The sequence below is a fragment of the Onychostoma macrolepis genome, chromosome 09, assembly GCF_012432095.1.
Source record: "Onychostoma macrolepis isolate SWU-2019 chromosome 09, ASM1243209v1, whole genome shotgun sequence".
NCBI lineage: Eukaryota > Metazoa > Chordata > Actinopteri > Cypriniformes > Cyprinidae > Onychostoma > Onychostoma macrolepis.
Window position 1 is genome coordinate 26,407,494 of NC_081163.1, and position 72,089 is coordinate 26,479,582.

The 72,089-nt window shown below is 36.5% G+C and overlaps 2 protein-coding genes across 5 annotated transcripts; both read right to left on the reverse strand.

Moving 5' to 3' along the window:
• Window positions 1–2,694: 2,694 nt before the first annotated feature.
• atf2 (activating transcription factor 2) lies at window positions 2,695–34,435 on the reverse strand. 2 transcript variants are annotated; one of them, XM_058786575.1, is made up of 12 exons: window positions 34,002–34,076; window positions 33,491–33,560; window positions 33,248–33,344; window positions 33,044–33,162; window positions 31,048–31,173; window positions 28,296–28,474; window positions 27,381–27,495; window positions 23,253–23,339; window positions 15,668–15,835; window positions 14,538–14,744; window positions 10,642–10,747; window positions 2,695–4,966 (listed from the first exon to the last, which is right to left on the reverse strand). In XM_058786575.1, exons 2-12 carry the CDS (start codon window positions 33,536–33,538, stop codon window positions 4,749–4,751), a joined length of 1,470 nt encoding a protein of 489 aa, XP_058642558.1. In that variant the 5' UTR covers window positions 33,539–33,560; window positions 34,002–34,076; the 3' UTR covers window positions 2,695–4,748. The 2 variants fall into 2 exon arrangements, with proteins under 2 accessions (XP_058642558.1, XP_058642557.1); XM_058786574.1 differs by lacking the exon at window positions 34,002–34,076 and adding an exon at window positions 34,305–34,435 and having other exon boundaries at window positions 2,696–4,966.
• A 293-nt stretch (window positions 34,436–34,728) lies between these two features.
• On the reverse strand, window positions 34,729–39,561 carry atp5mc3a (ATP synthase membrane subunit c locus 3a). 3 transcript variants are annotated; one of them, XM_058786576.1, is made up of 5 exons: window positions 39,305–39,385; window positions 39,044–39,118; window positions 38,173–38,235; window positions 35,952–36,142; window positions 34,729–35,302 (listed from the first exon to the last, which is right to left on the reverse strand). In XM_058786576.1, the coding sequence occupies exons 2-5, from the start codon at window positions 39,080–39,082 to the stop codon at window positions 35,188–35,190; spliced, it is 408 nt and encodes a 135-aa protein (XP_058642559.1). In that variant the 5' UTR covers window positions 39,083–39,118; window positions 39,305–39,385; the 3' UTR covers window positions 34,729–35,187. The 3 variants fall into 3 exon arrangements, with proteins under 3 accessions (XP_058642559.1, XP_058642560.1, XP_058642561.1); XM_058786577.1 differs by lacking the exon at window positions 39,305–39,385 and adding an exon at window positions 38,512–38,625 and having other exon boundaries at window positions 39,044–39,298; XM_058786578.1 differs by lacking the exons at window positions 34,729–35,302; window positions 35,952–36,142; window positions 38,173–38,235 and adding an exon at window positions 38,512–38,625 and having other exon boundaries at window positions 39,305–39,561.
• Between the last annotated feature and the right edge of the window lie 32,528 nt (window positions 39,562–72,089).

A 72,089-nucleotide genomic window follows, 5' to 3' on the forward strand; every position in this document is an offset into this window, starting at 1 on the left:
GAAAGGTCAGTACATTCACACTCTGTTTAGTCCATCTCAGTCTGGTCAAGCTAAAGTTCACGGTTGAAGAAACAAGATGATGAGTGAGCAATAAGTTCAAAAAATAATATCTACTGTAATTGTTCAAACATTAAGAATGTTGTGTACACATAAATTCATATTAAAATTAAGTGATTTCAGTGTTTTTTCATCTAGATGAATTGGCCGTAGCCTTAAAAAAATGTCATGTGGTGTGACCATGATTTATATTAAAATTAAATAATTTCCTTCACATGCTCAACATTTTTAAAAAATGTTCTCAGTAATTAAAGTGTTTAGAAACAAAGTATTTGCATTTATTTAGAATTTTGTAAATAATGATCTCTTATTTTTGTTCTATAATTTCAGAGTTGACTTCTTAAATGTAGTTAACAGACTTATTTTTCCTGCAAACTGCAAAAAATGTTTTAAAAATACCATTCAGTTAAGAATATGGTAGCAGTGATTCATATTTCAACCACAGAAATTTTATTTTATTTTTATTTTAATACAGTTATTGCTATTATTGGTCGCACCACATGATGAGTGGTCGCTCTAAATGACAAAAATACCTTATATCATTAAAAATCTATTTAAAGAGAAGTGTGAAAAGTGCAGCACGTGGCATTAACTGCAGGCATTTCTTTAGCCCCAGTTATTTCTGTACTTTGCCCAATATTGGATGCTCAATTGACCCTTTCACCGGGAGTTTGATTAGCAGGCAGTCTGACATATTATAACGCCAAAAAACAAACCAGACAGGAGAGTAAATTAACGTCGGTGGACTTGAACTTGAAAAATGGTGTGTATTGACATCTTTTCATTGCTGAAACAAGATGCCTTCTGATGTCCATTCATGTTTATTTCATGCTATGACTAGTAAAGATGAAGAGATGATCAGTTCATGTGCCGCTTGAACTGAGGCTCTACAGCGATCTGTCATGGCATGTTAAAGAGCCACAAAACAATATTTGTTGTTTGAAATTCTTTTTTTTTTTTAAATGACAAAATTTGAAAGTAACCAGCTCTGTATTGTCTGTTGGGCTCAGGTTCTGAGATAACAACATGAGCATCTTTCTTATAGTAGAAAATGACGTCTGGAGTTTGTGCTAGACTGCAGGGTCAGAATTAGCATGCTGCCTATGGTGAGCGTTTATTTTACTTTGCTTGGCAGTATAATCTGGTAGAATAGATTAAAATAGTTATTAATAAATAAATAAATAAATAAATAATAAATTACTAATGAATGCATAATTACCAAACTAAAATTACATGCTCTGAATTATCTTCTTTTTTTTTTTTTGCATTATTTTCTCATATTGTACAATGATTAAACATAAACAGTCTGAAATGAACCAAACTGCATACAAATATATTCCAAAAGTATTTTATGTATATAAACCATCAATTGAATATAAAAGCAAAAAAAAAAAAAAAACTGCCAATCTGGGACATATATCTATAATGGAAAACACTCTGCAGTGGTCGCACCATATGATATTTTCAAATTCAATCAAAATTTACAAGCACAGAATTGGTCACCTAAACAAAACAAGCTAGCTTCCCACAAAACGTCACTATGAAATTTATAATGAAAATAAATAATTGCAGAAATAACTTTTTGAGGTCATACCACATGATATCCAAATGTGGTAACTACATACCAGCCGTTAAAAAGATTCTTCCCCCCCCCCCCCCCCAAATTTTAGACTTACAAACCTGCCTGATGCTTCCATGGGTCCTTGGCAAATTGGTATATAATGCAAAGTCTTATCTTTGAATGGATTTCAACATAAAAATCCCAAAATGGTAGTTTCTTGATGGTCGCACCACATGATATTTCGTAAAATGGAAATCATCGGACAAAATATGTTTGTATATTATGATGGAAATATAAATAAATGCTTTGCAATTTTATACAGTATTACAAAACACTTTGAAATTATGCCAAACAGTGCAGAGAATTAATCTGAATAATTTAGGGTAATTTCAAAGATGTTTACAAAAAAAAAAAACAATTATGGCTGGATGGTCGCACCACATGATATTTTTACACTTTGAATAACAGAAAAATTACAAATAACTAATGTTTTTTGGAAAGTTAAAGTGAGTTAATACATGGGAGAAGCCCTTCATATATATGGCATCTTTTTTATAAATTTAAACCAATTTTAAATGAAAAAATGCAATCGGACAGAACATTTAGGTGTCACGTCATTGACCCATTACGTAATCTTGTAACACTAATTGACCTTCTACAGTTTTGTATTTTTTTTCATAAATACTTCCGGGAACATATAAGCGAATATTACTCAAATTAAAACGAATAAATGATTATCCAATCGCGCTGCCAAATGAGTTAGGTTTTAAAAAGTTCAATATTAAAGGAAACTGACATGAAATGTGTATTTAATCATTAAGACATGACATAAGCACTCATATAGGCCTAAATGTTAGTCTGTTAAATGTCAGTTAGTTGGTTGCTAACTCGCTAGTGAAGTCAGGAGACAGGGCAATATCTCAAGATCAGTTTACCAAGCCAATTTCAGCATGTTTGCATCTAATTGCTGATAAAATATCTAATAGCTAACCATGCTAAGTCCTTTTTTAAATTACGACGTTATGCCTATTTAAGAATTGCAAAACATATGCCAGCATTACTGTAAATGTATATTTGATTGATTAGTATTAAACAGTGCAACATTCTGTTTCTACACCCACTGTTGTGCATTTAATTTGACTTTTTTATTATTATTATTATTTTCTGTATTTTGAAGAATGAGAAGATCAGGTGGTCATACGGTTTAGGAATTGTCATAATCACAGGGATGATATTCCTTTTCCTTTCAAACATGTATCCAGAAATGAACAAGCAGACTGCCCACAAAAACTCGCCAGCAAATCAACAGCTACAACAGTTCTTCCAAATGTTTTGGCAAAGCCGTGACAAAACGTAGATTCTCCACTAGATGTCAGAATTTACAAAGCAAAATATCATTAAAATAAAAGATACAAGACGGTTAAAAAACATAACAGTTTCATCCAATGACAAAATCTACAAAATGACTGATGCTTTAAATAGCTATTAAAAGATTTATTACAACATTTTATTAATTTATTATAATTTATACATAACTTTCACAAGTTACAAGATGACCGCCAACACAATAATTATCACATCCTTTTTCCAAAGTGGACCTAGTAAATAAGAACAAAACCCCCATTGTAAAGCTGCCATTTCCTGGCTGAAAATCTAAGAGTAACAAGATGTTCAACTGCAACAGAGACATGGTTGAAACACTGGTCTAATTCTCTTAGAGAATTCAGTCATGCAGGTAAAGCACAGAACAACTGTCATACAAATTTACCTTTGAAACCAAAATCAAGTCGACTTAAAAGTAGAACGAAATGCAGCAAAGTCTTGTAGAACTACACAGTAGTAAGCCAATAGATTTTAAAGAGAGAAGAGGATGATGATGAAAGACTTTGTCTATTTTTCTTACTTAGCAATTGTCACTAAGCGTAACTTAATAGTAGAACTTAAAAAAGACAGTAGAGTTTTATATCCGTCATTGTTTGTTTTGAAGAGCAGCTCCAGGTCCTGTTCAGTTTTGTCGAGTTTAATGCCAAAGACAGAAGTTCTAAAAACAGTTCCACAGGTTGGCCAGAGAAAGCCTTATTTAAAGGTTTGTTCAGGTGATTTTCTTTTCTTTTTTTTTTGTTGTCATGATCCTAAGACAAACATAGTACCAGTAGAGATCACATACAATGATTTCATCATAATGGCATATACAATGCTTCCTTAATTACACTGTAATCAGAAAGACAACCAAAGTGAATGAACTAATGAACTTTTCTCAATGTTTCTAAGAGTCAGACACCACAAATACAAAGTCAGCCACTTTGTAAGTTAAGCAGAAAAAAAGCACTTATAAAAAAGCATTAAGGTTCTTATCAAAATAAGTCCATGAAGAACTCTCAGGCAAGTCTATTTCACTAATTCACCTAAAACTTAATTGTAATTAAACTGTAAAAGAAATTTGTTATTGTAATTTCAATAACCTGCAACCAAATAAATGGCACATATCGAAATAAGCATTTGAAAAGTCAGCATGGTGAATAATGCACTCCTACAATCACTGCCCAATGAACAATCATTCATGTTAGAAAATCTTCCTTTAACATGCCAGGATCCATATGAAACATTCACACAACAACACCTCACTATTTCTATCAGATTTGTTTTAAAGCTACTCCTAAAAATCTGCTGGAACTGCTTGCGTCAAGCACTTAAAACAATGATCGCTTAAAAAAAAAAAAAACACCTTTCACTCCCTTCCTTCATGTGCAAAATATAAAAGGCAAATAAATTATAAAGTGGACAATTCTTCCATCTTTAAGCCTCTGATAGTGCTCCGGTTAGTCCGTTTCCTCTCGCTATGAATCCGGATACATTTGGACTGTCGTGAACCGTTCCTTCTCGATCCACAATAAATACACCACCACAAATGGAAAAACCATAAGACAATCAGTACAATATCTGCATAACCTTTCAAGTGCCTTCCCCGACTACTGTACTCACAACTCTTTGTAAAAATGCGCTGGATTGAAAAGAGCTCAAATGAAAACAGAGGGGAGACGAGACCGGAGTGCTCCAGGGATCTCTCACCTCTCGTACCCCTCATTTCAACATGGCTGCCAGGAATGAAAGCGACCAATCAGAGGCCTGATCAGCTTCCTGAAGACTGGGCGTGAGAGGAAGAGGCGTCTTCCTCCTCTGTGCTGTGGTCCGCAGCAAGCCCCAGAGCAGGGCCGGATGCGAGGGCCGCTGTGGCTGCTGTGGATGAGCTGACGCCGTTGGATGTGCTGATGGAGCTGTGCTGGATGGCCTCGTTCTGTGGGCTGCTGGGAACAGACATCTCTGTACAGCTGTCCTCCTTATCCAGCTCTGAAACACACAGACATTAGCAGCTCTCAAACGCTTTCACACACCATGCAGTCTATTTAATTATTGTCTAAAGTAGTGTTGGGGTAAACATGAAAAAAATCAAATGACGATGGAAATGTTTAAAATAGTACACTAATATTTGTATGCTGTTGGATAACCAAATATATTTGTCAAAATGTGCAGTACACAACCAGAGCTCACCTTGTCAAGTGCTTTGCTTGACCTTACAGTATAATGAATGATCCAGAAGTGATAAAGAAAATGATTAAAAATAAAATTATATATAAAAATACAATAAAAACAGTATTATTGGGACACTACCGGTCAAATTATTTTTTTTAATGTTTTTCAAAGAAGCTTATGTTTGCTAAGGCTGTATTTATTTGATCAAAAATACAATAAAATTAATAATAATGTGAAATATTATTCAAATTTAAAATAAATATATTTTAAAATGTAATTTATTCCTGTGATCAAAGCTGAGCTTTCAGCATCATTACCCCAGTCTTCAGTGTCACATGATCCTTCAGAAATCATTCTAATATGCTGATTTACGCTGAAGGAACATTTCTTATTATTACTGATGTTGAAAACTATTGTGCTGCTAATTATTTTTGGGGGAAATTCGTAGTGATGTGAAAGCAACTGGTACACATGCCTTTCAGACTGTCGGCATGAACATCAGTGTGAAATGATGTCTCCAAACCATCTGTGCGCAAACACAAGACTCTCATCAGGGCTTCAACACACCACTCAACACCAGTGTCATGTGCTGCTTTGACTTCCATATGAAATGAGTTGTAGAAAGCATCACATAAGTGCACTTTGGCAAGAGCGATCAACAAACAGTAAAAACAAAGTAAACAAATGAGGTAACATGACATGCATAATTTTTTTTTTTTTTTTTTACGAAATCAACACTGTTGTACAACTAGATATCCACAGGATAGTACTTGGTACAAGTATTTGGGGATACTACCACCCATATAAAGATACATCATGTGAACTGTCTGTAATCACTGGGCTGTGCTACAAAAGGTCAAGAGTGTTGTAATAATACTGGTATTGACAATAACCCTAATATTCCAAAAAGAAAAAAACATACTACACATACAATAATATTGTAAATAATCCATTGCATCTCTGGTTGATACTCCAACACAGTAGGTGGCAGTGTTACATCTTAATTCAACATGAACTTGACAATTCAACAAATTACAAATAATTTTTTACTAATAATACTGTTATTGTGAATTAGCAATGCCACAATGAGGAAATTTGACCCTCAGGATCTGTAGCGCTTTGATCCATCTTTCCTTTCTTTGAACAAAACGAACACTTGAAAACACAACAATAAAACAGTACAACGACAAACTAACTTATATTAAATATAGAATTTATAGAAACAAAACAAGACATGTGACATCTTAATACCCCACACATGACATTTTATTAAATAGTGGCCATGTTGTACTAATTGATCTGAAAGCCTTCATTGTCAAAATTTGAAGCGCTGCTCCAGTTGATGCTGAAAAAAACACCACCATACCAAAATATAATGAAATTACTAAAAATAAGAATTATTGAAAAAGTGCAATAATTTGAGGTATTCGTTCCCTTGTTTTGATATATTTAAACTGTGTAACATTGATAATAACACTAATTACCGCGGTTAAGCCTATGGCAAATTATTTTGGCCACGACAATCATGTAGTAAAAACTGATTTCATAACAACCCAAGTTAGCAACAAAGTTTAAATTGTTAGAACTAAAGCTATCTGTTAATATTCTATTTCTGTCAATAACAGTTGCTCAGCTGGCACATGCCCCCTGAAAGTGCGACGCCATCTTTGTTTAAGCATCACCTGACCTGTAATCACCATGTGACTGATGACTCCTGAGCTGTAGTGCTGACATCTACCGTCAAGCACTAACTGTCTATGCTAAACAGACAAATCTGACCCTCCTGAGCGAAGGTGTGAGCGAGAAAGCTCGATTCTGACCCGCGAACATCTGAAGTTCTTTCGCACCGGATGAGTTGCTGGCATGATTGCGATTAAAGACTTTGCCAGTCCAATGCTTTGTCTTTTATTAATCCCCGTGCTTGCTTTGTAACCTTTAATTAAAGTTACAATGTCATTTTAAACCAACATCATCAGGGTATATTAGAGGCTGTAGCGTGTGGCCAGACTTGCGCACCCCTCCCTCCGATCCCCTCTCTTTCCTGCCAACTACTGCAGCGACAGATAATTACTGCACCTGATTTTAATGATACACACACAGGAGAGCGGCAGAGATGCGCGGTCCAAATGCCACCAGCTGTTCTGCAGTTGCATTGAATTAATTGGCTCCTGATGAGGAAGCGAATGAAAAAAGGCTCACTCTGACTCGCACAGAAATGCAGACTACCATGATAATTAATATAGCTAATGAAGCAAGCACGGCTGAAATGGCACTTGGTAATTAATGCGGGGGTATTTGATTGTGTGCGCGCTTCTGAATTGTCCAGGCTCCGATCTGGTGACTTGCAAACCTTGCCTGCTCCATGCATGTAAGGTCGAGCTCAGAAATCAGAACTGGGTTTTTTCTTCTCTTCAGCTCCATGTTCAGGCATCTGTAATTACTCCTAATGGTATTAAGCAGGAAAGGGAGTGATATATTATCATACACAGCATTGCATGCTCTGGAGACCGGTCTCGGATCATCTCCGCTGTGAGCAGATGGGGCTTGCGCAATGCCAAACGGAGGCACGGCCTGCCCTGTTTGCAGGGCAGCCTGGGTAATTTTCCCCCACCTGCTACCAGGGCAGAGAGATTAAGGCCAGAAACATACTTTACTTAAGTACGCAATCACAAACGAAATCGCTTTGCCAAGCAGGCTCACGTCGGCCATATTTTACACCTGTCCCAACCAGGTACAATGCGATTTTCATTTATTTCAGGCCTAACAGACTGTAATGAAGCAAACAAGACGGAAGCGCTCAGGTGACCGAATGAAACCCGCACTGACGTCTGCACTTTTTCACTGCATTAAGACCGTTTTTTGACAGGTGATGACCATCTGCGGCTTCTCCGTCCTGCGATGAATGTGGCACAAACTGGCGTTGTTTACAAATCCGGCAAAGACGGAACGGCGCTCTTCTGCGAGTCTCATTTGCACAGGTGACTAATATATGACCCCTCACGGTGTTAGGTGACATTGGCAGCATAAACAGGATTGAGGAATGGTTTCGATCATCTCCGTACCCTCCTCTACCTCGCCAAGACCGACCAAATGAACCGCTCCCTGACAACCCAATCTCACCCGACAACCATCCCGCTCATAATATGCATGAGACCTGTCAGTCAAGCTGCTTAACAATGCCGGCGCATAATGAACTGCACGGCTGCAGCGGCGCATGCCAGTCGCGAAACGGCGCTTCTGTCAGGCTCTCCGCTATAATACACTCATTTTGGAAGCAATCATTGTCAATACAAGTCAGCCTCGGGTTACAAAATGAGCCAGACACATGCACACACAAAGCCAGCAACATATCAGACATGGCGTGATATCAAAGTTATGTACAAAAAGTGCTTACGCACCAGCGGAGCGGCGTGGGCGGCCGTTAAGTTTTAGTGTCGCGGAAGTGCTTCCGGCACATGCAATCTCTACCACAACCGCTTCTCCGTCCCTGTGACAACAGCTAATTGATATGAAGTGGCTGCATATGGTAGACGAGCCGCAGATCTGCACATTTCACAAAGTGTCATTAAAGCGTAACGGCCGAAGACGCGCGAGAAACAAAAGCAGCCCTCGGTTTCTGAATGCCTCTTTATCACTCATCTTAAAGAGGACACCGCCACGTACAGCGGGGATCATTTTGTTAGCGAACATCGCTGTTGTGCAAATATATGAGTCCTCTGCGTTCTGCAGTAATAATGGGACGAGATAAATCTGTTATTTCACACTCAGGGCTAGTTCATATTCCACTTCACATTTCATCAAAAACCCAACTGAACACTCATTAGGAATAACACTCATCTGTTATCGTCAAAAACAAACAAAACAAAACTAATTTGGAAAAAAAGAAACCATTAACTTTACAACCCATTAAGCAGAGCTGTCAGTCCAGAGATGTGTGTTCATTTTCAAAATTTTGAAACTCATTGCCAACTGAGATTAAGGCATTGTGAATGAAATCAGGATCTTTTGACTTATGCCAGTAAGCAACCACCTAGGACAGTCTTTCTTAAACCTGTTTTTGGAGATAACAACAGCACACATTTTGTATTTCACCCTTACCCTAGCCATCCATGTCCGGTCTTGGTGTCTCTACTAATGAGTTGAATCAGGTTTGTCTGGGAATAGGGTTGGGAAACACTGCCCCAGTACCCCAGTATTGGTCCATTTACACATTTTCATTAGTAATATGCTGATTCAGTAACTGCTTTGATCGAATTATTGATTCAGTTCAGTGAAACCAGTAACACAAACCAGTAACTACAATTTATGAATCTTTCTGAAGGAATGATTTATTAAAATGTCATGTACTTATGATTATGGCCAACAATAACAACAAATCCCAACTCGTGGTCCTTTCTGGCCCCGTTCCAATCTCCATTTCACTTGACAAGATTGATCTTTGGGAGCAGCAATGGCAGTGTGCCAATTTTTGTTTCCTTATAGTAAACCGCTTGGTAAAAAATTGCCAAAAATGTGATGTGAATTTATACTGCAATCATTTGCTGAAAAACCTGTTGTATCTTCTACATGTCTTCTGTTGTCTGATTGATCATTTATACTACAATACTAAAAGGCCTTACAGTATACAGTAATTGTAAAAATATCCCCCTCTGGGTCTATTTGTCTCTTTACTGATTTTTAGAAAGTAAACTTAAGAAACATTTTTATAGTTAATAATATTTCAAGATGAACAGTTAACTTAGGTTTACTTGATTATCCATGCATTTTTTTTTTTTTTTTTAGAAAAATCATGTTAAAATATGAATATCAAATATGATACAACAGGATTTTGAGGACCATTTATTTGTTTATCTCTCGATAATCATTGTATTCCATTATAATAAAACAAATCTTTGATCCTAAAAATAAGCATTTAATTATCAACTTACTAAAATATGCTGTATTATTGTGAGATACAGAGTGACAACTAAAATGTATATACATCTTTTGCAAGTAGTCTGCTGTACTATTATAAAGATCTCAATTATTTATATTACAAGCTATCAGAATGCCATCTTACTTTTTGGTCATATAAACAACAACATCTACACCAATTTGCTCAGTTTGTGCCTCTGAATAAAAATAATGTGCTTTTTCTCTTTAAGTATGAGCTCCATATTCTTATTACATCATTCTATATTAGCCATAAGTATCAAATATGGCACTCAAAAATGTTCCCCAAATTTTTAAGAAACATTTTGTCTAAAGGTTTAAAAAAAAAAACCTTGTTCCATTTAAAAAATGTAGATTTCTCGGACTATTATTAAATATGTTAAGGCTTTGCAGGGTTAAGAGCGCAGAATCAAGACGTTTTTCAATAAATATCACTAAACTAAAAAACACATTTTATGGCTGTTGTGATCATAAGTGCTAAATCTTAAATCGAGAGCACTGGAGTCTGATGATGAAGCAAGCTGATATGTCTGACAGCGTGAATTGCTGAGGTCACTCACGGTGGTATCCTGATTTCTTCTGCAGGAGCGTCACAGGACAGTCTTTATGAGCCAGTAAAAGCTGCTTCAGCTGGGCCACCTCGCTACGCAGAAGAGTCACCTCATTCTACACAGAGAGAAAGAAGCACGTTACCCATCAAGATCAGTGAGGAATCAACAGAAAAAGATCATTAGCTCTTCTTCATTTAAGCTTTTTTGGGACACAATTATAGCTGCTTAATGGCAGAGTCCCAGGAGAGAGAAACACAGAGAGAGCGCTCCCCTCCGTCAGCGAAACACTGTCGCCCATTCTGGTGAGATTTACTCTCGTCTGCTGTTAGGACTCCCATGGGGCTGTGCTGTTCTGCATGCGCTAAAGACAGGCTGTTTAACAGCGAAGGTGACTTTAACAGGATTTACAGAGAGCCGAACGGGTGCGAAAGAGGGGCACAACGCCGCAGATTTAAAAGGTTTCTCTGTTCCTCAGAAACACGGCCGATGTTTAATGTAGCAGTCTAAACGCTAGCCAGTTTATTTCTTTCCATCTGTTTTATCTTGGCAGTGCTGGTACGGTGTGCAGAGGAGAAGCAGATTTAAACACAGCTGCTAAAATACTATGGCAGTGTTCACCACAAACTGCCATCTTCCATTACGACCACAAAGTCGGCCTCCCTCCCTCCTTCTCTTCTTTCTGTATTCCACATCACATCAAAATGCACCCACGACTCCAATTGTCTGGAGCTCAGCTTGACCACAGGCTATTATTATTAGTTACTAGAAAATAACTCATAAGGCTCAGGGGCTATTGAATATCCTAAAACAAGACGGGTGGACTGGTAAGGTGTTCAACTGCCATGTCAATATCTCCAGAGCAGTGTGGCCGGTGGCTGACAGATAAATATTAACGGTAATAAAGAGCAAACAGCCTAGATTTCTGGAACGTGACTGATTAACTGCGGTCATTTTGTGGCAAAAAATTTAGCTTAAATTTGACTGTCGTTCCAGGCAAATGGTTTCCTATGTGGCTGTGATAGTTTCATGTCTGTACATTTTTCTTCTCATATAATAAACTATTTCAAATCAGTATTTTATGAAGATATATTTATTATTTATCAGGCGAGAAGTATATTATAACAAGCAGGAAAATGCAGTTGAAAAATAATTATCACAAAATAAACCTTGACAGGGTGAAAACAACCCTGATTGACACTGCTTTTCAATTGAAATTGATACTTTTTTTCCAGGAAGGATGCATTAAATTTATTAAATGTGACAGTAAAGACCTTTTTATTTCAAATAAATTCTGTTCTATCAAAAAACAAACAAACAAACAAGCATCATGGTTTCCACAAAAATATTAAGCAGCACAACTGGTTTTAACATTGATAATAAAATAAAAAAATTCTTGAGCAGCAAATCAGCATATTAGAATGATTTCTGAAGGATCACGTGACGCTGTAGACTGGAGTAATGATGCTGAAAATTCAACTTTACCCTCACAGAAATAAATAATATTTCAAAATAAATTAAAATATAAAAGATTTTAAACTGTAATAATATTTCACAATTTTTACTGTTTCTTATCAAATAAATGCAAATGTTGGTGAACATAAGAGACTTCTTTTAACAACTTGAAAAAAAATCTCCTGAAGAGTAGTGTAAATAGTTAAGACTTACTTGATTGTTTACTCTAAAATATCTGAACAGACGTCTCTTAATTGTCCAAAAAGACAAATACTTTTGGGTCTTAATGAAAAGTCTATAACGTATTTTGGTTAAAATTTCTCAATGGTAGTATAAAAACACCTTTTTTACCATATCAAAATCAGCTCTGCACACATCAACCCGTTTTTTTGCATGTTGCTTTAAATGCTAATGAGCTCTGCTGACCCCGCCCCTCTCTTCTGTGGGGTGACCAGCCGTGCTCTGAGAGACTGTTTACTTTAGCCACATTAAACCGTGAAACTTGCTAACTAGCACGTTATTAGGAAAGGCGATTGCAAAGATTCATAAAAACCATTTATACTCACTTCTGCTGTAAGTGAAGCTAGATCCCGAATGATTCGAGGAAACAAACGCATTTAGTTAGATCGGGATCAGCGCATTCCCTTCAAAAACGAAAGTAACGTTAATCCTCTGCATCTTCAGCGGCTCAGATGTCGGGAGTAAATGACGACTACAATATTCATTATTACATCCAACAACAAAACACCTCAAATCGCTTAATCGGAGATATTTTTGTCTACCCCTGCTCCGGCGTCTAAACAATGGCGAACTGATGACAGCTTACTCAAGGCGGGTCTAAGGTAAGACGGCTGTGTCAATCACCTATCGTGGGAGTGGCCTTCGTCCGTGTGACGTCACACAGACAAGAAGCTGAGAACAGCCTGATTTGAAAAAGGGGATATTATTTTTAGGGATTAAAAAAAAACCACTGGATGGATTTTTATCATTATAGGGTAGATGTGTACACACACTGCCAACACATATTTATGTTCAAACAACATGTAAAAGTGAATTTAGCATCCAATGACCCTTTAAAAATTCCATTAATTAACCTGTAATAGGCCAAAATATTCGTCTAAGTCTAGATATCAGACAAACGAAGAAAGGAAGAACCATTTAATATGCTGGAATTTTGCTAAAAGGTATTAATAATTCAAATGTATACAGTGATGTTATTATGACCAGTGAACTTCCAATGACCTGAACATCTAAACCAGGGGTGGGCAAACTCAGCCCTTCCAGGCCAATTTCCTTCAGAGTTTAGCTCCAACCCTAACCAAACACACCTGAACCAGCTAATCATTGTCTTCAAGACTATTAGAAGGATACAGGCAGGTGAGTTTTATCAGCGTTTTAATCAGGTTTTATCGAATCTCTGCAGGAAAGTGGTCTGGAAGGGCCAAGTTTGTCCATCACTGATCTAAACTGACATATGGCTTCAGGTACAGTTCTTCCATTCTGACTCTCAAAAAAAAAAACATCAAACGAAATGTCTAAAATCTGATGAACTGTCCCTTGTGCTGTTTTCAGAGAGGTGGTGAGGCAGTAAGATCAGGCCATTAAAGTGTTTAATGTTTTCACAGACCGGCTGCATCCATAAAGACAGCACAAGGGGGATGTTTGGCTCGAGTGCTGCCGTGCGCTGGTCGGCAAACCCTGACACCTCGTTAAAAAGCCAGTTAAGGATGATGTTAACGTAATTGAGCATCATTAGAGCTCTACGCTCCGATCAGCTGGGCCAACGGGGCAGAGAGGGACAATTACACCAGCCCATCAGCACTGATAAATGCGCTAGTATTAAACACCTTCTCTCCGAAGAAACATACTGTCACGCTCGTTTTCAGAGTCCCAAGCATTCTGTTCTACACCCAACACCTTTCTTTGCTTCTCCATCTGTTTCATGTTAGTTTATTCCTTCATATAACCTGCAAATTAATCGCCCTTCCCCCACCCTGTCGCCAAACCACTGCGCTTTGTTTAAACGGACAAATAAAAAAGACAGCGCGCAAATAAACAGTGGCACATCTCATTAAATTGTCTGGAACGTGCCGGCGCTGTGCCGCACTCTCCGTTATCAGCAGAGACAACGGTTACATGAACTGTTGCGAACTTGTCAGTGGCGGATCCTAATTGCCTGCTACAAAACGGGGGTTGAGAAAGAGACGGCTTTCCCTGGGAGAGTTCCAGGGCAGCTCACAAACGCTCCGACAGAACAGACGACACGCTTGTGTGCCGATGACATCTGGAGGAAACGTCTTTATTGACAGGGCCATATCGATGCAGGAGACTCCAACAATCACGCCGTGGCTGTCATGCAAACACACTTCTTAATTTACATTAATGACTTCATCACCATCTTTGTCTGGCTCTCCAATGCACGCAGAAATACACTCAAAGATGTGTGTGTGTACCTGTAGCTGTCCGTTCATGCTGCTCAAATCCTCCGCTTTTTTCTCCAGATTCTGCACCCAGACTTTCCTCTTTTGCCTGCAGCGAGACGCAGCCGCTCTGTTCCTTTCTAGAAACTTCCGCCTCTTCTCATCTGGGTCCTCGCTGGTGGTTCTCCGCCGCCGCCCACCTGTACTGGTGGTGTGCTGGGCCGGAGGGGCAGGAGACACCTGCACAGGCCGACAATCAAACATGAATCAATTAAGACCTTTCAGAAGAATTAAAATCACCTGCCAAAGGATGACGAAGACAGAAAACGTACTAGACTTAAACGCACCACGGAAATGTGTGTTGCGTTTGATAATAATACTCTTTTTCAATTTGAATTATTATTGGTAACACTTTACCATAAGGTTGAATTCATTAACCTGCATTAGCTAGATATCATGACCTTACAATGAACAACAATTTCTTAAAGCATTTGTTAGTCCACATTAATGCTAATTTATACATCTAAACTACCATTTAAAAGGTAAGAAAAAAAAAAAAAATGCTTTTAATCAGCAAGGATGCATTAAACTGACAGGAATTATACACTGTTACAATAAAACTATTTCAAATACATTTCTGTTAATTAAAGAATTATGAAAAAACATGGTTTTTGCATAAATATCAAGTAGAGCACTTGTTTTCAGCATTAATAATTAAAAAAAAAAAGTTTCTTGAGCAGCAAATCAGCATAGAATGATTTCTGAAGGATCATGTGACAAGACTAGAGTAATGATGCTAGAAAATTCAGCTTTGATTACAGAAATACATTACATTTGAACATATATTAAAATAGAAATAGTTATTTTAAAATGTAATAATATTTCAAAATATATCACTGTATTTTAGATCAAATAAATGCACACTTGGTGAACACACACACAAAAAAAAACCTTTCAAAAACTCTCTCCAAACCCAAAAGTTTGAACAGAAGTGTACATTTCTTTATTGTTAAATTCATACTAGCTCATAATCCATTAACTACTGTTAAATTTGAAATGTTAAAATGCTATAAAACACATACAATTAACATTAATTGTTAACCTGTTGTTCTGTGTTAGTTATATGATACATTTAATATAAGAGAGCACTGTTTAACACATACAGGCGTTTCTGTCGTGGATGTAGCCGGCTGCTGTAATGACTGTGGGCGTGGCTCCTCAGCTGGAGGCGGGCCCGGGGGCGGAGTCTCGCTGGCCGAGCTGCTCTGGATGTCACCTGCATCGCCGTTGGTTACCTGAGGGATCTGCTGACTGAGGGCCGCCTTCAGCTTCTGCAGGTGAGAGACAGGTCAGAGGTCAGGTCAACATCTATTACTAACTTCTTGTCATCTTAGCTGACTTTAAAACACTGTTCTTTACAAGAAGAATATACCTAGTTTTATCTGCTTGCTTTGTGTCTAATTTCACATTTACAGGCCCTAAATGTCACATTCAAAACACCGAACTGTGATTGGACACGTTACATGTCAGTCAGAGGGCCCTTCCTGACTAAGTGGAAGGTTCTGGCCACAATAAGCTCCAATGCCGCAATATGCAACAGACTTTATGCCGACAGTCAAAAATCTCGCTCTCTTCAGCATGTTTGCCTATAGTTCCAGCAGCGAAATGAGGAAAACATCTCTCTCTCTCTGTCTCTCTCTGGGATCAGGAGGTTAAACTACATTAGAGAGAGGCGAGAACTGAAGATTAGAATAATTAACTTCTGTGGAAAACCAGAGGCAAGGATTAAAACAACATATTCATCACAGCTTTAAACAGATGCTTCCCTCAGAGCTCTTCCACAGGAGTAAGAGCTGTCGTAGCTAATTCCCTATTCCCTGGAGATGCCTGTGATTTTCTCTTGTCAGGGAAATCTGCCTTTCCCTGGCGTACTGTAGCGTGTGCAGCATAGAGACCTCAGCGCCAAGAGCTTTTCTCTTCAATATGAGCAACCCCCAATAATGACAACACTAAGGTTTGACGCAGTTAAAAAAAATCTCTCAATATTTTGGTGATATTCAATAAAATAAATATTTTGCTATTTATGCATTGACTCTCAATAGCCACTGCACTAACATTGATTCAAAAGTTTAAAGAAGCATTAAAATGATTTATCAAATAAATCAAATAATTTACTGAAAATTTAATTTAATTTAATTTAATAAAAAAACTAAATTTAATTAATTAATAATAAAAATGATATATTTTTGTGACAATGAAGCGTTGATTACATGGAAGGTTTAAATAAGTAAAATAAAAAATAAAAATAAGAAAATAAAACTAAACAAATATTTTTTAAATAAATATAAAATAACTTAATTTTTACTATTTTTCAACCAAAACATACTTACAAAAACATTTTAAAAACCACACAGTGAACATGAACATTTGAGCAATAATGCAAAAATAAATTTAAATGTCTAATCCTCATACATTTTGTTATTTTAGCATTATTGAGACACAATTATTGTTTTTATTTTGAATCAGTTTTTATATTAGTTATATTTTCATTTTATTTTTAGGATTTAATATGTTTTAGGTTTCATTTTAATTTTAAGTTTTAGTAACTGTGTTTTTGTCATTTTTAGTATTTTTTTATGTCTATATAGATTTCATTCATTTTTATTTCAGTTTTAATTATATTAGTACATCAAGTTAAACTAAATTTAGTTTATTTAGAAATAATACTTTAGCAACCCTCTTATAAAGTATATATAAAGTTACACTAAATATGTATTTTCATATTTTATTTCAGTTAATGTGAAACATTAGCACAAACAGAAATCCAGTCTTCAGAAGATAATTCTTCTAAGCCGACTTGGTTTTTAAAAAACCTTTTGTAGGAAACCATGATGTGGGCCAAAACAGTCAAGTGCGAGAGTTAACAAACGTCCCCACAGCAGGTGAGGTGTGTAACCATGGCCACAGGCACGGAGGACGCATTAATTTTCATGAAAAAAAAACAAGAAAAGAGCATTATTTAAACAGCCATCCTCAGCAGACCAATCTATCTAGCAAATTAGTTTATAGAACACCCTTCCCGAACTCTACATTTCTACATGACTACAAAGAAATTATTCACGTGGAACAAGTCACGCAAGGGCTGAGCGAACGACTGAAAGAGAAAGAGAAAGAGAAAGAGAAAGAGAAAGAGAAAGAGAAAGAGAAAGAGAAAGAGAAAGAGAAAGAGAAAGAGAAGAGAAAGAGAAACAGAGGGACTGTGAACGATGTGTGCGGGGCCAGTCAGATTCATATTTCATATCTGCCATCGGAGCCCCATCAGAGCAGTAGCCCTCCATCTCGAGGGTTTTATTCAACCATCTGCTCCTTTATTACTTATCTTTATTTTGCAACTAATTAACAGCATAATCTTCTAAATTCAGCAAGTTAATTATCATTATTGTGATCTTTGCAGCATCATCAGTCCTTGTAAAGTGCCGTGTCTGTGTGGCAGGGGAGCGAGAGAGAGAGAGAGAGAGAGAGAGAGAGAGATGAGGGGGTGTTTGCTTGACGAGGGCTCATTAGATGTTTTCTGATGAGTTGAGGTTTTGTGCGTTTGCTTCCTGTAGATGGAGGTTATCTGGAAGGTGTATGTGTATGAATATATTTTATGTGCGTATGTGTATGCTGATGTGGAGCATGTTATGAATGTTTGGTCATGAGGTAGATGTGCATTTGTTGGTGTCTGGATGCAAGCATGTACTTATTTGGTCATATGCTTATAAATAAATAGGGTACAAAGCAGGGCTTGAGACTCTTAAAAAAGTCAGTCTAATTTCTTAAAAGTGTTAGTAAAATCAGGTCATTTCAAGAGCTCATGTTAAATATTATGTGGCATTTTATTAAAAGTTGGGAAATGACTGAACACAGTTTAAATACTTGACTTTTTCATGATTTCTTTTTAAAGAATGGTAAAAGGGTTGCAGACTTAGCCCCTACTGAGCGATAACTTAATTTAGCCCTAAACTTGACTAGCTTAAAGGGGTCATATGATGCGATTTCAGGTTTTCCTTTCTCTTTGGAGTGTTACAAGTTGTTTGTGCATAGATAAGATCGTTGCAAAGACTAAAGTCTCAAAACCAAGGATTAATTCTTTATAAAATTAAGACTTGACCCCGCCCACCTAAAACGGCTTGTTTAAACACGCCCCTACATGTCTACGTCACGGTGTGGGGAGATTTGCAAAACAACGCCCAAACGTATACGCAAAGAAAGAAGGTTTTAAAAGAAAGAACTATTATTCTCGCTGTAATATTGTTGTTGCCGCCGGCGCCATATCTTGGAGACGCTGTGTTTCATTGTGAAAGCGAAACTACTTTGTTTGGGCTTCCAAAAGAGGACACAACTAGAAATCAGTGGTTAAGTTGTATTTACAACACTGTTCTAGAACAGTTCACCCCAAATATTCGAGTGTGTGCAGCACATTTTACGGAGGACTGTTTCCTGAACCTGGGAGTAGCCTGCCAGCTATGCTCAAAGACTGTTTCTATAAAGTGGGGCAATTCCAACTTTGCAAGGTCAGTCTGGCGCTTCTGACTCACAGCCTGTAAGTATGTTTTCATATTTAAAGAATTTGCCACTGACTATTCAAACGTGTGTTTTGAGCTGTTTAGAGTAGTGCTTGTTTATGTGTCGTTTCTCAGATCACAAATGCAGACATGGTAATGTTTGCGCGGCGCGATGCGTAAAAAGACAGTATGAGTCATTATAATCAGTAATTATGTCCCCACTGGATGCAACAAATGACTTGTTTGTAATGGGTTTTATTGTTTTTGTGTCATCGCGTCAGGACACGGCATCACAATACGGTAAGGGGCATGACATTTTCATCTCACGCTTGAGGTATTCGGCCAATCACAATGCACTGGATAACTGGCCAATCAGAGTATGCCTCGCTTCTCATAACGATGAGCTTTGTAAAAATCTGTGTGTTTTAGAAAGGCGGGGCATAGAGGAGCAACAATAATGTACAGTATGTGGAAAATATTGTTTTTTGAACCTTAAACCGCATAAACACATAGGATTACATCAAATACACAAAATAATGTTCTTTTTAGCAACGTCATATGACCCCTTTAACTACTTAAGTGTCACTAGCCCTTGGCGCTCTTTATTCGTTGTTTTTTTCTCTATCTAAATTATATATCATTTGAAATCTTAAAGAGGTCATATGACGTTGCTAAAAAGAACATTATTTTGTGTATTTGGTGTAATGCAATGTGTTTATGCGGTTCAAAAAACACATTATTTTCCACATACTGTACATTATTGTTGCTCCTCTATGCCCCGCCCTTACAGAAACGTGCAGATTTTTACTAAGTTCATCGTTCTGAGAAGCAAGGCGTGCTCTGATTGGCCAACTATCCAGTGCATTGTGATTGGCCGAATACCTCAAGCGTGAGACAGAAATGTTACGACCCTTACCGTTTTGTGATGCCGTGTCCCAGCGCGACGACACAAACACAATAAAACCCATTACAAACGAGGCATTTGTTGCATCCAGTGGGGACATACCGTATTGACCCGAATATAAGACGATGTTTTTATCTTGGAAATACATATGAAAAAACGCGGTCGTCTTATATTCGGGGTCTAGACTTTGACATGTCAGTAATACACCCACAACAATAGGTGGTGCCAACAACGCATAAAACGAGTGTGCCATGAAATATGTAATGTAACGTGTGTTGTAAAGATCGCGAGTGAAAACAAAAGAAAAAGAAAAGCTTACAGCAGCACGATTCGTGACTGTCATTTTAGTCTGATGGGACCAAACTTCTCTGTAAGTGACTTTAAAACATAAGACACTACCCAGATTTGAAGACTACAATAAGATTTCACTTCTACTGTTAATAAAAATTTTGGTAGGCTACTATGAGATGGATAGCCTAAATGTTATATAATTCAGATGGGCTAACTGTTATTTCAATGGTATATCAAAAAGTGTATATTTTTCAATGTCATTGTTGGTACATTTTACCAGTATTTACCATACTTTCAAAACAAAAATTAAAATAGGAAAAATATGCAATTTGAAAATAATTTAAGAAAAAATGTTTTACAGAGAGAGAGAGAAAAAAAACAAACAAACAAGATTTGGTTTTCAAAAAGCCTTTTTCCAAAAGGTACATCTGGGAAAAGGGGGGTCGTCTTATAATCAGGGTCGTCTTATATTCGGGACAATACGGTAATTACTGATTATAATGACTCATACTGTCTTTTTACGTGTCGCGTTGCATCGTGCCACGTAAACATTACCATGTCTGCATTTGTGATCAGAGAAACGACAAACAAGCACCTCTACACTGCTCAAAACTCGCGTTTGAATAGTCAGTGGAAAATGCTTTAAATATGAAAACAGACTTACAGGCTGTGAGTCAGAAGCGCCAGACTGTCCTTGAAAAGTTGGAATTGCCGACTTTATAGAGCATAGCTGCATTTACCCTTTGAGCATAGCTGGCAGGCTACTCCCAGGTTCAGGAAATAGTAAAATGTGCTGCACACACTCGAATATTTGGGTTGAACTGTTCTAGAATAGTGTTGTAAATAAGACTTAACCACTGATTTCAAGTTGTGTCCTCTTTTGGAAGCCCAAACAAAGGAATTTTCGCTTTCACAATGAAACACAGCGTCTCCAGGACATGGCGCCGGTGGCAGCAACAACACTACAGCGAGAATAAAAGTCCCCCCTTCTTTCATTGCGTATACGTTTGGGTAGTGTTTTGCAAATCTCCCCACACCGTGACGTAGACATGTGGGGGCGTGTTTAAACAAGCCGTTTTAGATGGGCGTGGTCGAGTCTTAACTTTTATAAAGAATATCTCTTTGGTTTTGAGACTTTAGTCTTTGCAACTTCAGGGATCTTATCTATGCACAAACAGCTTGTATCACTCCAAAGAGAAGGAAAACTTGAAATTGCATCATATGACCCCTTTAAAACCTCAAAATTCATCCTTTGAAAACAATTTTGAAATCGGACATTGTGTTACCATGGAAATTGTACTTTAAAATCTTTTAGCGGTCCTCTCCCCTAAAATGTATTACGGTCTTTTAGAATCAAAACTTTTATAATCTTGACAAAATACAGATCATCGTAAAGGTCTCAAGATTCCATATTTGGTGGTTATTTTGTGATAGAAGTAATATTGACAAAGAAAATTAGACGTGTGAAAAACGCATTAAAAAAATTATTATTCAATGGAGTTTTGATGGCACCCGGTGGCTATTTGTGGTATAACACCCTAAATAAAATCTCACAGGAACCTCAAATTTTTTATATCAACTTCAAATTTGGAACATAACTTATTTAGACATAAGGCTTTAATTTTATATCAATTTTGTAAAATATTTATTTTATATAAAATAAAATAAAATTGGTACAGTGTATTTTCTTTAAAGTAAATTTAAAATTCTATAACCTTTTTGATACTTTAATATTTTGAAATTATTCCAATTCTGCAATAATCTGCAAATTGTCTTCTTAAAAAATAAAATAAAAAAAAGTGTCCAATCTTAGGTCTGTATTCCAAACGTTCAAGAATTCTAACAATTTAATCCCAAATTTTGGTCTATAATAACTAATAAATGTATATTTCCCATTTATTAAAGAAAAACACATTTGTTTGATAACTTTTTTTTTACAGTAACTTTAGGAACAGGGTTAAATGGTTGAGCTTGAGAAATGCACATGGCATACAATTAAAAATAAATAAATAAATGTTTACATAAACTACTGGTCAAAAGTTTGGAATAATTTATATATTTAATGTTTTTGAACGAAAGCTCTTCAGAAATCCTTCTAATAATCATTCTAACATACTGATGTGCTCAATTATTTATAATGGTTATTTTCATCAGTGTTGTGCTGCTGAATATTTTTGTGAAAACCATTATACAGTTGTTTTAAGATTTTTTAATGAATAGAAAATTCAAAACAACAGCATTTATTTAAAATCGAAATCTTTTATAACATTAAAAATGTCTTTACTGTCACTTTTGATCCATTTAATGCAGCCTTGCTAAACAGAAGTGTTCATTTCTTTCTTTCATTCTTTTTTTTATTTTACTTACCCAAAACGTTGGAGTGTATCACACTTTTTACAAAAATATTAAGCAGAAAAAAGAAAGAAATGTTTCTTGAGCAGCAAATCATCAAATTAGGATGATTTCTGGAGGATCTGTGACACTGAAGACTGAAGTAATGATGAATTACATTAAAAAAAAATTATTGTAATAAATTGTTATAATATTTAAGAATATTACTCTCTTTTTACATTTTACATCACAGGAATTTTTTTTACAAACAGAAATTACATTTTAATATATATTCAATTACAAAACAGTTTTTAAATTGTAAAAATATTTAACAATATAATGTATAACATATATAACAATATAACTTTTAACAATATAATTAAATAAAAAAAACATAGCTGTTCTCTAGATTTCAAAGTACATGTCAGCATCCACTACTTCAACAGTCTCTGCTTGTCTGATAGTGTACAAACACACAAACACACATAAAAAAACTCGCGCGAGATGCCCTCTTGTGCTCTTGTACAGGAACTACACAAAGCTCAATGTTGTGTCAGTGTTGTGGACTGTACATCCTAAGTCCCTCTGGGCTGAAGGAAAATCTGCTTACACTAAAATATGCTTGCAAATGAGGCGCATGTGGATGTATATGTAAATGAGAGGGGCGTAAATTACCATCTTGGCTTCTGATTGGACAGGCTGTGGAGAGGAGGGGCCAGGGATTCCAGGGACACTAGGCACTACGGTGACTGGTCTGACCAGCTGAAAACACACCAGACACCACAGAAAACATCAATGCATTGTCTCAAACACACTAAATAAGAAACATAAAAGAAGCAAACAGAACTAAAGACACAAACATGCCCCTCATTATCCCACAAACACACAGTAAGGGCTCAGCCCATATCTGTGGCTAAGCTTCTACTATGAGCAATGAAAACAAGAAACAAAAATGTACCATGTACAATAATGTAGCAGATAATAACACCACAGTATTTTTATATTTCCATAACAAAAATAATAAAAAGGGCCTCCTGCCAAAAACAAAATCTGGTAATACTTTAAGGTGTCCTTGTTACACGTTACATGTCCTTACTACTATAATAACAATAAATTATGCATAATTACATGCAAGCAACCCAAAACCAAGCCCTAATCCTTCCCCTAACCAAATAGTAAGTACATGTAGTTAATTAATATTACTCAGTACATAAATGTATAGTTACACTGTAACAAGGACACCTTAAAATAAAGGGTTGCACTTTATTTTACAGTATGTGTACTTACAATGTACATGCCTAAGAAAGTACTGGTAATATAAGGTAACTACATGGGGTAGGGTTAGGTTTAGGGGTAGTTTCAGGGTAAGTACCTAGTTATTGTAATTTCTAAAATTAGAACATAGTATGTACATGAGTAACAGGATTGTAAAATAAAGTGCTACCAAATAAAGTGTAACCTAAATCCTATAGAATAAACTGCAGTAGGTATTAGGGAATATATTTCTTTGTTTCTTTTTCCCCATCTCTCTCCTTTCCTCCTGCTGAAAGCCTACGGGACATAATCATATGCTGCTCAGTGTTCCACACAGATCATCAAGCACACACACACACACACACACACACACACACACACACACAGGGTCTGAACTGCCCCAGACACGTGTGTATGAGTGATAATGTGTCTCTGCATACATTACCACACACCTCACAGGCTGACGTCATGAAAGCGGCGCAGTGTCCTTCATCCACCAACACACACTTAAACACACTCAACGCACTGGAGCCATGTTTAAGAGTGCTTAGATCACTTCCCAGCACACTCATGATGGATTTGTGGAACGTTTACATCTGGTTAGGGGACAGATTGCTTTTTACACATGTAGTAACATGCGTAGCAAATGTGTCTCCTGTGACCACTTGATTTGAAGGGGAGGGTTTTTAAAGAAAGGAAAACATCTGATTCTGAACATTCAGTGTTGTTTTAGTCAAGCCTCCGTGTTAACTGTACTTCGGAATGTGTGTGTATGTGACCATAAACGGCTGTGGATCACATCTCTGACAAACAGCGGCCAGGACAAACCCATCTACTACATCATAATCCTGCAGCACTGGAACACAAAGGAGATTACCTTGAAATGTCTAATTAGCCAAAAACAAATCCGCCCTCTACAGGCATTTTGAACGTGAATCAAAAACTCCAAAACCTAGTGAGCTGCTTATTAAGACTTATTAAGCTTATTAATTTCTAATATACCTTTGTTTAGAAATTCTATGCCAACATGTCCTTCACAGACAGAATGAATTCTAGTTCTTTCTCTTAAGTTCAATTATACTGTTGTCAAGGTTTCACAAAACAGTTTTTAATGTCTAGTATTTCCCACCCTCTCTTAGAATTAAAGAAGTCATATCATGGAAAAAGATATTACAGAGTTTACTGTACTAAACACTGTAACTCTCAAAAGTCTCAAAGTCCTGCTCAGTCCAAAAAGAACATTTACTGAAACCTACGATACAATGTGTCAAGCTTTATGGTGTTCCTGGCTGTGTCGCAGCCTTCTGAAATGTATTTTTTTAACAGTCCCTGATCATGTCAGGACACATCTTGTTATCAGGGTGTTGGTGGTTATGTTGATGAGCTCATGGTTGTAATGTCTATGGAACTTTTTAAATTACCTATGTTAAGTCAAAACCAGGTCAAACTTTTTGGCCCTTTTTTTAAATAAGCACAGTTATGGAGAGACATGGAAACTATGGGAGAGGAGAGTGAAGGAGAGGATGAAGTGGATGACGATCTGACCATATCCCTTCCTTCTGATATTAATTATTTTATTAATATTTCTTGTGTGATTATTAATCAAGTTACTGATCAGTATTTAACCTCCCAGATTGTTTGATGATTGACTTAAGTAGTAGAGCCATCTATATTCGTATAGATTGACGTGTGCATATCCTTTTTAGAGGTAGTCAGAGTAAAAGGTGTGAACACATGCTGAGTGTATTCTTTCCTTAGGGCCATAAGGTCAGGCTAAGGGCCTTAGTAGCATCTACGTGAGCTACGAGTGATGGAGAGAACTGTGACATTTAGATGTTTGATTAAACAGATATTAGAGAATCCTGTTCTATCCTGTATTTCTATTCTCCAAGATTGATGGCTGCATAGTATGTGTGTAACCAACCATACTGATAAGATGCTCACTAGAAGCTAGAAAACCTTGAGATGCAGATAAGGGCTCTGCGTGTATGTGTGCGTGTCGGCATCTATTCTCTGTTTAGATGAGAAGACTGTCTTCTGCAGCCATCCTGATCCGAGCTGAGGTGTCGTCTTCTTCATTTGCTGATGCCTGCAATAATCATTTGGAGATATGCTTGAAGCGTTTACGTCCATATGTGGAAACGGTCTAAGTTTATCTATGTTTTGGAACCAATCAGAATTTTGCTGACTTATGCATTGACGCAATTAGCATCCTCTCTCAGGGTGTAATTGTTGGTGATTTTGAATTGTAAGCACACAGTGGCCAATGAACTCCATGCGAGTGTTAAAGCTGACTCCTGCCTGAAACTGCAAACCATTTCTTCAGTAAATGTCTTCAATTGAAACGCATCTCTTGACTCCTTGCCTTCATTCAACAACACCTGGTCCTTTGGGTTTTAACTGTTATTCCCCAACAAGAGAGTGCAGCAGGACTGGGAAAGGATCTAGAGTCAGGACTGAAACTCTATTTGCCCAAAGTGTTATTGCAGCATATGTTGAGGCTGCTCACAAGGCTATGCCTCCAACACCATGTCAATTTTTGAATGACCCATTTTTGTTGCAGAGTTTTCACAAATAGTCTGTGTGGACTGGGGCGAGAGTTTAAATTGTAAACATTAGGTTTTGTTTACATAGCCAGTACCGGTCTTTTATCTAAAAAAAAAAAAAAAAAAAAAAGAAGAAAAAAAAGGGGAATTCGTATTTACCATGTAATGATCCCTTTAAAAATGAACATGTTGTTGGTCAACACTGCGTTAGTTCAACCAAAAATAAACATTCTGTCATTAATTACTCACCCTCATGTCGTTCCAAACACATAAGACCTTCTTTCATCTTCGGAACTCAAATTAAGATACTTTTTAATAAAATTTGAGAGCTTTTTGACCCTCCATAGACAGCAAGAGAACTACCACATTCAAAGCCCGGAAATGTAGTTAAGGACATCAATAAAATAGTCCATGTGACATCAGTGATTCAACTGTAATGTTATGAAGCTTTGTTAAGAATACTTTTTGCGCACAGAGAAAACAAAAATAACGACTTTATTCAACAATTTCTTCTCTTCCGTGTCAGAAGCATGCATGTTGACAAGCTGCAGTGAATCCGGGTTCTACGTCAGAAGGCTGGTTCCTGCGTCAGCAGCACTACACGCATGCATTGCATTACTCTCGTGAATGTGTGTCGAAGACTGACATGGAAGAGAAGAAATTGTTGAATGAAGTCGTTATTTTGGTTTTCTTTCTCGTAGCTTCATAAAATTAAGGTTGAACCACTGATTTAAATGATATCCTTACTGCCTTTCTGGGTCTTGGAACCAATTTCAATTGCGTTGCTGTATATGCAGGGTCAGAAAGCTCTCGGATTTCATCAAAAATATCTTAATTTGTGTTCCGAAGGTGAACAAAGGTCTTACGGGTTTGGAAGGACATGAGGGTGAGTAATTAATGACACAATTTTCATTTTTGGGCGAACTGTCCCTTTAATGATGTAAAATCATTGTCCAGGAGCTTTCTGTACACACTACAGAGAGAGTGCTTGTGGAACACTCACAGGAATGGCAGTGGGTATGTGTACGCTGGAGCTGGCGATGGTGGCTGGAATGGCGACTGGCATCGTCTGACCGTTAGGCAGCTGCAGCAGAACCGGAAACGTGCCAGACACCGGACTGAAGACAGACAGAGAGATGGGGGAAACAGAAACAAAACTCATACCAAATGTTACATTAACATAATTGTAGTACAGAATTTATATGCAAAGGCTTGTAACACAAATAGGCTACAAAAACAAGCTATACATGCTTTAAAGTCAACATGAAACAGTAATTGCACAGTATTTTACTTTTGTAATGTGACATTTTTAATGAGGAGAAACAGGACGGGAACTAATTTTTTCCATCAAGAAATATATTAAATGGTAAATACTAAATGTTTCTTATTAGAACTGAGTCAGAGGTGACTAAGAGTCAATCACATTCACAATGCTTATTTTTAATATCTATAGCTATTTGCTAGTATATATATATACTGTAAATTACATAAAAACAAATGGCAAGATTTAAAAAATAAAGATATAAAGCTGTTTAGGGCAGGGCAATTATTACATTTTAACTACATATTACAAACTTTTTTGTGATAAATCATGCAAAAAAAAGTGTATTAAAAAGCAAACAGTGTCAATCATTTTGTGTTCATATTGACTTTAAGTGATAAGAACATAAACAACAACAGCTAGAATTTTCTCTTCAATTGGTGTGTGAAAAAACAAAAGGCTCAAACAAAACCTGTCTGATGGTCAATTCTATGATGTAAAAGTAAAGGCACATGGATCACAAGCAACTGAAACTAAATCATAAATTCTCCAAGTAAATGAGTGACGAAAACCAAACACCAAATGAGGTGTAAAAGGAAAAAAAATGATGGCAAACTAAGAGAGGAGCAGAATAAGTAACATTTAGAAGTTACTTACACTATCGGTCTACTAGAGGATGGGACCTGGGTTATAACAGAGCTAGATGTTGGAGATGGGAGAGCTTGCTGAATAACAACACCAGCCTCATTGCTGGCCAGTAGTACATTGGGGACTTGGAGGGAGGCAGGACGGACTATAGTGGATGGAGGCAGAGAGGTCGGCTGCAAAGAAACCTCCTGAAAACACCACACGAGAGCCAAGCTGCATCAACCGCTCACACAAAACTACACTGTCCATTACTGATCTTATACCATTTCTGACTGTGTTTGTAGCTTTTACATCGCAGGGAGCACATACATTATTCATCTATGAATTAAAAAACTGCAATTTGCAGTGTTCTACAGTTGATAGATGACAGAGGGCATCAAAAAAATCAGTCTCAAAAATTACTTCACTGCAATCAAAAGTTTGGGAGTAGGTTTTTTAATGCTTTTAAAGTTAAGTTTCTTATGCTTTCCAAGGCTGCATTTATTTGATAAATATTATTACAATTTTAAATAATGTTCTACAGTGGGGCAAAAAAGTATTTAGTAAGCCACCAATTGTGCAAGTTCTCCCACTTAAAAAGTTGAGAGAGGCCTGTAATTTTCATCATAGGTATACCTCAACTATGAGAACAAAATGAGAAAACAAAATCCAGAAAATCACATTGTAGGATTTTTAAAGAATTTATTAGCAAATTATGGTGGAAAATAAGTATTTGGTCAATAACAAAATTTCATCTCAATACTTTGTTATATACCCTTTGTTAGCAATGACAGAGGTCAAACGTTTTCTGTAAGTCTTCACACACTGTTGCTGGTATTTTGGCCCATTCCTCCATGCAGAGCAGTAATGTTTTGGGGCTGTCGCTGGGCAACACGGACTTTCAACTCCCTCCAGATTTGCGCTGGGGTTGAGATCTGGAGACTGGCTAGGCCACTCCAGGACCTTGAAATGCTTCTTACGAAGCCACTCCTTCGTTGCCCGGGCGGTGTGTTTGGGATCATTGTCATGCTGAAAGACCCAGCCACGTTTCATCTTCAATGCCCTTGCTGATGGAAGGAGGTTTTCACTCAAAATCTCACGATACATGGCCCCATTCATTCTTTCTTTGGATGCAACTCAGCATTCTTTCTCCTCCAAACACGACAAGTTGAGTTTTTACCAAAAAGTAAAAACTCAACTTGCAATCCTCTTCTGGATCATCCAAATGCTCTCTAGCAAACTTCAGACGGGCCCGGACATGTACTGGCTTAAGCAGGGGGACACGTCTGGCACTGCAGGATTTGAGTCCCTGGCGGCGCAGTGTGTTACTGATGGTAGCCTTTGTTACTTTGGTCCCAGCTCTCTGCAGGTCATTCACTAGGTCCCCCCGTGTGGTTCTGGGATTTTTGCTCACAGTTCTTGTGATCATTTTGACCCCACAGGGTGAGATCTTGCGTGGAGCCCCAGATCGAGGGAGATTATCAGTGGTCTTGTATGTCTTCCGTTTTCTAATACTTGCTCCCACAGTTGATTTCTTCACACCAAGCTGCTTACCTATTGCAGATTCAGTCTTCCCAGCCTGGTGCAGGTCTACAATTTTGTTTCTGGTGTCCTTTGACAGCTCTTTGGTCTTGGCGATGGTGGAGTTTGGAGTTGGACTGTTTGAGGTTGTGGACAGGTGTCTTTTATACTGATAACAAGTTCAAACAGATGCCATTAATACAGGTAACGAGGAGCCTCTTAAAGAAGAAGTTACAGGTCTGTGAGAGCCAGAAATCTTGCTTGTTTGTAGGTGACCAAATAATTATTTTATAATTAATTCTTTAAAAATCCTACAATGTGATTTTCTGGATTTTTTTTTCTCATTTTGTCTCTCATAGTTGAGGTATACCTATGATGAAAATTACAGGCCTCTCTCATCTTTTTAAGTGGGAGAACTTGCACAATTGGTGGCTGACTAAATACTTTTTTGCCCCACTGTACTTTAATATTTTAAAACGTAATTTATTTCTGTGATTTCAAAGCTGAATGTTCAGCATCATTGCTCTGATGAATAGAAAGTTAAAAAGATTATTTTTTAATACAATTTTATAAATTTATTGATCAAACGTTACAGTTTATGTATCAATTTATTTCTTTTATTAAAGACCCCAAACTTTTGAACAGTAGGGTAACTACTGTAATTAAGAAATATGTATATTTTCAGCATTTTGAGAGCTCACATTAGAGACGACGAGTAAAAAAAAATCATGCTTCTAGAGATCACAGAGCACTCAAAATGAATGTTTATTCACTAAAACTTCTACAGCTTCAATCTTAAAGTCAGAATCAGAGTATTTGCTGACTTAGGAAGAAAGTATCATCTTTATCACACACTCTGGAGAACAAAGAGATTTCTTCATAGAGCTACGGGAACGAGTATTTCTCTATGAAGAAATGCATTTTCATCTAAAAGCCAGTAGCTCTGGGAAAAGCTAAATCAAGCAGCAAACACCTTTCACTTGTGCACAGAGGGGAGAAGGCAGTCACACAAACCTGGACTGCTAAAACATAGGCTATAGGTAGGGAAAACTACGAATTACTGACAACACAGTTCTGCAAAATATGAGCCTAGGATCCTCGAGGTGGACTTTCCCTAACATTGCTCTACTACAAGCTCCTTTGCATGAAATATTCTTCCTAAACACCTTCAAGTAACTACCACACATAGAGGACCTAAAAAAGTCCTACCCATTACTGCAAGAGTTTATGCAGCTCTCTGTATAGCAGAGTCTCTGTATACCTTGTCGTCAGTGGTTGTTGACTCAGGGTGGGGAAGGGGACTGTCTCGGTGGGACTCAATGGGTGTGTGCTCCTCTATTTTGTTTCGAACAACAGGAGTCGCAAGGGGAGACAAGTCCAGAGGCAACTGCAATAACAACATGCAGATCAATGTTTGATTACGCACACATATCACAAAATCAGCTTTTATCCACTGGGATTGAAAAGTATTTTAAAATGTTTACATTTACATTTAGTCATTTAGCAGACGCTTTTATCCAAAGCGACTTACAAATGAGGACAATGGAAGCAATCAAAATCAACAAAAGAGCAATGATACGTAAGTGTAAGTCTCAGTTAGCTTAACCTAGTACATGTAGCAAGGGTTTTTTAATTATATAATAAATAAAGAAAAAGAATAGAGCAAGCTAGTGTTAGAGGCCTTTTTTGCTTTGGTTAATTGTATAATAAATAAAAAGAAAAGAAATAGAATATAAAAAGAATAGAGAAGATTTTTTGTTTGTTTGTTTTAAGAAAACAAGCAGTTAGTAAATGAATAGAGTGTAAGTCTAAAAGGGGCAAGTTTTTTTTTTTTTTTAAGAATAGAATTAGAACAGAGAGTGCTAGAGTTAGAGGGTCAAATAAAGAAGGAAGATATGTGTTTTTAGCCGATTCTTGAAGATGGCAAAGGATTCAGCTGCTCGGATTGAGTTGGGCAGGTCATTCCACCAGGAGGGAACATTTCATTTAAAAGTCCGTGAAAGTGATTTTGTGCCTCTTTGGGATGGCACAATAAAGCGACGTTCACTTGCAGAATGAAAGCTTCTAGAGGGCACATAAGTCTGAAGTAATGAATTTAGGTAAAGGGGTGCAGAGCCAGTGGTGGTTTTGTAGGCAAACATCAATGCCTTGAATTTTATGCGAGGAGCTATTGGTATCCAGTGCAAATTGATAAACAGAGGTGTGACGTGCATTCTTTTCGGCTCATTAAAAATTCTGGATTAATTGTAAAGGTTTGATAGAACTGGCTGGAAGACCTACCAAGAGAGCATTGCAATAGTCCAGCCTGGACAGAACAAGAGCTTGAAGAAGGAGTTGTGAAGCATATTCCGAAAGAAAGGGACTGATCTTCTTGATGTTGAATAAAGAAAATCTGCAGGACTGGGCAGTTTTAGCAATGTGGTCTAAGAAAGTCAGCTGATCATCAATCACAACTCCAAGGTTTCTGGTTGTTTTTGAAGGAGTTATGGTTGATGTGCCTAACATCATGGTGAAATTGTGATGAAACGATGGGTTTGCTGGAACCACAAGCAGTTCTGTCTTGGCAAGGTTGAGTTGAAGGTGATGGTGCATCCAGCAATAAATGTCTGTTATACAAGCTGATATGCGAGCAGCTATCGTTGGATCATCAGGATGGAATAAGAGGTAGGGTTGAGTGTCATCAGCATAGCTGTGATATGAAAAGCCATGTTTCTGAATGACAGAGCCTAGTGATGCCATGTAGACAGAGAAGAGAAGTGGTCCAAGAACTGAGCCCTGAGGCACTTCAGTAGTTAGATGTTGCGACTTGGACACCTCACCTCTCCAAGATACCTTGAAGGACCTATCTGAGAGGTAAGACTCAAACCACTAGAGTGTGGTTCCTGAGATGCCCTTTGCCAACAGGGCTGACAGGTGGATCTGGTGTTTGTTTGTATTTTATAATAATAATCATATTTCTTGAGCAGCAAATCAGCATATTAGAATGATTTCTGAAGGATCATGTGACACTGAAGACTGGAGCAATGATGCTAAAAATACAGCTTTGCATCACGGCAATAAATTACATTTTAAAACAAATTCAAATAGAAAACATTTATTTTATATTGTAATAATATTTCGCTATATTACTCTTTTTGCTTTAGTGAGCATAAAAGACTCCTTTCAATAACATAAAATATCTTATCAACCCCAAATCTTTGAACAACAGTTTATTTGTAAAATGATCACACAGCTGAGTTATAAAATGACATCTTTACCTTTTTAACGTCATCCTCCGTGGCCTTTTTAAAGTCATGCTCAAACGGGCTGGTGAGCTCGTTAAACAGCCCGACCTCCTCACAGTTCTTCAGGAAGCGGGTTGGTGTCGGTGTCTGGTCTGCAACAGTAGCCCATAAAGCCATGAATAATAATAGTTCATGTTCATTTGCTTTTATTGCAAACCACTGACTTTTCAGACTCACCAGCGATGATGACACTGTCATTGCGTGCTGGACCAAATCTTAGGGTCATCTCATGCTTGTGTTTATGCACCGCCAGGTGGTCTTCATTTGTGAATCGCTGTTGCAGCCAGACAGTCATTATGTAGATGCATGAACCATACATAGTAGTATGAAACAGAAAATGGACAAAAAAGCATGTAACTTAATTGGAGTGTATATTTAAATATCTGTTAGTGCTTTAAGTGTGTAACAGTGATCACATGCCTGTCCGCAGCCAGGAGCAGTGCAGAGAAATGGTTTATCATCACTCATATTCACAGCTTCAGTCTGCCACCTGATAACATTAAAGTCAAACTTGCAATTTGTCATTCATTAACAACATAATTTAAAGCCACACCATAACCATGTGCAATAGTAAGTATTATTCTGTGCTACTATTACTAAGAGCTTAATGATTTGTGTTGTGTCAGACCAAGCTGTCAAAGCAGGTTTGCCAGGACATAAAGATATTATAAGATTAAAAGCAGAATGACAGGGATTATGCATCACTATCTATATAATATACATTTAAACACTTGACATTGGCCTCTATGTGTTTATTATACTAATCAGTAACTCACATACAGTAATGAAATGTGCTGTAATGATCAGGCTGATGCTCATTGATAACAGCACAACCTATTGTCACTTTCTGCTTTAAATCCCTCTAAATAACACTGTATCTCTATATCCTCACAGACCCAAACTCAAAGCGCCTGTGACTTTAACCACAAACCTGCATTTCTTTAGTGTATTTCCAGCAACACCAGGACTGTATCATCACTAAACAGATTGTTTACATCAGTCTCAGCAGGCTAATCAATGCTTAGCATCATCTCTCATTCATTTCAATGGGACTTCAGCTAGCTGTTAGCATGCGTCGCCATATTAATAACAAAGAAACACCAACAAGCTTTGAATGTGTCATAAAAATGCATTTTATGGTGTTACATATTCAGACGATTCTACTAGCCACCCGAAAGAGTGCGTAAAAAGGCGCGTTTGTTTATAATTACTGTGCGTTGACGCGCTTACTCACCCGCAGGCTGAACCCTGAAGAGCCAAAGCCCACTTACGCCACCTCTCGCGAGAGTTAGAAACTCCGCTAAACTCTTCAGTGTCGAGATTCTCGCGAGAATTAAGCACTCCGCTCAACCCAGGGCCAAGCCCTTTAAACTCTAATCTCGCGATGAATAAATGCTCTGCTGACCCCTTCAGAGCGAAAGCACATTGCCATTTGAAATCTCGCGAGTGATGAGCTCTGGTTTTGAAAATTTTAACTCGTTCTATATAGGATTTAACGCATGACTTTTTAATGTAATGCATAATATTTGTGCAGAAGCAAAATATTTTTCACTGTAGCTCTCTTCACAAGGTTAGAAACATCTGAAGCGTCTTTCCATGAAAACGGTGTACGTTAAGTAATATTGTGTGAATAAAAATAAATACAGACACCACAAAAATACGGTAAACTGTGATCTAAATTTATTTAATGCAATTTACAAAAGCAACTGAGGTTTTAATTGGCTTTCAACCAACTGCTATAAATTTACAGTCATACTATTGACCAGCAGTTTAACCCCTGAAAACATCTGAACGAACCCTTACAGTCTACAGACACAATATTACCCCTATTCTGATGTAGATAAAGTGCTATCAGGTTCTTTATTTCCATGGTGAGTTTCAGTTTGATATGCCAGTAGCACCGATGGAGCTGTTGCTTTTCTCATTCAGTGGGCATGAACAGGATTGAGGGTTTAAATAGTTGAACAATTTTTAATTGTTACATGATTTCTTTAAACAGAGTGGACTTTATATTCATACATTTCCTCTTGCAGAGACAGACAGCAGACGTTTTGGTAGCAACAGCAAAAATATGTAGTCACAACTGTACTAAATGCGTTTACGTAACTAGCAGATTTTCACATGGCGAACAGGATCAAGAAAGCAACCATCAAACAGAAGAGCCCCATGGCTTCAGACAGAGCAAAACCCAGGATGGCGTAAGAGAAGAGCTGTTGCTTTAGAGATGGGTTCCTGCAAAATAACACACAACCATCTTACTAAATCTTGCTTACATGGAGAGACATTTGCAAACATCTGGACAACGTAAGATCCATAATACTTCAATTACTTTGTTGGAAACAATACAGCTCAAATTTCGGGGATAGTACTTTTTTTGGGATAAATAAATAAATAAATGCTTTTTTAAAATTATTATTAAATTCATTGAACGCAACACTAAATTATTTCATACTTCTTCAGAAAATTTCTGTTTCAAATAAATGCTGTTCTTTTGAACTTTCTATTCATAAAATAAACCTGGAAAAACGAAAATTAGTTTCCACAAAAATATTAATCAGCATTATATTACTATATACATCACATTATATATTATATTACTATTAATATTTTCAGCATTGATAAATGTTTCTTGATCAGTAAATCATTATATTAAAATGATTTCTGAAGGATTGTGACACCGAAGACTTAAATTATAATAATAATTCACAGTATTACTGTTTTTACTGTATTTTTGATCAAACAAATGCAGCCTTGGTGAGCAGAAGAGACTTAAAAGAAAAAAAGAAAAAAAATTACTAACCCTAAATGTAGTGTATAATAATGTAACATGATGAAATAATATATTATAATGTGATTACTACATAATTTCAATGTCTCTTACCTGGCATATCCGATGATAAGACTCCCGAACACTGTTCCGATTCCAGCACCGGATCCAGCCACTCCCACGGTGGCAGCTCCCGCTCCAATGAACTTCGCAGCGGTGTCAATGTCGCGGCTCACAGCACTGGTCTGGAAGCTCCTGAGGGCCACCTGAGTGAGGGCCGACTGAGGCAGAACAGAGGCGCTGACCTACAAGAGGAAGAAAGGACTTACTTGACCTCTACACGACCCGAGTGTTCAGCCTGCCACCTACTGTCCCATAACAGCAATAGCCAGAGAGCTCAAACATGATGTCTACTTCAATGACAAGCAATCACTTTTCTGACCGGGGCTAAATACCAAGTTCACAAGGAGCAGAGAAGTTATTACAATTATTTCAAATACCTTAAAGAGACAGTCGCACAACAATGAAAATTGTCATGTCATCACATTATTTTGTTAATCTTTGAAACACATTTTTAAAGGGGTGGTTGACTGCTTTTTTTTCTAGGCTTGATTGTGTTGATAGGGTGTAGTCTAACGTGTTAATGCTTCGTTTTTTTTAAAAACGCATTATTTTTCACATAATTTACTTTTATTCTACACTGCTCTGTCCCTTCTCATGTACACTCCGATGATTTCCTGGTTTTATGAAGCCCCTCCCTCAGAAAAACACAAACGGTCTCTGATTGGCTAGCTGGCCCAATGTGTTGTGATTCGCTAAACTGCCTAGTGCACATCTAAACGTCACACCCCTCACCTCAGCAGCATGCGCTATGGGTGTAAACAATGGCGTCGTCGATATTGCTTATCAGTTTGAGCCCAATTGAGACGCAGAAAATATTAGTCAAGAGGATCGTGCAGAACCTGTGCAAGCACAGCACTTAAAGGATGTTTCAGAATGGTATGTTTTTTGTTTGTTGTTGTCATCTCATACTTTTAGATACGCTGTTATTTGTAAATGCTACTGCTTCTGTTAGCTTCTAATATACGGTTTTATCCTGATTAAAGCTGTAATACAGGAGAAAACATGATTGCGTTGTAGCATTTTTGTAAGAGTAATAAGTGTTCGCCAGCAAGTATTTCTTGCTACCACTGCTTCTCGTATGTGAAAAATATCTGTCTAAAGTATATTACTGTAATACAGTTGACTGACGGAGCTGAGCTGATGATCTGAATGAGAGAGAGAGAGATGCTGAGCAGAGCAGGGGGCACGAGGAACAGGATTAAGAACCGCTGCTTTAGAACATTGATTTTGAAACTTGTGAATCCATTAGAATTGTTAGAAGACAGAATCGTGATTCATTTATTAATAGATTTATTAATTCGTGCATCCATAGTTTTGACTGCATTGCAACAACTCTTCCTCTTCTCTAAATCAGTGCAGCATGGCCCCTTCCCCTTCGTTGCATGTTCGCAGGGGCGGGAATTATCTGGGTTTGTGACATTTTTATAGGCATTAAACTGCTATTATTTAAAAAAATTATATCTCAGTTTGAATTGAACTTTTAGCATCGTAACTTTGCAGATATCGTTTATGCTCAAATAGCAACATTACACACTAAAATTAAAAATGTGAAATCGCAATCAACCACCCCTTTAAATAAATCCTGAGGTTTCTGTCCTACCATACCAAAACTAAGAATATTATTGAAAAAAAATCATAAAAGTGTTGTGAAGTTAATAAATATTAGTCCTAGGCAATGATTAATTGAATCCAAAATAAAAGTTGTGTAAATGTGTGAACTGTATTTTTATTATGTATGCATATATATATATATGACACATGCATGTATACATTTAAGAATTTTTTTTTTATATTAAATATATTTACATATAATATAAATTACATGAATATAAATACATGTAAACAATTTCAAAATACATACTGTATGTGTCTTATTTTGGATGCGATTAATCGTTGCCCAGACCAAAAAAATATGAAGAGCTTTTTAATCCAAGTCATGTAAAGAGATACAATTACTTTATATGATGAACAGATTTAATTTAGGCTTAACCAAAATATTTAGAACAAGATGAGGATAGAAAAATGATGAGTGTTTTCATTTTTGCGTGAACTATCCAAGTAACATGCTTGCAGTGGATCAGAAGAATCAAGTAGATCAAGTTACAGTTTATCTTGTGTGTTCTTCTTACTCTGATGCCTTGTACATTGTCTACAAAGCATGACATTTAAGAGTTACTATACATGAAGACATATATTGAAAGTCAAAAGGAACCTCTGGTCTGGAAAGCACAGCAGCAGAAACTGGCCTGTACAGGGATCTGGACCCCGCACGCACCTAAAACACACACACAAAAAACACTGTATTAATGGATTATAGAAGAATAACCTAAACACTTTTGTGAAAAAAAATGGTGAATTCAAACAATGGTGAACAATAGTTAACAGTCTTCTGAAAGGCATGCATTCTGGAAAAAGCCCGTTTCTGAAGTATGTACATAAGTTACGGCTCAAAGTTCGCTACAGGACAGATGTTTGTAGGCGGCAACATTGAATTATGAAGACACATTTATATTAGTAGTATTAAGCATAGGAAAGATCCATTAAAACTCACCACCATAATTGTGTCAAGTGTTAACCAACAAGGCCAATACCAACAACCTGTCTATTACAATGGGCTGCTAACCTCCACTGTGCCCTTGATAAAGACAACTCCAGAGGGCTGCCCCTGCAATAAGTTACCAAATAACTAAAATTAATATACGAGGTGGCAGAGATACAACAGGACAAGACGTAGTTTTATGCGCATCTTATTCAAAGCATACAGATACAACAAGAAATACCAGACTGGGTGGCACAACCTTCCACGAACACGGGAGGCTGACAAGATTAACGTGTTATTAACCAGCCCAGCGTTTGACCTTAACCTGTTAAGCGTTTTGCGAGCTCAAAACTTTGTAACTGAAGCAAAAGTTCAAAGGTAAACTATAACAACGCGTGACGTTTTACGTTAACGCTTTTAAACGCGTCTCGAAATGAATGAATTACTGAAGTTGAGCCTGCAGGCCGCTTTCATTCACACACAGCTGCTAAAGCGCAATAACAGTGCTTCTTTTTCTTTTCTTCCTGAAGGAGACTTCACTCACCAGGGCAGGTGTGGAGACGAACTTCGCGCAGGTGAACATTTTGAGAGGTGAGTGATTTTGAGCGGCCTGGGACTTCTGTAAGACAAAATAGGAGGTCAGAGAAGATTTAGACGAAGAGCTGGAGAAATACGACTGTCGTACGCAACGAATGCGTGTGCTAACACTATCCCGATCAAACCCGCAGCTCTGAGATCACACAGACTGAAGATGAAAGTAGATTTATGTATTCTGTGTGAACGCTGTCGTTCCTATCCAACTCACCGAAGGCAGAGGTCGAGAACTGCGCCTGCGCACAAGCGACACTGCGCGAAGACCCGGATATTGGCGTGACGTCAACGCAAGGTCGCTGCTGTCGAGCTTTATTTGAAAGAGCTCAGAGACAATTCGCAATGCCACAGAAATCCGAACTAGTTTTGACTTTATCATAAATACGCCAATATAATAATAATGTATTATTGCCATAATTGTGACCTTGGCCTGGAGCACAAAACCAGTCATAAGTAGCACGGGTATAGGCCTATTTGTAGCAATAGCCAAAAATACATCGTAAGGGTCAAAATGATCGATTTTTCTTTTATGCCAAAAAATCAGGATATTAGTTTCAGTTTTAGTTTAATTTATTTATATAGCCCATTTAATAACGACAGAGCCGACCAAAGTGCTACACAGAGAAATATAATTAAACTAAAAATAAAAGGAATTAAAAAATTAAAGGAAACACAAATACACAACACTAAATATCCACACAATAAAACTGTATACAGCAGTTACTCCAACCCATAGGTGTTTTTAAAAAAGATATGTCTTAAGTAAAGTTCCATGAAGATATTTTGTCAATTTCCTGCTGTAAATATGTCAAAACTTCATTTTTGATTAGTAATATGCATTACTAAGAACTTAATTTGGACAACTTTAAAGGCGATTTTCCCAATATTTAGATTTTTTTGCACCCTCAGATCCAGATTTTCAAATGTGAACCTGGACCAAAAAACCAGTCATAAGGGTCAATTTTTCAAAATTGAGATTTATGCATCATCTGAAAGCTGGATACATAAGCTTCCCATTGATGTATTGTTTGTCAGGATAGAACAATATTTGGCTGATATACAACTATTTGGAAATCTTAATTATATGTCCTTAGCTATGAATATTATTAATAAAAAATGAAGTTTGGATATATTTACAGCAGGAAATTTATAAAATATCTTCAGGGAACATGATCTTTACTTAATATCCTAATGATTTTTGGCATAAAGAAAAATCGATAATTTTGACCCATACAATGTATTTTTTTGCTATTAATACAAATATAACTGTGCTACTTATGACTGTGTAACTGTATAAATGTGTGGTCCAGGGTCACAAATAGTTGTATCTCAGCCAAATATTGTCCTATCCTAACAAACCATAGCCTACATCAGGGCTATTCAATTAACTTCATTTGAGGGCTGGATTATCGAATTGAACATTTGAAGGGGGCCAAGGATGTGGGGGGCTGTCCCGATCTTTTTTTGGGGGGGCTATAAAATTGGATATTAAATTTAAATGCATATTCAGCTGTAAAATTAACTAATATTACCAACAGTAACATAAAAGGTTAACATTAGTGCTGTCTGCCATTCAATAAAAAAAAAAAAAATCACATTTATTCTGTAATTAATTCAAGTAATGTGACTAAATGCATATTAATATATTTGTGTTGTCATATTTTCACACTGAACTTCCAAATTAATATAGAAACAACATAAAGATGGTATATTTTAAATATGTGTTTATTGGCATCTTTTTACTAGCCTATTGTTAATGAAGAAGTATCATTGATACAAACTGTTGTCTCTATTAAATCCATTTTGTCCCTTTAATTTTAGCCATTAATTATAGCCATTTAATATTACAGTATAATTTAAATGTTATATTATTTTTAATGAAAAATATAACTTTTTATAAGTGAACTTAAAACAATTTTCACATAAACTATAAATTGTATGCATAAACTATTGATTTATTCTTTATTCAAGCTACAAAAGTTAATCAGCAAGCAGAGCAGTCGAGTGATTTCTCTTTTTCTTCAGTGCTTTGATTTACATCAGTCACAGACTGCAGCAGGCTTCACTTTAAAAGCAGCGCTGTTTCTTTAATAAAACCTGATGCACATGACGCGGATGTGACCTCCAATTTTCTCCCAACTCTTTACGGTCATGTAGGATTTTATAACTGATTTAAGACTGTGTTTGAGGTAGCTCGCCAAAACCACGTATTTTTACATCATTGTGTGTGGTTTTGTGCGCTTGTCTTAAGCGGCTCAGTTTATGAGTAACTTAACTACAGCCAAACGCGCAGATTTTCAAACTATACTTCCTGCTTTGATAAAAATCTTCGTCCAGTGTCAGCGCTATTTCTCGCCAGAAGTTATGACCGATAACACTGTCTTTAAACTTGTTTAAACTAACGTTAGAATTGTGGATATCTCATAACTCCCTCACATAAGCGCTTGTCAACGCTGCCATCTACGGTCTCCGGTAGATTGTTGTTATTACGTTTTTCTTTTTGGCCGGCCCGGGCCAGTGTTGCCACCTTGTGGACAAACTAATTAGTGCAAGAACAATTCAAGGCGAATGTGCAACCTGCGTACTCTTCCTCGGGCCGGATGAAGATGATTGGCGGGCCGGATTGGGCCCGCGGGCTGCCAGTTGAATAGCCCTGGCCTACATGGAAATGGAAAGTTTATTTTTTCAGCTTTCAGATGTAAAAAAACTGACCCTTATGACTGGTTTGGTGGTCCAGGGTCACAATTGTATATTTGTACAAAGATCGAAAGCAGCCTTAAAGTTTTTCAAATGTTCATATGAAATAATTATTTTATTTTATTTTATGTTTTTATGTTTATGTTATGTATTTATGTATTTGCTTGATTTATTAATTATTGTTAAAATTTGAATACATAACATGGAAACATAACAAATCATAAGTGATCCCCCAAAATCTCTCTCTATATATATATATAAATCCAAATCATGGATGTTATCATATCTTTTTTTATTTGAGGATTGTTTTTGAAGTTAGAAGCATCAAAAACTGTTTAAGCTGCATATAAATCTGGATTGCATTACAAAAAAAATATAGCCTACAGAACTTGACGGCCTAATAAAAATTCAGAGCTGCTTTTTTTTATATGAAAGTCCAATTCTGCCACATTAGGAAAAAAAATCATGCTTTGGTAAATCTTAATTGTTATATATTAATAATTAATCATTTATTATTTATTAATAATTATGACTTAAAAGTCAAAATGATAGGCTTAAAATGATAATTAAGAAAGCATGACAAAAAAAATTCGGACAAAAACCTGATAATTATGTTATAAAAAGTTGAAATGATGACAAAAAGTCGATAAGATAAAAAGTCATTATCGTGACCAAATAAAAAAATCTGCTTTTTATGTCAGATTTGATTTCTTTTTATGTCATAATTTAGACCTTTTGTGTCCTGATTTACCAAAGCATTATTTTCCTATAGGGTGGAAATGAGCTTCCGTGCTTTGAGTAATACTTATTATTTAATGTATAGTCCTATTAAGGATTTAGAAAATGCAAGCATATAAACCATTTTAAATTTAGATCTGTTCTGCAAATAAAAAACAAAAAATTCTTTAATCCAACCGAATCTAGATTACAGTACACAGTAGATTTACATGATATATTTCTCTGGTTTCCCAGATGTAGGCAGTGCTGTCCCAGAGCAGCTGTCACTGAGCGTCTGCGTAAAGCCGGACAGATTCACATGCAGTATTCGTCTGCTTGAGGGTGATGAATGGCCTGTGGGTGCCATGGGCTGTGTGGAGGTTCAGGTAATGAGTGCATTGAAACTCTAGTGCAGTCCGTCCTCCTCAGGTGTGATCAGTACAGGTGAGAGACTCTCAATCACTCCCGCTAATACAGACTGACACACGCGGGGTCCCCAACACCCCACAATTATTCTTTTTGTGCTGCTTCTCTATCATTACACTGTAATATTGTTACATTTACAAATATCATAAGATATGTTATGCTAATTTATTTTCAGTTACATTTGTTAAAAAGATTTGCTTATAATGTGATAAACAGCAGCTTTGCATTTAATTTGATCAGTTAATATAAAACTCTTAGATAATAAGACATATCTAATAATTGTATTTATCAAAGAAGTGTGAAGTCCATTTCTGCCACATAAAAAAATATGCTTTGATAAATCATAATTAAAATTATGACATACCAAAAAGTTTAAAAATCCTGATATGACAAAATTAATAAAATATGACAATCTGACAAAGTTGATTTTATGCCATATATGAAATTCTGATTTTATAATAAAGTCTTTTAACTCATAATTATGACTATGTATGACATTGTATGTAATAATATATGCATTTTATTGAAAAGAATGTGCATTTTATGAAGGTGGCTTTACGTTTAATGGTAAAGCGTTACAATAAGCTCCCATTAGTATGCATTAATAACATTAATTAACAATAAGCAATACATTTGCCATGGTATTTTTCAATTTTTGTTAACAATAGTTAATAATGCTAACAATTCATTAAATCCTGTTAGCTCGATTCCAGATTATTATTTTAATAGTAAGTGCTGACATTGATATTAACTTAGATTTATAAATGTTTTAGTAGTATTTTCCATAGTTAATTCAGGTTAACTAATACAGTTAACTAACATTAACAACCAATAGAACCTTATTGTAAAGTGTGTTATAAGGTTTATAAAGTGTGTTTGTGTATATGTTATAGGGTTAAAAGCACAAAACATCTAAATTAAGATGGCCATTATCTTAGTAACTGAACATCAGCTTGATGTATTGTTTATCATCTGAAGTTCAAAACATTCTAGCAAATGACAGAGCATTCAAATCTATTTTATAGCACTATTTTAATTTGTTCTGTAAATGGGATGCTTGCCTGTTCCCTGTGTCCCCTTTCCAGCAGAGGGGGTCAGTGAGCACCCTGCACTGGACCACCATATATACTCACACTATTTCTGTAGCATACAGTCTGTGTACTAAGCTTAAGTATGTAAGTTTTCTGTATGTGTAGAGTACCAGAATGACAGACTACATTTACCAAAATGTGCACTAATCAATAGTACACTGCATGCAATACTGTATCCCATAATGCAATGCACTCAACCTGTGAACCATAAAAAGTGATTTAATCTATCTCTCAAAAAAAGGTTTAAAGCTGTCACTTGGGCAGTGCCCTTTCAAAAGGTACTCATATGTACACTTTAGGTACTAATATGTACATTTAATGTACTAAAATGTACCATTTATGGGTAAATAAGATGTACCTTTTAGCTTTTGTAAGCAGTGACAGATTCTAACCTTTTTATCTAAGACAGTTCACTCAATATGTCATCAAACTGCCAAGAGTTAAGACATTTTTTATTAAATTGGATAAAAACAAATGCAAAATAACGGCTTTTATTTAGGTGATAATTAAACGGAAACAAAACCTACACCGAATTAAATTATACATGATTGTAATGTTACATACTTTTAATATTTATATTATATTTAACTACGTTCTAAACCTAAAAAAATGGATTTCATGTGTGTGTGCCTTTTGCATTGTGTTTGTGTTCAAATTTGAATTTTGAATTAAAATTTAAATATATTTATATATATACAAAATTAAAACAATTTTAAAAAGTCAAAAATGAATATACATGCATACATATAAACATTAAAAAATACCTTATGTTTATTTTATGCTATACTGTTTTTTTTTTTAACATAGAAATTGGATTTCATGTGTATGTGCCTAATTTTCATTGTTTCGTGTATGTAACGTTTTAGTCTTTTAAAATGATTTTTTTCTTCTTTTTTCATATAAACATTTTAAACAAGGAATACAGCCAAAATGAGCAGAAAAGTGCTTTTATATGAGGAAGCCTATAAGACAGATTATTCACCAGGGAACAATATATGGATGTTTAATTGTCAGACTTGCAGTTAGTCTCTCTCTTTCAATGTCAGTGTGATCACGTTTATCCTCTGTTTACCCTCTTGATCACTTTCTCTAGTCTATATTTCCAGTTCTTTATGGTCCTCTCAGCACTCCTGCACCTCATTCTCATGCTCGACTGTCTGTTTTTTTCTTTACTACACATCCCTTCCCCCTTCAGTGAGTTGAACATCTTGAGAGGGTGTATTTGCATGCGGCCCTCATCAGACAGCACACACTCTCACACACACGGGCGGCTGATAAAAGGCATTGACCCCCTTAACCTTTGTGAATTACAATTTGTGCCAGCAGCACATCCTGTCAGAGGAGTGGGCACCCATGGAGCTGTATGTTTGTGTGTGTGTATGTGTGTGTGTGTGTGTTGTGCAGTTGTTAGAGAGGAAAAAGCCTCGTGCGGGTTCTGGTCAACACCTTTGACAAGCTGTGAGAGGCGTTCAGCACACTGACAGCACCGGCAACAGAGAGAAACACACACACATACACAGACACACACACACACACACACACACACACACACACACACGCTAATGTGTGTGCTGCATCTATACATAAAGACAGGCCCTGCACATGCAGATAGGCCTACATGCTCCTGCTTCACACACACACATTCAGGAAAAGGAGGGACTTTTAACACTGGAACCAACACACAATCAACCGCTTGACTGATGCTATATGCCACTGTACATATGATATATGATCTTCATTATATTTACCATCACAGGACATACCTCTTAAATGTATGTTTTTAATTTAATTTAATTTAATTTAATTTAATTTAATTTAATTCTTTTAGAATTAAATATATTTATATATAATATATAAGTTTGGGGTTGGTCACCATATTTTGATCAAAAAGCAATAAAACAATAATATTGTGAATTATTATTATAATTTAAAATGACTGTTTTCTGTTTGAATATATTTTAAAACGTAATTTATTCCTGTGTGGTAAAGCTGTATTTTCAGCATCATTACTCCTTCAGTGTCACATGATCCTTCAGAAATCATTCTACTGATTTACTGCTCAAGAAACATTTCTGCTTATTATCAATGAAAACAGTTGTGCTGCTTCATATTTTTGTGGAAACCATGACATTTTTTTTCAGGATTCTTTGATGAATAGAAAGTTCAATAGAACAGTATTTATTCGAAATAAAAATATTGTGTAACAAAATAAAAGCCTTCACTGTCACTTTTAATCATTTTAATGCATCCTTGCTGAATCAAAGTAAAAAAAAAAAAAAAAAAAAAAAACTTACTGGCCCCATTTGAACAATAGTAAATGAAGAGTTCAGATGCAAAAGCCTCTAAATGCCATCTGAAATTTTCTTCTAAAATGAGCATTTTTCTCAAGCTCCTATATTTATGTTCAGTTATTTCATTTTAATTGCATAGAAAAGGACCTATATATTGCCATTAGAGTAAAATAACTGAACCTAAACATAGTAGCCTGATAAAAATGTTCATTTTAGATGAAAATTTTAGATGGCACTTAGAGGCTTTTGCATCTGAACTCTTCAAATATTGTACATTATAGTACATATTGATCTATAATATGTTTGTGTATAAAATTCTCTACGGACATTGCCTAAATCTGACATACCCCCCATTGGAGGATGCCCCTTAATTGAAAAAAACAAAAAAAATTCTTATTAAAATTCATTTGTTTTAAATGTGAAGAATTTATTAAAGAAAAATAATTAATTGTTTTCTTTTAGTGGAAGGGTTTAGGTTATTATGGTTAGTCATTATAAATGTAAAACAATTCAAAGTTGTGTGAAAGTGTGTGATGTGTGATCCTGGTAAACCACTGAAATCTTTGTCCTTGTGGGGACATTTTGTGGTCTAAAATGTAAAAATGTAGAAAGGTTTGTATGAGGAGTAGGTTTAGGTGTAGGGCGATAGAAAAGATAATTTGTACAGTATAAAAACCATTACGCCTATGGAGAGTCCCCATAAAACATGAAAACCCAATGTGTGTGTGTGTGTGTGTGTGTGTGTGTGTGTGTGTGCGTGCGTGTGCGTGTGTGTGTCCAGCAGTGGCCCAGCTGGCTCTTCTCTCAGGCTGTGTGGTCTTACTGGACATGATTGGCTCCTGTTTGAAGGGATTCAGAGATCTAAAGGTCGTTAGTATTCTTCTACAGATTGATTTTCTGAGCTGATCTATAACAGCACTGATCTGTGTCTGCCACAGTCTGGAGAAACGCTGAGATCAACACAATAATCCATTCCTCGCTTCTTCTCGCTGTCTTTCTCCTTAATGAACAGTATACACTATAAAAACAATATAGTTTAACAATACAGTTTTCTGCAGTGAAAACAAACACAATGTGAACTGTCTGTGCGTATGAGAGGAAATGAACTCACAGCTGTACATGGCAAAGTTGTTGTTTTTACTACTTGGATTACTTTTTACTAATTGACAGTTGGAGGAAATTTCCTAATTATTTTAGCATTTTTAGACTTTGTTGGTTATTATTGTCTGATAATAATGAAACGTTTCTCATTGCACAAACAAACAAACAAAAAAATAAATAAATAAATAAAAGTAAGGGTTTGTGAGAGTTACCATCTATCATGCAACCAAAAATGAGATTTTTTGCTGCATTTGAGATGATTTCAGAAGTCTAATTTGCTGTATTCTCACTTGATTTTATACTGACCCACAAAATAAATTGTATACATCCCTATCCGTCAAATGCTCCATGAGAACTTACTATAGTAAGCAACCCAAACCCAGTAAACATGTTTTCAAGCTGCCATAACACACACATACACACAGAGCCCTCACTGACATGTTTATTATGCATGCCCAAGACCTCTTTATCCCACTAAATATATGCTCCACACAAGAGACTACCTCCTAACATACCTTATTGTTACCAAATGATAAGGCACCAATGCATACTTAGCTCAGTGAAGAAATAAATCCAGTACAGCAGAGCTCCATCATAGTTCTCCATCAGAACTAATGCAAACAGCTTGTAAAAAAAGAAGTGTACTTAATTATTTTGATGTGTTGACTAACATACTAAAGCACGTCAAGTACTTTTATTATTAACTGCAGTGTTTTATTACATTTAAAGTTATACAGTATTTTACTACATTGCAACTTCATTATTACAAATGTGTAATTACAAATATATTGAAGTTTCAATAGAAATGACACTGAAGAATTTTAGTTTACGTAAATTCTTGTCAGTAGCAGCACTTTAACCATATTTCAAAGACAACAGAAGTAATGAAATGACATATAAAGATGCACTTAATTCACTCTAACATTCAACCAATTGCATTGTAATAAATTTAATTTCAGTTAGTAAAAAGTGTCTGAAAAAATAACATTCTGTTTACAATTAACTATATTCTTTCAAAGTATATTATTTCACAATAAGTACTATTTTTAAAAGTATGCTTCTTTTTCACAATGGTTTTAGGCCCCATATAACCACAAATCATCTCACACAACATTCATTTCTGTCTAATGTGATGCATCATAAATCTCGCTGAATTTCACCCCAGTGACACCTTCGCTTCATAAAATAATCCACAAGCTCATATGAGTGTTCAGTACTCTGAGTAACACAGACAGACCGCAAGATGAGAGAGAGACCAGTCTGTTTTCTCTTATAGATGTGAAAGATTCCCCTAGGAGCGATGAAATGTGTTTTTGACTGGAAACTAGAAATACTCAGGCATAATAATACGAATATCACAGAGTGAATCATCAAGCCAATCGATGCACTGAATTCATTAAGCTTGAGGTGAAAAGAGAAAATGACCTGGAGAGGCAGAGAGATGTTGTCACATGACCTCTGTGTGTGTGTGTGTTCACTATTAAGTGTTAATTGAAATCATATAGGCTGCAGGGTGAGGAGAAAAATAGCTCATGGTTTGACTAGCAAAACTACATGCTCTTATCCACACACTCTCTCTTTCTGAGATTTTCTGCTCAACACCGAATGAATCGTTCACCCGAAAATGAAAATTCTGTCATTATTTACTCATCCTCATGTTATGTCAAAATATAACACACAAAGTGTATGCCTTGCGAAAAAGAAGTACACGTCAGTATATTTTTAAAAAGAACACTCACTTCGATAAATATACCTTTAAAGAATATACTTAAGTGCAAAATGAATGGGTTTTCAGACACTTAATTGCAAGTTAACTGCAATGAAATAAAAATGTATTATAATTTAGATTTATATTAAATGCAATTAGCTGAACTTTAGAGTGTTTTTGAACCACTTAGGACTTCAGTTCATCTTTATAAGTAGTTTCATACTGCATGTACTTCTATTCTCTTGAAATATGGTTAAATTATATTGCTGAATGTACTGACAAGCATTTATGATCAACTCAAATATACTTCAATGTCATTTCCATTGAAAGTTGTATGTCATGTACACTGTGAAGTTGAGCCAACTTAAAATTTTAAGGCAACCAGCTTCAGTAGATTTTTTGAGTTTTCTCGACTTGTCGTTTTAAGTTTATACAACAAAAATTTGGGAATCTCCCACAAAAATAAGTTGAGCAAACTCAAAAATCTGCTGAAGCTGGTAATTTTTTTTTTTAAAAGTTCACTCAACTTTTTTTTCTTTTTTTACAGTGTATATACTGTATATGTGTGTGTGTGTGTGTGTGTGTATATATATATATATATATATATATATAATTTTAATTACACATTCATAAAGATGAAGTTGTAATTTATTAAATTTAAAATATATTAACCTTAAATATAATACCAAACTACAATTTTTTTAATATATTATTACAAAGTGCACTTTTTAAAAGTGTTAACAGTCTGAAAGTATCCCACTTTAACTACACTTAAGTGGCCTTTTATTTTATTAATATTATATTAAGTACAGTTTTTTAGATTTAAGATTTAAAGTACACTACAAGTGCCCATTAAATACAATTAAGACTTCTTTTTTTCACAAGGGATTGATGACTTGTTTTGGGGTACTTTTTGGAGCTTGACAACCTCTGGTTACCATTCACAGCATGGACATTCTGCTTCTTTTGTGTTGCATGGAAAAAAACAAAAAAAATATACGGGTTTGTAACAACATGAAGCTGAGTAAATTAATTGTGTTAAGTGAACTCTTTTTATATATGTGGTCCTATATGCCTGCATACGCCCGTGTGTGTCTGGGTGGGAGTGCGGCTGACAGGGAGCCGAGCGATGATTGGTTTACAGATGTGCACTTCTCTTCTGCTCTCCAAGGTGAGCTGGATTTACGACGGCGGAGTTTGATGGCAGAATTCTGTGCTGTTTAATCTCAGCCACTGCAAGCTGATTAGAAAAAACCTGGATAATGGAAGACACGTGACCTCTCCGCTTCTCACCGAATGGCGTACGATCACATTAATACTCAGAACGCATGAAGATGGATCTTTTGAAGGGAGACGGAATCAGACACGAAAACACATATGTGTTTTAAATCCACATACATGTCGTAATTGTGATTTCCCAACACTTAAGCGGCGGCTTCTTCAAAGAAGGTGATTCCCATGGACTCGCTTTGCGCTGAACCCTGGGTAGCGAGACCAGGTGTCATTAACATGTCAGTCACAGTAATAACCTGTCGAGCTTCTCTGATTTTTAATAGCCTGACCTAATGTCAGAGAGAGAGAGAGAGACAGCCGATGTGTGTGTGTGTGTGTGTGTGTGTGTGTGTGTGTGTGTGAAGCCCTGTGCTGCCGAATGTCAGCAGCAGATGCCAAACTCAGCAAGTTCCGGAATGCTCAATTAGTCGCTTTTATAGGCCCCATTAATAAGCATTAATTTTCTCTCCCCAGATATGAGCACAGCCAGTCTGCTCAGGGCCGTTTGGCAGAAACATTGAGCTCTCACACAGACGTACTCTAAATCCTTCAATACCTCCAATAGTTCAAAGGCCACCACAAAACTTCATCTCGTCTGTGGAAATGAAGAACATGTCATAGAGCTGTTAAGGACAAAAAAAAAAATTTTTGGCTGTTGCTGCTTCTAAAGTTGTGCAGTGAGGTGGTCTCTTGATTATGGTAATGCAAACGTTGATTTGATCCCAAGTGGTGGTGAACTGTGAACAAGAGAGAACATTTGCTGTTTTGTAGACCAAGAGAAGCTTGACTTTACGAGACTTCAGAATGGAAGTAACTCAACTCAAGTTTTTTTACTGTGCTTACCATTGCTGTTTGTCATATTGCACAATATGACCCCAGTGATATCATGGCTAGTTTATACTTTTTTCTTTTAAATCATACTATATGACATGCACACTACCATTCAAAAGTCTGAGGTTGAAATAATTTCTTTTTTGTATGATTTTGAAAGAAGTCTCATATGCTCACCAAGGTTGCATTTATTCATCAAAATACAGTAAAAACTGTAATATTATGGAATATTATCACAATTTTAAATAACATAACTATTTTCTATTTGAATATATTTTAAAATGTAATTTATTATTCTGATGTCAAAGCTGAATTTTCAGAATTATTACTCCAGTCTTCAGAGTCACATGATCTTTCAGAAACCATTCTAATATTTTTGTGGAAACTGTGATACTTTTTTCAGGTTTATGTACACTGGAATTTTTTTTTTTTTTTTGGAAATCTTTGGTGTCAATTTGAATCAATTTAATGCATCCCTGCTGAATAAAATAATTATTTTCTTTCATAAAAAATAAAATTAAATAACGAAACGAAACAATAAAATAAAATAAAAAGAGGTAAGACTCTGGTCATGACTGAAATTTTGAAAGGATGTTTTAATGAGTTTTGACATGATGTGAAACCCAAGAAAGCCATTGATAAGTCATTGACATAAATATTTGCAATGATTTTCCAGGAAAAACAATGCAAAAGAAATGAAAAACACAACACAAAAACAAAAACAAAAAACATATTTTGGTACAACACTGCCGGAAACAGACTAAGTTAAAACCTGTAAAGTCATATCAGTTTACTTCAGTCTTGGTAGCACTTCCAAACTTGTCACCTTTATCTTGTCGCCTTCTATATATATATATATATATATACTGTATATGTATGTAGGTATGTATATGTGTGTGTGTAGCTGGGCCCAGTTAATGTGCATAAGTGTTCTAGAAAAAATGTGATTGGCTCTTTCTACTGAAAGGCGGAGCTTTCATTCCTAGAGCTGCCAGATCTGTTCACGACCTGCACCTGGATTTAGTTTTCTTTCTTAGAATCGGTGGCAATCACTGTGGAAATATGTCCGATTTGGCCCCATTGGCCTCTTACATCACATCTGATTGCGTCTAGTTTTATGGCTCTGTCAATTCTGGCTGTGTTTAAACCCAACTCCCCTCACATTAATGCAAACAGAATGGAGGTACGGGTGGTCCAGAAAACATCAGTTCAGCGTCACCTCTTTTAATCTGTCAGACTGTCAGAACCTGCAGCGGCTGTGACCTCTGTGACCTCTGAGCGTGAACACGCCGGACCACACTTTGTTGTTGATGGCAGGAAGGCTCACCTGCGATCGGCCACCAGCCATGAAATCCCTGGTTCTGTGATCCACTAGCTGGTCTGAACATGCACACATGTGCATGAGGTGTGCTCATACTAATTACAAACAAATGTGGCTGTTCTGGAGTTTGTCAAAGTCACTTTGCAGGCCTTTCATGAGCTCAGGTGAGTGCCCTGTAAAGGCTTTTATTTCAAGCTTCAGGACAGATTTATGTAACAAGCAATTAGAAGCAAAGAAGGTCAGAAACTGCAGGGAGACCTACATATATAAACCGTGGAAAAAGGAAAGATCTTATTGGTCAAAAGCCAAAAAAGTGAAAAGTACTTCATTTAACATATCCTTGTGAAAAAGAAGTGCACTTAATTGTATTGAATGTGCAGTAAGTAGTGTAAGTTAAATCGTGAAAGCATATATTTTTTTAAAATCTTACTTGCAGAAAATATAATATTGAAATAAAAAGTCACTTTTACAATTGTTTTAACCATCTTTTGTCATTCTTTTTAAAAAAGTACACTTATTTTGATGTATTAACTAACAGTACTAAAGCACATGTAAAGTACTTGATTATAGTTAACTGTAATAACAACTTTACATTATAAGTTAATGTTAACAAATGTGTAATTACAAATAATGTATATTTAAACACATTACATACATTAAAATATATTATAGCTTACCATAAATGATTGTCAATACATTCAGCAGTATTTCAAAGACAGTACAATTATGAAATTATATAGACAGATGTACTTGAGTCCTATTTAAAGGGACAGTTATATATATTTTAAAAGAATATACTAAGAACAAATATACTCTCTCCCTCTCTAAAGATATATATATATATATATATACAGTATATATAATTTAAAGGTGGGGTATGCATTTTTTTCCAAAAAAAAAGAAAACGAGTCGGGGCCGAGTACCAAAACAAACTTGTAGCCAATCAGCAGTAAGGGGCGTGTCTACTCATGATGCAGAGGAGAGAGCGCTCATCAGTGCACAGGATGGACATTAGCTGAGCCGAGTGATGACAGAAAGATAGAGATGGCGGATAAAAAACAAAAGAGGAAAATGTCTCTTTTGTAAGAAGGCTTACACCGTGTCTACACCGGACGCGACAAAGCGACCGTTGAAAATCATTTGAAATTTGTGTCAATATGTCATAAATAGAACGCGGCAGCAGTTTACTGTCTGGGATTTGTCGTGTCGCGGCGCAACATCCAGTGTAGACAGCATCAGTGATTTCTATAGTATTTTCTCTCGTAGACAAAATAGGCACGTGTGTTACGGTAAGGCAAGAAGTAGGACCCGTGTAAATATCAGATCAGCTTTCCCGCGCTGAAGAGAACTCAAGGAGCGGGAAAGCCTGCGATTGGGCACCGAGGTTGCTTTGTTTCTTCTCAATAGGTGAGTAACATTAGTTTTGTTTTGTTTCACAGAACTAATCGTTGCCTGGGATGCATACGTATGTCTGGGGCGGAGCTATCAAAATAGGGGCGAGACCCTTTTGGGATAGGGGCGTGTTTGTTTTGGTGATTTCAAATGTCAACACTGGCTACCAGAAATCGCTTACCCCACCTTTAAATAATATACTTAACTTTATGTTTAACCAAACAGTTGCTGGTAGCCATTGACTCTCTCTCTCTCTCTCTCTCTCTCTCTCCATAATATGGAAGTTAGTGGCTACCAGCAATTGTTTGGTTAAACCATGCATGTTTTGGAACAACTTGACAGTGAGTAAATGATGACAAAAGTTTCATTTTTGGGTGAACTGTCCCTTTAAGTGGGTCAAAAAAGACACTCTTAAGATCAACTGCATTTAATATAAATGTAAAATATAAAACATTTTCATTTAATTGTAAATAATTATATTCAAAATTATTATATTCAGGTTACACTTAAGTATAATTATATGTCATTATAATATAAGTATATTCTCTTATTTCCATAATAAGTACTCTACTTAAAGTATGCTGATGTCTACTTTTTTCACAAGGGTATGCATAAATACACCAAGCACATTGATTTTCCACCATCTTCTGTACTGTTAAAATGGAAAACAGCAAGGTGCAACTTTTGAAATGAGATTTTCTACGCAATAATAATGAATAAATGAAAGCAATCTCAGAGTCTGAAAGAGGTGATTTTTACAATAACGTCTGTATTAGGACTAATGTCTGTATTTGGCCGAAGTGGAGTATAATTAATCAGGTGGCAAATAAGAAGCGTCCACTCCAGCGAAAAAATTAAACACCAATCAAAGTCAATTTCTATCATCATAATTCCTGATCGTCAGCAACACCTTTCCGCACGTAGCATTTAGCCTGGTAACAAATCTCAGATTTTATTGACTGTCTCAATTTGTTGCCTTTCATATTTCATATTTACGGCTCTCCCCGACACAATCCTGTTTTTTAAATAGGTAACCGTGCCATTTCTGATACGTAGCATAATTTATTAGACGTGGAGGTATGAGAGTGCTGGTCTGAGACGCGGTCTAATTGATGGCAGGCGAGTCTGAGGCTGTGCGATTCCTCGCAGAAAATCATCTCCCTCCTCCTCCTGCCTCACTGTATCTATCTGCATTAAAGCACACAAACCTGGGCCGCGCTCCCCCTCACATAAGGTGAACCATTAATCCAGGTTTAATTTTCTGAAACAAAAAAATCAAGGATGTAATTAGCTTCCTATAAAAGTGGCGGTCAGATTGGCTCAGTATTTTTAGAGCGGGGAGCCGCACTATAGACATGCTTTATGTTGGCCGAGAGGGCTGTAAGTTATGGCGTGTCAGGATTCTATGCATTCTAATTGAATGGAGACTGCTTAATGGCTGTGGAAATTCAGCTGCCTGATGCTCTGCTCCCCAGAGAGCCGTTTCGCTGCTAACACTCCACGCCACCATTAAACCTCAAAATGGGCCGATTTCACAGAAAAACAATAATAAAAACAGGATTGTGCTATTCGAGCAACAGCAAATTCAACTCTAAGTTAACACCGATGAGAAAAGCCAGAGAAATGTCCAGAGAAACATGGCGGCTCTCTAATGCTAGCGCTTAGCCTAGCTTAGCAGCCTCAGTGACGCAGGAATACAATCATCAGCACAATGAGGCCAGCGCCTGATTCATAAGCCACGATTCACACAATTCTTAACAAAATAAATGTTATGAACAAAGGAATAGCTTTTTCAATGTTCTTCATATACACAAACAAATCATGTACATATACAAAAATTATATCTAAAGAGTATATTATATGTATTACTCTCTGAGGTAGGCCTACCATGTAAATACCATGGTATATCAATACAGTAATCATTCAGTACATCTGTGGGCCCATATATCAAAAATCATGATTACCTTTTGGAACCATAATTAACCACGGTTCCACCACAGTACTTTTTGTAAGTGGAGTATGCAAAAAGATGATTTGGGCAAGGCCTAAATGTAAATGAACACTTGTTCACCAGTTGTAAACTATTGCATCACCAGACTTACCCATACTCAAATGTAATATGTACATGTTTTCAATTTGCATATATGAAATATATTGTCCTATGCATGCAGTAAAAACATATACGAAACCTATTGGAACTTGGAACAATTTCATATCTTGCCAAAAATATGTTTTCGCATGTATAACACACTTTTTTTTTTTTTTTACATGTATGTCATGAATGTAATTATTTATACACATAACCATATATAGTGTATGTCTTTGTATAAATATGTAATATATAAATTACACATATTGGCATAGCATATTATTTATATATTTGACACTATATGTGACATCTATAGTCCATTTTTAGGGACTAAAATGAAAAATCTAAGATTTACATTTAATCAAATCAACATTTTAAAAAACACATGGAGCTCAATGTCAAAACGTACAGATTTTTAATATGAAAAGATGAATCTGTTTTAAATAAATTCACTGAATGTCAATGTTTGTTCTTAAAGCATAACTTATTATTTCTATTGAGTTATGCTGTCCAGCTTCCTGATTATGCTAGTTTATATTTGATTCTACGGTTTCTTGACTTAAACCCTTCCACTGCTTCAGTGACTTCACGCTGCAGAGATGGTTTTACCATAACCTAATTTTCAGTTTAAATGCCATGCCGACACTGCTGTCCTTTAAAAGGATATACTTTTCGTCAAGCATAAATACATTCTCATTCTCAAATGGAATTTATTCCTTAAATTGCATTCACCCTTATTAAACTTGTACACGTGTCTGTGTATTTTTGCATGTGCACCAGAGTGAGTCAGTGTGTGTGTGTGTGTGTGTGTGTGGAGGCACCACGCTGAGAATGAAGCAGATGGCAGCATACAGCTCTCATGTGACTACAAAACTGTTTTCCATTGATACCGCTAAGGGGGGAATCGAGGGGTTTCTTCTCTCGTTCACTGTAAATCTCTTCCATACAGCCAGCGGTTTCACACTGTTTGGTTTTATTTCAGACGGACAGCCATAGTGAAAAGAGAGAGAGAGAGCATTTATGACACAGTTTTCTCCACCATCCTCTGTCAGCGGCCGTGATGAGCAAAGCTAACATGCTCTAATTCCTGTAGATAGAATGACATTTTTTCAATTTGGACTCAGAAACTGGATCCATGATGAACGGCTGAGCGCCTCATTTCCTTAAACCATTTCTTCTTAACCTCTCTTGACAGTTTATATATTGCCTACCTAGTAATTTGCTCGACAATAATTGTTCGGGAGAGATTCCCCTCTACCTTTAACTGGCATCCTCACCTCCCTCTGTAGGTGACAAAATGCAATTACAGAACCGCGGATCCCCAGCGTGACCGGCCAAGCAGTGGCACCGAAGAGTCCCGCTGCCATTAATGGAAAGCCCGCATCTCGCCGACACGATTCCCCACAAATAAAACTTTAATTAAAAGATCTGACGGTATTTTATTGATTAACGGTGATTAAAGCGTACGGCTGGAGTTTTTCATAGATGGAGGTTTCGTCCCCCCTCGGATTCGCATAATTGTCAGCGGTCTGTTTATTGATAAGACTCGTGGATGAATACAGATGCGGGCGCATGCTGATGGAGAGATCATTTTGCGCGCAGCACCGGGATAGAGCGGGACCAGCTGTTGCCGCTCGCCCCCGCTGGGACCACGCGTTTCACAGCCACCCCGGGCGCGCACACTGTGGCGCGCACCACGCTTAATGCGCACGCTAACATTTCCACAACCTCCCTTAACAACAGTATGAGTTTTACAACCCGTGGTGGAGCGCATGGGCTCTTAGTCTCACACTTAAAACGTTAATCATCAGTCTAATTGCCGCAACTCTACTAATTTGGGTTGTAATCCTTCAGCGATTATATGTTATGCTCAATATCAGGTTTGTTCATTAATTAACAGGATTATTAACCTTTGCGTAGTGCCCATTTGGGATTTGGCCCTGTAATGTTGCTGCAGGAGTGCTAAAAACCAGCGAAAATGAGAAGAAAACAAGTAATTTACTCATAATCAGTGGCGCAGCGGTGGTGAGCCGCTACATGGCCTCTCCGCAGGCTGATGATCCTGTGGAACGGTACAAATAACTGACATAGACTGGCCCGAGCTAAATTAGAATTCATAGTGGGCTGACATCTCGTTACGGCGGCCTCTGCAGGCAATCGGCGGACGGGGGGAGGGCAAAATGATTCCTACACAAGGCTACCAAACATGAGGGATGCGGGAGGGAGAGGGAGAGGGAAGGAGAAAGAGGTGGTATGTCAATGACAAAGCAGTAATTAGAACACGGCCCAATCAAATATTTGAAACAAGGACATGTGACCTCTGACCCCGGGCAGCATCAGGTCAAAGGCTGCTGGAGGTAAAGGCCTGATGAGTAATCGCACGGGATGTTTGGGAGTGTTATGGAGGCGGTGTCGCTGTTTCCGGGAGGGTGTAGTGATTATGCTTTGTGGTGCTGTAATATTTTTAAGTTTGGAGGAGAGGAGGCTGTGGTTACTTGCCTGTTCACACTCGTCCTCTCATCATGCTGTTATGATTTAATGCAATAGGATGCAAAATGCAAACAATAAAATGCAACTAACCATATAATCACTGCATTGCATCCATAAGCTATTTACAGTGAATGTGCGAGGTTTCCGATTCATTTGCAGCTATAGGTAAGCAACTAGAAACATAATAGTGCAGTAAATGGTAACACTCTTTGCACTGCAAACTAGTGTGTTTATAATTTGGCAATACATTAAAATAATATGATGAGAAATACCAGTTTGCAATATAAAGCAGCATAACAAGCTGTTTTGTACAGCTAAAAATAACCAGAATTTTTAGCTGGAAGTTAAAAACCGGAAGCTGGAAAAATAAGGTGGATAGCAATATAGAAAAGACTTAGCAACTTTTAAAATCGAGGCAAAATACTTCCCATTTCCAATGTTGTTTATGTCAAGGATAGTGCGTCCAGTGAAAATCTATGGTGCTTTAGTGCAATTTCTGTCACTTAAGCAGCCAAAACAGACAGATGCCAACATTGATATATTGTGCAACATCCTACATGAACAAAACTACAATGATAAAAGATAGAAGATAAAATATTATATTAAATACATGATTTTTCAATGAGGATAAATATGATTTATATTAAAATTGAATTATTGGCAGCTAAAATCCAACATACCTTTAGAAGCTGAAATGGTCCTGTTTCTGTTCAGCTTATAGGCCATGTAAATAATATTACATATTGTTGGGTCTATGCAGTTCATCTTAATATTATTAGATTTTATTGTATGCTTTTAAGAACATGTTTGTTTGTATGATGTTCTACTTTAAAAATCAGAACAGTTTTTAAAACTCTACACTTAAAATCAAAATAAAAATGAAAGTTCCAAAAGGGAGTTTTTGCAGTGGTACCTTAGAACAGGGGTTCTCAAACTAAAAGAACCATTTTTTTTTCTTTGTGTGTAGAATATTTTTATAATTTAAACAACCCTTTCCACTACAAAGAACCTTTTGTGTGATCGAAAGGTCCTATGGATGTTAAAGGTTTTTCATTAAAATATCATCAATGCCAATAAAGAACCTTTATTTTTAAGACTGTAGGCATCATAGGTTTTAGAGCTGGTCATAGAACAGAGTCTGCTGTACTGAATTTCTCAAATTATATTTTATTAGCTGCCGATTCTGGTAGTCCCGCTGTTACTTTACTGTTAGATCTCAGTGCTGCTTTCGACACGGTCGATCATGACATTCTCATTGATCGCCTTAAAGATCCAGGGTCTAGCCTTGGATTGGTTTTCCTCATATCTTAAGGTTAGAACAATTTCAGTCAGTTTGAGGAACTGTTCAGCTTCTGTTATGCTGCTAACATATGGGGTTCCTCAGGGCTCCATTTTGGGACCTGTTTTGTTCTCCCTTTATTTGCTTCCATGATTTCAGAGGATGTTAAAACGTATTTATTTTCTTTAGCTTTTAATAATGGGTTGTAAATTGCATGTATTGGTGTAATTTTGTCTGCATGTTTACTTTTGTTACTCTCATGTACAACACTTTGGGGTTTTAGAAAATGCTCTAGAAATAAAAATGAGTTGAATCACCCATGCCGGCTTTGAAAATGGTTACAAGGAAAAGCTGGTCACCACAAACTGAACGACAGAGGATCATACACTACCAGACTTTATAGTTGTTCTGATCACAACAATCTCATGCAGAAATAGGTACCTTGTTGCTTGGAAACGCAGGACAAATGGAAGCAATATGTGTTCTTAAGTTGCATGGAATCTGAAGCCTTTGACCATTATCATTCTGTGATACAGCTTCTCAAAATCTGCAGAATCGATCTGACTTTCGGCAACTAGACTCCTCCAGCCGACTCCTACTGCTAACTGGGGCAAAATGTGAAGTTTATTATTCTTCTAATATGGTTTCTATAGGTCATTCAGGGTAATTGCTAGTAGGTTACTTACTATCCTAAGTTAAACATGCTCATCTCGAAATCTCCGTGATATTCTGATATATTCACTACCCACTATCCAATATGAAATCCCAACTTTCCAAATGTATTTATTTTACACACACAGATGGTCCAATCAGCTGTAACTTAGCAACATCAATTAATTGTGTGTGTATTGGTGGGTAGGGTGTGATGTGCTCAGGATAGATAGACAGATGTTATGATGGCGGCACTGCAGGGCTGCAGCAGTCTGTTTTCATTTCACAAAATAAAGATCCCTCAAAATCACTTTGACTCACTTCCAGCTTCAATTATAGGCTGTTAATTCCTCACCAAATGTAAAGTTGGAGCCTGGTCTCAGATCTGTGAGTCATCCTCTCACCGCAAAACCCAACACTACATTTACAAGAACTTTTGGCACTTTCCACAGTATCATACAGGTTCATGTTCAATTACTTTACAGTGCCAGAGGCACAAATTCCATATTTAGTTTGAGCCCTTGTGAAAAGAAGTAAGCTATAAGAGTACTGATTATGGAAATATACTTTTCAAAAATAAACTTTGCGAGAATGTAAGTGTGAACTGAATGTAATGTTTTTTTTTTTTTTGCATGTTATTTGCAATAACAAGAAACATGTATTATATAAATGTATATTAAGTGCAATTAGTTGAACTTAAAGAGTTATTTTTGACCCACTTAAGTAGGACTTATAAGTACATCTTCAAATGTAATTTAATAATTATATTGTCTTTGAAATATGGTTAATTTGGTACTGCTGAACCTATCTTAGGTTTACGCTGTATTTAGACATGTATGGAATGTTGCAATGTCCAGGAATTGAGGAAAGCTCATTAAGATAAATAGAAAATTAAACATTTAGTTTGACCTCCTAAAGTTGACCAGTGATTATCTGACCATTTGTTCTGTCATTTTTAAGAGTTTCAGACCCAATTTTTGTATGTGTCTTCTGTTGGACACTGAGGACACCTGCTGCGATTTTACAACACGCAAAAGCAGAAGACAGTAGCAAAGTGAGGAAAAAGTGAAATCAGAAAGAATTACAAAGAAAGAGAAAGGGAGAGATAAGGTTAAAAATAGTTAGCGTCTGGCACAGTATGATTGAGCTTCCAGGGCTCTGAAAATTCACTCTAATTATTCAATAGTATCCCTCTGTCATCCTGGCCTCTGCATTCCTGCTCTGGCAAATCCGAGTCACTCCCACTATTATACATAATTCGGCTGCTTAATTGGCACGGATCGAGCAGAAAGTGGGCTGTGGAAAATCCTCTGAGACTCGCCGGGCCACATCTGAGTGGCTCCATCAGTGCGCCAGTCCCTGAGGTGAGAGAAGTCAGCAAATATTTCATCTGCCGGACTATCAAAGTGCTTCACCTCTGGAGCCTGATTCACTCTTCCACTGCGCGCAAGCGCGGATGTGGGCCTACGTGGTGACAGTATTATTTATAGCCGGAGAGGGAAGATGACGGATGTTAATGCCAGTGAGATTATGCGGTTGCTGCCATAACGATATGTTGGACTTGAGCGGAGAGGTTAACTAAACTAGTCATTTAAGTTATAAGTGGGCCACTGGCATGTAGTAAAGCAGCCTTCAGCCGTTCCTCGCAGAGACGCGGCGCGACGCAGAGGCCAAAGAAACGCGAGACAAACTGTTTGTGTAACATATTAAAATAGATTCTAATGGCAGTCCCCAAAGACACATACGTCTTTTCTCAGATCTGGGGCTGTGAAAAGGTGCCAGGGAGCGAGTTTATTGCTAACCTTGGGCTCGTGAAGAGAGTCATTAAACAAAGGAAAAGTGTAACCTTGACCAGAGACTGAGGCTGCCATATATCTACACCTTCACACTCTTAGAAGCAACAACAACAACAACAACAACAAAAAAAAAACAGGATAGCCTACGTTACCAACGAGATCGTTTTAGTGAAGACGAGTTCCCGTGCAGCTTCACGATGTCATGATTACATTCCATTTCATGGGAAAGGTCAGCCGGTATCACAGCAACAGCTGAAGAGGTTCACGCCGTGCAAATACAGATTGCAGCCACGATAAAAATCAATTTTGACACTTCACCCCTGTGAAAGGGTTCATTTCCCAAAACATTACATTTACCGCGGTGTCACGGGCAGCTTGTGGAATACGCGTCGAGTGAAAGTTTTAGTGGGAGAGTATGGAGATTCTGATGGCGCGAATGGATTTAAAGGGATAGTTCACCCAAAACTGAAAATTCTGTCATTAATTACTCACCTTCATTTCGTTACAAACCCATAAGACCTTCGTTCATCTTCGGAACACAAATTAAGATATTTTTGATGAAATCCGAGAGCTCTCTGACCCTGTATGGACAGCAACACAACTACAATGTTCCCAGGTCCAGAAACGTAGCAAGGACAATGGGTAAAATAGTCCATGTGACAACCGTAATTTTACGAAGCTACAAGAATACTTTTTGTGCGAAAAGAAAAGAAAAATAACGAGTTTATTCAACAATTCTTCTCCTCCTCATCCTGTATGCTGTGGTGCGCCACCATTATGGAGGGAGTATCATGATGCATGACGCTTCCGCTTCATGTAAACAACGCATGCGTGTGCTGACTTTGTGCACAAAAAGTATTCTTGTAGCTTTATAAAATTACGAATAAGAACTGCTGATGTCACATGGACCAATGTCCTTTCTACATTTCTGGGTCTGGGAACATTTCAGTTGCATTGCTGTCTATGGAGGGTCAGAAAGCTCTCGGATTTCATCAAAAATATCTTAAACTGTGTTCCGAAGATGAACGAAGGTCTTACAGGTTTGGAATGACATGATGGGGAGTAATTAATGACAGAAATTTCATTTTTGGGTGAACTAACCCATTAACTGTTGGAGGGAGAGTTTATCACACGCACACATACAAACACAAATATTGTCTGAGTAGGAACTGTGGACTAAGCGAGGCATTGTCATGTTAGTTTAAGCTGTAATTAGCGCACAGAACATCTGCCCACTAGCATAAGTGATTTACATATTGCAGTTTTTTAGTCAGCATATGGAATTATGTGCCATACCTTTCTGTCAGATGCTGAGCGAACACCTTACATGGCCTGTTATTAATAATGGTTACACTTCTACCGCTTTTATTGAAAGACAGTTGTATTGTGTAAAATAATGTCAATCAAACTCAAATGCTAATGAGATTCTAGAACTGTGGTGAAAGGAAAATTTTCAGTTAATCTAAATTTAAACCTATTTTCACACAAAGCCATATGACTTCAGGAATATGCCACAAAAATATGGGCTACACTGATGTTTTTAGTCATTTTTCAAGCATGCGCAGTCCATGTCGGTGTATGTTATTGATTGATTGATTGTAAAATAGCAGTGCAAATATTTGTGTTCCATGGAAGAAATACTGCATACAGGTTGGATGGGTAAATTAAAGGCCATTCACACCATGGATGATAACTGTAACAATAACTTTAAATTTAGATTAACTGAAAATTATCTAAAAAATATAGAGAAAGCTTGTCTTTGGATTTACTAGTGTTTGCAAGGTTAGTGAGTTTTGTGTGGAGCTTAGTAGCAAATATATATATATATATATATATATATATATACACTGCCGCTCAAAAGTTTGGGATCAGTAAGATTATTTATGTTTTTTAAAGAAGTTTCTTCTGCTCATCAAGGCTGTATCTATTTGATCAAAAATACAGAAAAAAAAACTGTTATTTTGTGAAAATTATTGCAATTTAAAATAACAGTCTTCTATTTTAATATACTTTAAAATATAATTTATTCTGCGATCAAAGCTGAATTTTCAGCATCATTACTCCAGTCTTCAGTGTCACATGATCCTTCAGAAATCACTCTAATATGCTTATTTATAATCAGTGTTGGAAACCGTTGTGCTGCTTTTTTTGGGACCTGTGATATTTTTTTTTTAGGATTCTCTGATTAATAAAAAGTTAAAAATAACAGCATTTATTTAAAAAAGAAATTTTGTGTTACAATATACAATGCTATTCAAAAGTTTGGGGTCAGTTCACTTTTTTTTTTTTAAAGAAATTAATACTTTTATTCAGGAGGGATGTGTTAAATGAATAAAAAGTAAAGACATATTGTTAGAAAAGATTTCTATTTTGAACAAATGCTGCTCTTTTTAACTTTGTATTAATCAAAGAATCAAAGAAAAAAGTATCACGTTCCAAAAAACAATATGAAGCAGCACAACAGTTTCAACACTCATAATAAATCAGCATATTAGAATGATTTCTGAAGGATCATGTGACACTGAAGACTGGAGTAATGATGCTGAAAATTCTGCGCTGCGTCACAGAAATAAATTCTATTTTAAAGTATATTAAAATAGGAAACCAATATTAGAAATTGCAATACTTCACAATACTGATGTTTTTTTTTCTGTATTTTTGATCGAATAAATAAAGCCTTGATGAGCAGAAGAGACTCCCTTAAAAAAAAACATAAAAAGTAAAGTAAAGTTTTAATAATCAGTAATGTAATAATCAGTAATTACACAGAGGAATGATAATGTTGGAATCAATTTTAGAATTATTTTTTTTCTCTCCAGCTGATGACTGTTAAAAACATTGACAGCCAATCATAATCCATCCTACTTCAAAGTATTTTTGAAGTATTTAAAGTATTTAAAAGTAGGAGTATTTAAAGCCCAAAAATCATTTACTCACCATCAAGTTGTTCCAAACCTGTAGGAGTTTCTTTCTTCTGTGGAATATAAAAGAAGATGGTTTGAAGAATAATGGTTACCAAACAGTTTATGGTCCCCATTGACTGTTAATTTAATAATTCATTTAATAACTATTCATTTAATAACATAATGTTATCGTCGGTTGGTGTGGACCCTAATATTGTTATTGTTCTTGGTTTGAACAGGCCTTAACTGTTTTAAGAGTGATGAGCAGGAAGACAATGATGAAAGCTATGGGCTATAACGGCTGTAACAGCAGGTCTTTTCTTAAAAGATCTAAAATCTGCCATATGAGCAGTTTTCCTCTGTTTAGATCTTTCCAGAAGCCTGGGAGTGCCTGACAATAAGCCAGAGGAACATGTGTAAGCAGTCTTTAGCTGTGTTCGTTTGGAGTGACACATACAGCAGTGATATCTACTAAACAATCTGCTGCTGATCATGTGGCCACAGGTACACTAAACCCATCAAATCACCAGATCAAAGAGGGATTAAGGGTAAACCACAGACACGAGTGGAGGCTGGTTCTAGACAACACATTCCTGAAAGCACACACAAATCCTACACACACACGTGTGTTTTTGTGAAAAGTGGGGACATCCCATAGGCGTAATGGTTTTTATACTGTACAAACTGTATGTGCTATTGCCCTGCACCAACCCTACACCTAACCCTACCCCTTACAGGAAACTTTTGTGCTATTTCAGATTTTCAATACACTCCATTCTGAGTGATTTATAAGCGTTTTGAAAAGTGGGGACATGGTGTAATGTCCTGAAAAGTCACCTTCTCCTTGTAATACCTATGTCATACCTTTGTCATTATACAAACTGATGTCCTCATTTGTCACAAAAACGTGCGCGCACACACACACACACACACACACACACACACACACACACACACACACATGGAACACTTCCAATAAGACCTCAAATTCCCATCCATGGGAATCCAGTCCGCTGGATTCACTAATCTCTACTGAAGAACAAACCAAATACTGATCACCACAGATGGGAAAATAAATATGAAAGTGGAAAAGGAAAGAGAAAGATAACATTGTAAATATTCTCACTCAAATAAAGACTCACAAGAGGATGTGGATAGGAACATGAGGAAAGAGACAAATAAAAGTGAATGAATAGGACAGTAGAGATCAGGGGGTCTTTATGAATGGTAGCATTTGTTTCCTTGCGACATGATTCAAATCTGTAAAAATACTAAAATCTGTCTGTTTCCATCCCGTGTCTGGGCTAATTCACGTCAGAGCAGGAAATGCCAGTACAAGACAATATGCCAAATTACTGTGTTTATACCCCTCTTCCTGCTGTTAAACACAACTTCTGTGTGTGTGTGTGAATTTTCACACTGTTTTTGGGAGAAACAGGATCTAGAAGCATTAGTAACGCTGCAGAAAACTGAGTTTCCTGTAGTCTCTCCTACAAGTCTGAACTTAGACAAAAACTTTCTCACACACACCCAGACAAGAACATCCCAGCCATTATGACTGCACAGGAAATTATGTGTGGACTTCACTTAACTTAAAAACATGTAGTGGTGCACACGTTGTTACACATTAATTACCACATTTTACACCAAAATAATCATTTTAAACAGATCTTTCTGAAATCTGAAAATATAGAGAAAGCTTGTCTCTGGATTTACTAGTGTTTGCAAGGTTAGTGAGTTTTGTGTGGAGCTTAGTAGCATATATATATGTATATATATATATACACTGCCGCTCAAAAGTTTGGGATCAGTAAGATTTTTTATGTTTTTTAAAGAAGTTTCTTCTGCTCATCAAGGCTGTATCTATTTGATCAAAAATACAGAAAAAAAAACTGTTATTTTGTGAAAATTATTGCAATTTAAAATAACAGTCTTCTATTTTAATATACTTTAAATTATAATTTATTCTGTGATCAAAGCTGAATTTTCAGCATCATTACTCCAGTCTTCAGTGTCACATGATCCTTCAGAAATCACTCTAATATGCTTATTTATAATCAGTGTTGGAAACCGTTGTGCTGCTTTTTTTGGGACCTGTGATATTTTTTTTTTTAGGATTCTCTGATTAATAAAAAGTTAAAAATAACAGCATTTATTTAAAAAAGAAATTTTGTGTTACAATATACAATGCTATTCAAAAGTTTGGGGTCAGTTCACTTTTTCTTTTTAAAAAAAAAAAATTAATACTTTTATTCAGGAGGGATGTGTTAAATGAATAAAAAGTAAAGACATATTGTTAGAAAAGATTTCTATTTTGAACAAATGCTGCTCTTTTTAACTTTGTATTAATCAAAGAATCAAAGAAAAAAGTATCACGTTCCAAAAAACAATATGAAGCAGCACAACAGTTTCAACACTCATAATAAATCAGCATATTAGAATGATTTCTGAAGGATCATGTGACACTGAAGACTGGAGTAATGATGCTGAAAATTCTGCGCTGCGTCACAGAAATAAATTCTATTTTAAAGTATATTAAAATAGGAAACCAATATTAGAAATTGCAATACTTCACAATACTGATGTTTTTTTTCTGTATTTTTGATCGAATAAATACAGCCTTGATGAGCAGAAGAGACTCCCTTAAAAAAAAACATCAAAAATCTTACCAATCCCAAACATTTGAGCGGCAGTGTGTGTATATATATATGTATATTTTACTGGAGAATAATCAGTAGCCTACTTAATACTTCTAGACAAATTATCACAATGTATATCACAATGTATATTCACATTTTCTGTTTTCGGTATAACTATTCAGCTCTACAATATTCTATTTATCTATTGATTATTAATCTAAAAGCCTCTAAATAGCGCATAAAAACAAATCAATCCAACTTCACATGTATGACAGACAGTCTCTTCCAAAGTAGTTGGTTCATGTTTAGAATGTGTTGTTTTACTCTACATAGTGGTTCTCATTATGGTGGCTGCCATATTGAGATCATATTACTCACTTTGTTTGGTAATCTCTCGTTTTTTTACCTTTGGTTACATTACAAAGTATGCACCTGATAATGCACCTGCAAACTAGGAAACCTGCTTTTGTTTGATGTTGCAAGACCACCATTGTGACCATTGAAACATCTTGGGCCTGTCCCGATATCCACACTTGAGGTCTTGGCAACTTGAGAGTGTGTGCATGAGAGTGAAAGTGTGTAAGACTGTCTCAGCTCTGATTAATGCCGAAGCTCAGTGCTCTTAACGCACACCAAATCCACACTAATGATGCTTCAGTGTAGTATATGAGGCTAAGCGTATCCCATCGTTCATCATGTTCAGGAACTCAAACTCTCCACTGCGAGTTAAATGACTGTTATTTAAGAAAGAATATTTTTTGATGCAAAAATGAGTATGTGTGTTTTGTAAACTGTTTGCAACTGCTTTTATAATGCTTTTATAATTAATTAGAAGCACCAAAATGATCAATTCATGTCGTCTGTTAGGAACTACTGAAAAACAGTTATTTTAACTGTAAAGTAAAGTCTATTTTAAAGTGCAAAGTATTGAAAATGTGTAAATAAAGCTCAATCAAGCATTAATTAATTAGTTAATTAATTAATAAGAAAGAAAGAAAGAAAGAAAGACAGAAAGAAACACTCTGGCAATGTCTTAAAATGGACAAGTGGTCAAGTGCAAAGACTGGAAGTGTTGGTATTGGGACAGGCCCATAAACATACTCGAATGTTCTGAACATCTCAGTATGTGTTTTTTAGCATTCATACGTTGCCATACAGGAAATTATCATCTTTTTGAATTTAAACATTTAAATATCTAGCATCATGCTGTATTTCAAAAAGTGTGTAATGAAGCCAAGATTTTAAAATGAGATGTTCAGACATCTGAAAGACTCCATGAATCTTTGTGTGTGTGTGTGTGTGTGTGTGTTTGGCATTCAGGTGGAAAGCAGACAGTTACTGACAGCTGTCTGTGGAAGTTGTAATATTTAATGGGTGTTTTTGAAATGCACACCACTAACCTTACACTTACAAGAAACAGCTGACAACACTGCCATTTCAGATCTGTGCACAACAAACCATGGCTGTTACCTATCCGCTATTCGTGTGTAGCCAGACCTTTGCCTGACGAAATAAGCTGTGTCCGAATTCACATGAGAAGGTACTACATTTGAATTTGACCTTACTTTGCGACCATCAAAAAAGTATAGGGGTGGGCGACATCTTATCGTTTGCGATATACAGGTAACAATTCTCCCCATGATAAGAATTAGTCCTCCCGTGATAATAACGATGAAGTCTAGTTGTTGACATATTTCTGTGTGTGACACAAACACAGTCCAGTCATGACAAATCAACTGAAACGCCTTTCTTCACTGTACTCTGATCTGGCCTTAATTACCCTCTACCTCTCTATCTATTTTCCTGACTAGACCTTTCATCTCTTGTTTCCTCTCCTCTTTCATGAGCTCTCTTTCTCCTACCTTTCAGCATTCAGAAATAATTGCATAGTTATCCTCAAATTAATGCCTAACTGTTTTACAACACACTGAGAGAAAAGGCCAAGCCAATTACTATTCTGCATTCACCTTACAGAAGAGGATATTATGCTAATGACCCTCCCTACATGAACATAAAAAAGCTTTTATTTCCTCCGACAGACGCTCTCTCTCTCTCTCTCTCTCTCTCTCTCTCTCTCTCTCTCTCTCTCTGAGTTAAATGCATTAAATCATTAAATCATTTTTTTCCCTCTCTGATCAGGGAAGGCTATCTGGACAGGCATAGATGTTCCACACATTATCTGTGGTGGTGACAGTAAAAATATCCCAGAGAATAAGGGTCAAGTGTGAACTTTAACTCAAGCAACGGTTGTATGTGTGTGTTCTACACATGTTCACTTTTGTAAGCATGCGTGTGTGTGTGTGTGCACTAAGACTGCCATATAGGCCCCGCAGGACTGTGTTGACACAAGGCTGCCACACTTTCACACTTTTATACACATGTGGACACACATCTCCTCACTGTCCCACTGCAAGCACAAAGTGTTTATTAAACTGAGACCAGATGAACCATAAGAGCTGTCAGCCACTGCCTGAATTTTAAATAAAAACATTAAATTAATAATAACATTGCAGAGCCACTATATATTTACATACGAAACCTAATAATAGTCCTAATCCAATGAAAAACAAAAATAATAATAATTTTGATTTAATTTTACAAGGTCAGATTTTTTTTTTAATGAAACAAATATGTGACCCTAGACCACAAAACCAGTCAATTTTGTGCAATTGAGATGTATACATCATCTGGAAGCTGAATAAATAAGCTTTCCATTGATGTATTGTTTGTTAGGATCGGACAATATTTGGCCGAGATACAACTATTTGAAAATCTTGAATCTGAGGGTGCAAAAAAATCAAAATATTGAGAAAATCACCTTTAAAGTTGTCCAAATGAAGCTCTTAGAAATGCATATTACTAATCAAAAATTTAGTTGCCATAAAAGAAAAATCGATCATTTTGACCCATACAATGTATTGTTGGCTATTGCTATAAATATACCTATGCTACTTATGACTGGTTTTGTGGTCCAGGGTCACATATATAGACAAATTGTTCACAATAAAATTTGTAACATGAATTTATAAAATAAATTTTCATTTCATGTCAAAGAAACAGTTTAACCAAAAGTGAAAATTTGCTGACCGTTTACTCACCCTCAGGTTCTTATATCACTTGCTAACCAATGGATCCTCTGCAGTGAATGGGTGCCGTCAGAATGAGAGTCCAAACAGCTGATAAAAACATCACAATAATCCACAAGTAATACACACAACTCCAGTCCATCAATTAACATATGTGGAGTGAAAAGCTACAGATTTGCCAGAAATAATCCATCATTAAGACGTTTTTAACTTGAAACCGTTGCTTTTGAATGAAATATGAGCCAATTATCGATATATGAGTCTGTTATCCTTCAGTGATAAAGTCCATCTCCTGCTGTCATCTCACATCAAAATTCACCCACGTATTTGTTTAGAGCCGTTTTGGACCATTTTCACATGTAAATGGTGTTTGATCCATGCATATTTCTCTCCTGATTAAAAAAAAAAACCTTTTTCACTGGAGAAAGCAATATTATGGACATGTATTTCAGCCAGAAGCAAGTATATTTTCAGCATTTGTTTTTTTTTTTTTTTTTTTTTTTTGGGGGTGAAATATTCCTTTAAAAAAACAAACAAACAAACAAAAAAACTATGTGCTGATTTGTAACAGTTATGGCAAATGTCATGTATGTTTTTTTTGTGTGTAATTTCAATATCACCATCTTATAACATGTTTTGTAAGACTGAGATTGTAAGACATGCTTTATAACTGAGATTCTCCTCACCAGGTTCATGGTTATCAATCCAGACACATTACGTATTCAGATATTTAACATGGCTTCTGATGCACCTCAGCCTGACATTACTAGCACTGAGGCTTGCATGTTAAGTCCGGCATGAGGCAGATTCATTTATCAGAGTGCAGACCGGCTGTCAGTGTGCTTTAATGAAGTCCAGCAGCTGATGAACCCAGATATCACTCCAAACAACAGAGAACACAGCAGCATCATACATCTAATGTCATATTCAAACCATTCACCCGCCATTAAGTCTGAGTCAATGACCTGAAGACGGATGCAAACCGACAGCAATCACATACATATCACAAGAGGTTTAGCTCACAGACATTTACTCTTGGATGTGAGGAGGGATAAAACAGCATCAGTCTTTTCCTCTTTTCTCGGTCTTATGAACTTTTCTTGTTTTCAAGAAAAAAAATGCTAATGAAACATATAAACAATGAATAATTCATGCGAGTAAACATTTTCCTCTATCTGAGGAGCTTATGCATAATTTATATGATAATTTCACTATATTT

Excerpts from the sequence above, each read along its gene's own strand:
- atp5mc3a (XM_058786576.1), bottom strand. The coding sequence starts at position 39,082 with ATGTTCACCTGCGCGAAGTTCGTCTCCACACCTGCCCTG. Across the intron at positions 38,236-39,043 it reads TCGTCTCCACACCTGCCCTG|GTGCGTGCGGGGTCCAGATC; the intron begins GTGAGTGAAGTC and ends TGTGTGTTTTAG. Across the intron at positions 36,143-38,172 it reads CTGTGCTTTCCAGACCAGAG|GTCAGCGCCTCTGTTCTGCC; the intron begins GTTCCTTTTGAC and ends TTCCTCTTGTAG.
- atf2 (XM_058786575.1), bottom strand. The coding sequence starts at position 33,538 with ATGAGTGATGATAAACCATTTCTCTGCACTGCTCCTGGCTGCGGACAG. Across the intron at positions 33,163-33,247 it reads TGACAGTGTCATCATCGCTG|ACCAGACACCGACACCAACC; the intron begins GTGAGTCTGAAA and ends CTACTGTTGCAG. Across the intron at positions 14,745-15,667 it reads CATCCACGACAGAAACGCCT|GTGTCTCCTGCCCCTCCGGC; the intron begins GTATGTGTTAAA and ends CGGCCTGTGCAG.